The 60129-nt window shown below is 38.3% G+C and overlaps 6 protein-coding genes and 1 non-coding gene across 7 annotated transcripts; 4 read left to right on the forward strand and 3 right to left on the reverse strand.

Moving 5' to 3' along the window:
* Nucleotides 1–2044: 2044 nt before the first annotated feature.
* On the forward strand, nucleotides 2045–6694 carry abracl (ABRA C-terminal like). The gene is made up of 3 exons (XM_004550565.3): nucleotides 2045–2170; nucleotides 3760–3825; nucleotides 4314–6694. The coding sequence occupies exons 2-3, from the start codon at nucleotides 3765–3767 to the stop codon at nucleotides 4496–4498; spliced, it is 246 nt and encodes an 81-aa protein (XP_004550622.1). The 5' UTR covers nucleotides 2045–2170; nucleotides 3760–3764; the 3' UTR covers nucleotides 4499–6694.
* Nucleotides 6695–8414: 1720 nt separating this feature from the next.
* heca (hdc homolog, cell cycle regulator) lies at nucleotides 8415–20729 on the forward strand. The gene is made up of 5 exons (XM_004550566.4): nucleotides 8415–8819; nucleotides 12340–13402; nucleotides 15010–15176; nucleotides 17539–17693; nucleotides 20212–20729. Exons 1-5 carry the CDS (start codon nucleotides 8681–8683, stop codon nucleotides 20374–20376), a joined length of 1689 nt encoding a protein of 562 aa, XP_004550623.1. The 5' UTR covers nucleotides 8415–8680; the 3' UTR covers nucleotides 20377–20729.
* Nucleotides 20730–22409: 1680 nt separating this feature from the next.
* On the reverse strand, nucleotides 22410–25134 carry mtif3 (mitochondrial translational initiation factor 3). The gene is made up of 4 exons (XM_004550568.2): nucleotides 25034–25134; nucleotides 23939–24407; nucleotides 23303–23454; nucleotides 22410–22691 (listed from the first exon to the last, which is right to left on the reverse strand). Exons 2-4 carry the CDS (start codon nucleotides 24396–24398, stop codon nucleotides 22443–22445), a joined length of 861 nt encoding a protein of 286 aa, XP_004550625.1. The 5' UTR covers nucleotides 24399–24407; nucleotides 25034–25134; the 3' UTR covers nucleotides 22410–22442.
* Nucleotides 25135–26837: 1703 nt separating this feature from the next.
* On the reverse strand, nucleotides 26838–26910 carry trnav-uac (transfer RNA valine (anticodon UAC)). The gene has a single exon. It is a non-coding gene; the product is annotated as a tRNA-Val (tRNA).
* A 3767-nt stretch (nucleotides 26911–30677) lies between these two features.
* On the forward strand, nucleotides 30678–42393 carry LOC101467371 (adhesion G-protein coupled receptor G2). The gene is made up of 19 exons (XM_076874044.1): nucleotides 30678–30744; nucleotides 30834–30938; nucleotides 31154–31306; nucleotides 31994–32107; nucleotides 32656–32703; nucleotides 32808–32963; nucleotides 33115–33153; nucleotides 33312–33392; nucleotides 33621–33774; nucleotides 34290–34452; nucleotides 34842–34976; nucleotides 35051–35161; nucleotides 35258–35294; nucleotides 37015–37115; nucleotides 37488–37609; nucleotides 39975–40243; nucleotides 40351–40453; nucleotides 40543–40826; nucleotides 41041–42393. Exons 2-19 carry the CDS (start codon nucleotides 30881–30883, stop codon nucleotides 41181–41183), a joined length of 2271 nt encoding a protein of 756 aa, XP_076730159.1. The 5' UTR covers nucleotides 30678–30744; nucleotides 30834–30880; the 3' UTR covers nucleotides 41184–42393.
* knstrn (kinetochore localized astrin (SPAG5) binding protein) lies at nucleotides 41683–45686 on the reverse strand. The gene is made up of 9 exons (XM_004550570.5): nucleotides 45542–45686; nucleotides 43994–44058; nucleotides 43784–43919; nucleotides 43482–43511; nucleotides 43292–43391; nucleotides 42537–42651; nucleotides 42385–42446; nucleotides 42023–42097; nucleotides 41683–41936 (listed from the first exon to the last, which is right to left on the reverse strand). Exons 2-9 carry the CDS (start codon nucleotides 44013–44015, stop codon nucleotides 41808–41810), a joined length of 669 nt encoding a protein of 222 aa, XP_004550627.2. The 5' UTR covers nucleotides 44016–44058; nucleotides 45542–45686; the 3' UTR covers nucleotides 41683–41807.
* Nucleotides 45687–45794: 108 nt separating this feature from the next.
* Nucleotides 45795–58661, forward strand: knl1 (kinetochore scaffold 1). Its single transcript, XM_076874043.1, has 32 exons — nucleotides 45795–46004; nucleotides 46764–46798; nucleotides 46928–46964; nucleotides 47044–47103; nucleotides 47210–47292; nucleotides 47371–47426; nucleotides 47511–47535; nucleotides 47645–47685; nucleotides 47775–47827; nucleotides 47949–48615; nucleotides 48928–48980; nucleotides 49180–49567; nucleotides 49977–50014; nucleotides 50148–50739; nucleotides 50897–50949; nucleotides 51253–53601; nucleotides 53689–53803; nucleotides 53926–53984; nucleotides 54077–54175; nucleotides 54270–54385; nucleotides 54969–55059; nucleotides 55271–55387; nucleotides 55512–55599; nucleotides 55909–55971; nucleotides 56067–56106; nucleotides 56237–56341; nucleotides 56433–56533; nucleotides 56739–56798; nucleotides 56955–57064; nucleotides 57386–57507; nucleotides 57635–57760; nucleotides 57945–58661. Exons 2-32 carry the CDS (start codon nucleotides 46770–46772, stop codon nucleotides 58039–58041), a joined length of 6033 nt encoding a protein of 2010 aa, XP_076730158.1. The 5' UTR covers nucleotides 45795–46004; nucleotides 46764–46769; the 3' UTR covers nucleotides 58042–58661.
* Nucleotides 58662–60129: the final 1468 nt, after the last annotated feature.

A 60129-nucleotide genomic window follows, 5' to 3' on the forward strand; every position in this document is an offset into this window, starting at 1 on the left:
AGCCCGAGGCCTCATGTTTGTGGCATCTTTGTATTTATAAAGGAAAACGCCCAATTTAACTTTTACAATCGGTAACAATTAAATTGAGCAGTCTTTCCCTAAGTCTTATCATGTGGGAGCCTTTTAAAGAAAGACAAGAAAAAAATCTGATGTAATGACATCTGTTCAGATTTTCCATTAAATGTTTCAATTTAACTAGTGAATCATAAATGAGATAATTAATTGTCAAGTTCTGTCACTGGTGTCAAACACTCAAAGCATTTTCTAAAAATGGAATAGAAGTTTTCTTTTATAGCGAAGTCACACTCTATACACTTCCGGTCTCAGTTCAGGTTTCTCATGAGATAGCTTGACACTTCGCGACGTCCGAGTTAGCGCGAGCTTGCTTGGGCTCGGGGACCCGGATGAGTAATTTCCAAAATAAAAGCTGCACTCATATCATGGTTTATAATTGATAGAGACGCGACTTGATACTGCAGTGGCTATACAGATGTACATGTCCCCCCCCCCCCCCCGCAAATAAGTCGCCCATTGTTGTTGTTTTTTTGTGTCTGATATTCTGACATTTAACTCCAATGATTAGTTGTGTGGCCATTTGAAATGTTTTCACACATAAAGTCGTTTCTTGGAACTATGTAACAAAACAATAAATTGTTTTCTATTTATTTCACTCTGGTTCTTGTTGGAACCGTCTTGACGTCTTGGTGACACATTTGCAACAGTCAGCTACTTGGGGGAAAAAAACCCTTTTTAAGATCTGCTTCTCACTAGTTCTGTATAGTGCTCTTTAAACATAAAATAAAATAAAGAACATGTTAATTAAACTGCATTTTGATACATATTTTTAATAAACTTGTTGAATAACTGCAACTTTTTGGGGCCCTCTGAGTTTTTATGCCTTTGCTCGGTTAGTAATCCTTCACATATGTAATATTTTCCATTGTTCTAAACACTATGACGATGGAGTCACTGCTTTGTTATTTGCAGTGCATGCATAAGAGGTATAGGGATGGGGTGGAGAAGAATAGAGTTCAATGTGCAGAACAAAAAGTAACAGCATTTGGAGTCAGCACACTATTCTAACAAGCTCTTTCTGTGTTGCAATGGGACTTGTGTTCGCTGAGCACCTGTGTGTTTCTTGGAGACGCAAGAAATAGTTTGGAGAGGCCGAAACGTAGGACAACACGCGGTCTCCTGCCTCTTCAATACCTTATATGGGCCACAGCCCATCAAACTATCGGCAGCGTGTCACGATGAAGTCAGATGAGCGCTCGTGTTGCCTTCATATGTTGTAGGGAATTTGTCACATCTACTCAAATTAAGCCAGTAAATGAAAACAGTTGCACATTTTCACAGCATTCCACTACGAGTAGGTAATTATTAGTTAATCGCGGAAATGTCTGAAATTTGTGGCTTGTTGGACAAGAGCTTCTGTACTTCTGATTTATGGGGGGAACATTATACACATTGTAAACTGCAGTTTGTGGGGAATAGCATACATTTCGTGACTTTACAGCATACAAGGAGTGTCCTCAAGGGAACTAGCTTTTGAACTAGAGTTAATAATTACCTCATTTAGAATATAAACCATTACTGGATTTGTTTACGACCTAAGTACTAGTGTTGGCTCCCAAAACAAAATATTGGTTGGGCTCTATTGTGAAGGGACTTTTGTTGTTGTTGTTGTCTTGTGTTTTGTTGTAGAATACTTTGATCCTAAGGTAAAGACATCTCAGGACATCGGGTACAGATCTTTAAATTGCTCCCACAGGTCAATTACAGCTGTGTGTACTTAAAAAAACAGGCTTAAAACAGGTGTGACAACTTCTATCTTATGTGTTTGTAAAGTTTTTGTTCTGTTATTTTTATTGCCTGGAGACATTGTAGAGCTTCACACATGTGCTATATAAATAAACACTAACACTGCATTATCTTTACATGCATATTCTTACTAAGATAACTTAGTGATCTCATGCTTCTGTTTAATATTCTTATTTTTTGAATATTAAACACATTCACTCCGTTCGTTTTACACCACTTTGTTGTTCCATTTCTAAAGGGTGGAGTTCTCCGAGCGCACTCTGAACGCAGCATCATTTTCCACCGGTGCCGATTCATCAGAAAGTCGTCCCTCACCTCATTACAAGCAAAAACAAGCCCAAGTAATCAGGTAAAATTCATATCCTTGTGTCGGTGTTATATTCGCTTGTGTTACATCGTTTTCCATCATTTATTCCAACCGTTCATCGGTCTGAATAACTCCTCGCTCCCCTCTCAGCGGAGGATTTGTCGGATGTTAGAAGCTAATCATACCGGCGAGCTCACATCTGCCACTCAGAGGAGTCTTTTCTTTTGCACCTGAAGTCGCGTAAAACATCGCCGAGCTGCTAATATTATTCAGCACTTGAGAATGTCTGCACATCTCTGAAATAAATCAACTGCAAGAAGTATTTATTAGCAGGTTTGGCTAGCCGTGAACGCTAATCCCTTACTTCCGCATTGATGAGTCCGCCCTGCTCGTGTTGGAGCTTGTTGCATTGCTGCAGTCAGTCCTCCTTTTATATGTTGTACTCATACCGAGTGCCTTTATATGTGTCTGATATATATATAATTAAATTGCATTTATTTATGGGTTTACTGGACTTTGAGTTTGTTTTCTTTTAATGAAAGTCCCCCAGCTCCCAAAACACCCTTCACAAAAGGAACAAAATTGAAAAAACGCCTTTCTGATAATCCCAATTTCATGATTAGAATAAATGTTAAGACTTTTGTCTAAAATGTAAAAAAAAAAGAAAGGAAAATTTGGCGCATATTTATTGACGAAATACAGCTCTTTAACTTTAATTACTGCACTTGCTGTTAAATCTAGCCTTGTTTTTCCAAAGTCAGAAAATTCCTCTACTGGTGGATGATCACTCAATAAATCAGTCAGATTTTGTTCAGATGACACCAGGTATGTCTGTTTACAGTGCTACACGGATGTTTATTAGACAAAAAGTAAGTACCGGTAATGTGTAATGGTAAGACTTTCAACGTGTAAAAAGAAAAAAAAACAGATCTAAAATTACATAAAAAATGGCCTGTAAGTACAATAGAAGACATTAGACAAAATAAAATGCATCACAGTGCATAGACTTCATTGTGCTTTAATGCACAATAATCTATAAGCTCTACTCATTGATTTAAAAATGTAAGGTAGATCAAATGTAACAAATCTACAGATTAGATCAAATGAGGAAAGTGTAAATAGAAATAAATTGTCTGTTTACCATATTCAATCAAAAGCTGGGCTGAAGATGTTTAAAGATTTCAACACTTCAGCTGCTCTCTTTCTCTACAGCAGACTGCTTCGTGACTCAGAGTGTAAAAGTTAAAAAATCTGCCTCCTCAGCTGTGTTGTCGTGCACTTTGGAACTACTCACAGGATGTAGCATCCATACTGCACCCTACGCACTGAGGATGTGAGACATGAATACTGGAGCAAGAAGACCATCAGGGGCTTTTAAAAACAAGTAAATAGATTTTAAAATCGATGTAGGAGCTGACAGGCAGCCAAGTTTTATGTAGTCTGGCCAAACGCCCTGGCAGCAGAGTTATAAATCAACCATAATAATCTAAAGCACTGCAGTAGTAAATAGACAAGTTGGGTCAGAATTGTGCAATACAGGTTTAATTGTTTAGTTTCATGTCTAGTGCACTCAAAACCGTGACGTCAGATTTAAAGCTAATGCAACTATTTGCATTTTGTTTCGCCTGCAGCAACAATGAATGTCTCCCATGAAATTGATTTGCTGGTTCAAGAGATCCAGCGACTCGGCAGTAAAAGTAAGTCAAAACTGTCATTGTATATTGCTGAATGACATGGTTTGCCTTGAAGTACTTTGATATATTATCCCATGAGCTTTAATAAACAACAATCATGCAGTCATCCAGTGTTGATTTGTGGTTCTGACCACTTCTAAAGCAGGAAACAAATAAACTCAGAGTTATGCCATTTGCAGCAGGGGTGTGTCAAGGTTTTTTGGAAACAGGGTGGCACTGCCACGTTTGTGGAGGGTGGCCTCTATAAACACGGCAGTGGATCAAACCACTCTGAGTTAATGCAGGTGTGTCCATTAGTTATTTTACAAATACACATAATAGGCATGAATGTCTGTAATTGTGGGGATCAATTGAAATGATTTGGTACTTTAATTGGAGTAAAAGATTAGGTTGTTTCATTTTATTTTGAAATTGAATTGAGATTGAAATCGCTACAGTCATTTTAATTGACTGCCCGAAGCTGTAACGATCGTTTAAATCTCTTATTTCAGACGCTGACGGTAAATGTAGCGTAAAGTTCGGGGTCTTGTTTAATGACGACCGTTGTGCCAACATCTTCGAAGCGCTGGTGGGCACCCTGAAGGCCGCCAAGAAGAAGAAGGTGATCGATTTCCAGGGGGAGCTGCTTCTGCAGGGCGTCCACGACAACGTTGACGTCATCCTGCTCCAAGAATGAGAAGCCGGTGTTGGGATAGGACAGCCTTCTAGCAGCTGCGGATCTTTCCTTCACAAGGCTCAGTATTTGAACTGAACTGCAATAACCAATCGGATTTGACCTAACAGTACACCGGCAGACTCAGCTGGCATGTCTGCATAGGATTGTTTTGTTTTTTTTGCTTTCTATGTGACAAATTAAGTAGTGATTTTGACCACAGATCAGGAATATAATACTTTGTGCTAATGCATTCACTTGCCTCTCTACAGTTTATTATCATAACCTGAGATGACCCACAGGACAGCATGCTCACTAGATTTAGCTGCTTTAGCAAACTACTGTACACTTTTCATTTGCTCTCTCTAATTGTTTGTGACTGATACCAAGCTGCACTAGGCTAATCCTCCCTTTGGTAGTGGGAGTTACGACCTCATTACTTGGTGCGTGTAACTGCTTTAAAATCTTGTCCAGCTCTGAGACAAAGGGTAGTGTGTGCTCTCCAACTGTGCCACCAAACGGCCATTCCAGTAATTGTTTACACAAGACATGTCTACTACCTCTTATTTGCCCAGGGCTTTTGGAAATTCAAGAACATCTCCGTGATAGAAACTAACTAAATGACAGCTCAAGTGCATTAAAAAAAAACAACAAAAAAACCCACTTTTTTTTTTGTACTGCGATGTGCTAAAGTCGTTTTTATTCCATCTTTTTATACGTAGTCATTAGTGAAATTTCTCTGCTAAACAAACTCCAAAAATTGCCTTTTCATAGAAATAGCTGATGAGCAATGGCGAATGTATTTTTTGTGCAGTTTTTATTAATGTATAATTACAGGGTGATTGGTGCCAAATGCTAAAGGTGACTCAGGACCAAAACAAAGCAACCAAAATCTGTTTAACTATCGTGCTGCGGCTTAAATTAGAGATACAAAAGGTGCATTTGCAGTTTTGTTAGTTTCTTTAATTTTAGCACTGTTTTGTACTGTAGGTCAAACAAAACTTAGCAGACCAGGCATGACCACTCTTATATCAAAATTCAGCAGTTATAGGTGATTTATTCTGTTTTAGCCATTTTTGTTATCAGTTTTTCTGAAATATCATCAACAGCCATTCCTGGCCCACTATGGAGGCCCAAAGCAGTTCAAATTAATAGAAAAAGAAAATTGTGAGTTAAGTAATTTCCTGAATAACTATTGATATGGTTGATTTAAAACAAAAAACAAATGTTTGAAATCAGCATGGAGTATTAATCAAATGGTAATTCCTATTCATTTTGATTTGGAGCAAAGGCAAGACACATCCGGTTGTAAGCTAGCCCGCTTCTTTCTACTAATAAGAGAGTTTATTCTGACTGAAAATTTGGGAAAATATTATTCACAATGTTCTTGTTTTACAACTGCATCACTCTTTCCTGGTGGTGTCGATGGACAGACAAGACACAGCCATGAAAAATTACATTTGCAAATCTTTACAGATAAATTCCTTTGTAAACTAAAATTTAGTTTACAAAGTTTAAACACAATTTATCTTAGTTAAGTCATTTAATGTAAATTAATATCGTTTTGAGCACTTTGGACCTCCATACATTTGGAAAATCTTGAAGCTGTTTGAATGTGTAACATCTTGTAGCTGACACCTCTTTAATAAAGTCATATCCTTTTTTTTCTGTTTTAAAATTAGGCCTCCATCATGTTATCAGTCACATTTTTCTGCTTCTCGTGATGCGAAGCTGGTTATCAGCCTTGTGAAACGACACCTGGTCTGCTAGTTTTTTTGACCCATGTCACGTTCACTGCTGTTGTGTCAGACTTGCTAAATATTTTACATTCAGGTGTATTTGTTTAAGCTTGACTTGAAATGTGTATTTCTCTCTTTCTCAGTATCAATGGCACAAATGGATCCAGCTCGATTATGAATGAAACTAAACTGTAACCTGATCACAGAAACGTGCTGCTTGCCATCCTGCTGATGCTCAGGCGTGACTTTCGGGTGACTTTCGAAGCACAAATGCAAATTACAAGCGAACGTTTGGCAGGAGGGAGAACGTAATGATCACTGCCGAGCCAATACCTCGAGCCATTTCTGTGAACAAGTGGGACGCCTGTGTGATGTGTTCAAGTGTGTCATTACTGTGTTTTCTATTGGCAATAACACATTCCTACAAGAGGTTTGTGTTACTGTGGAATACATTCCAAGGAATAAAATCTTTACATGCGAAGCCTTGAAACTTCTTTGTTGTTTGTTTCCTTGTGTGTTTTATGACTCTAGATGTTAAACTGAGGAAGATACTCATCTAAGCACTGTAATAAAAGACTGTGTAATGGTTTATGGGCCACTATGGTGTGGTGTGAGAATACTGTGGTAATGGCAAACTTATTAGCATCATTATGAAAACATTTGTTGCTTGGGGTGTTGACTGTAAGCTGAATTATAGCATGATGGCTGCTGTTTCATAAATCATCTTTAGTCAGGTTTTACCAGCTTTGAGCAGTACCCTACAAGCAAGGTCTGTAAATTGTCTGATTTATGAATGGAGTCTGGTTCCTGCTGATAACATATTCTCACTTCATTTCAATCAATCTTTTCATTCATCCCTGTTGTAAATTATCTGATTTAATTACTTATATTGGCATACAGATTCAGCGAGTTACACATTTACTGCACCCTTGAATACTGTTTTGCTGTGAAGCTGCACATTCAGGTATCCTGAATGAGACAGTGATACTTCCCCACATGTATGTGGTGCTGATTACTTCCCATCCTCTTCTATCGTTCACTTTAGTGCCAACTGAGGCTGCCGCTTCATGTAAATAGTTAACCAGAGGCTGTGTAACATGTGTGTGTTTTAATGATCACCATTTATGCTTATCTATGGAGATAAGTATACATTTACAATGCTATTGATAGCACTGATAGTTACTATTGTTGTGAACACTTCAATAGCAACTTGGAGAATGAACTTTCCCATAACTGTAATCTCGAATTGGCATAATTATTTTTTTTAAATGAAGCATTAAGTGGGGAAATTTTGAGGATGGGTGATGACGCTGGAACACTGTCATAACAGCACTGTAGACAAATAAAAGTACTTTTATAATGAGGTATAACAAAGGTACTGACAAGTAACAAATTACCGTATTCTCCTAGCTTAGAAATAACATAATTAATTTACTAATGCTATCACAGTCAGTCAAGAATCTGATTAATTTTTAAACTACTCGGCCACATGTGTCAAACTAAAGCATAGTTCTTTGCAAATGTAAATCTGGCCCACCAATTCATTCAAATTCTGAGAAACAGCAGCTAATTTGTAGTTTTTAGGGTTATTTTCTGTGCATGTGGCTTCACACTGGAAAGGTGGGCTGTATGGTACATTTAAACTATTTATTTATTTTACTTATTTTGGTGAAATTCACCATAACCATGAAATGGTCAGATTCAGGCTTTTGCCTTTAAGAAAGATATGAAAAAAAGATTCTTTATTTAGTTTTTAAAAATAAATAATGGCTAAGTAAGCTATGATAGGACAATTAGGGAAAAAATTAAATTAACAATAACAAGTATATAACAAATGGCTTGAGAAAGTGGTAGAGTACATAAGGCAATAGTATATAATGTGACATAAAACTATAGCTTAATGAAATTAAAAAAAATTTTAATTAAAAATAAATACAGTACAGTAAAATAAGTATAGAGAAAGATATTATATAATAATATCATATGGTGTGAAGTTGAAGTAACTTTTAAGGCTTTGTTTTGCTAAGACCTTTCTGTGAACTTTCTATGTATGGGGAATAAATCTGATACCTGACTAAAAACCGAAACATGCCTTTAGATGCAGCAAATTCCGAGCTTTCCCACGGGACGCAAACGCAGCCTAAATCGCTGACGGTCAACACTAGGGGGCGGGGTCCCGTGACGTCAGGGGGTGGAAGAGAACAGCAGAGCAGGAATCAAAACAAGAGACGGACACGCCTTCGCTCCTAAAGGTTATACCAGCTTATTTCTTAGACCTGCTGCACTAAATTCAACCCGCCGTGCAAGAAGAGGCCCAAAAGCATCACCACAAAGAGAAAAGCCCGCATTAAAAACAAAGCACTGCAAGGGTCCACTGCTGAAATGGAGTCCACAGAAATGTCAGACAGCGCTGACAGGAGCCGTTGATAGAGGTCGAAAATAACACTTGACACTCGAATCCTGTAAAATGCCCAACCAGAAGAGCAGCAAGGGAAAGAAAAGCAAACGCACGAACAGTAGCGGAGATGAGCAGGAAAATGGAGCCTGTGCGGCCGCAACAGGAGGCGCGGCCGCGGCGGCTGCACCCAGGAGCGAGCGCTCAAGTGGTAAGAGAGGAAACGGACGCAGATGTAGTGAAGTTTGGTGATGCTGCCTTCCTGCCAGGGGGGAAGCCCTGTCTGTCTGTCTGCACGACTGTGACATACGTTCACTGCAACGGTGCAAATGTCTCGATCCCCCCCCATCCACTTGTTCCTTGCAGCTCAAGCCCAAACTTCGTTTAAAATGTGCGGCATTACGGTTCCGTGAATAGTGGCAAACATGGGCCACATTTGTCGAGCACGATTTCAGGCCTTGCATAATTGTAGCTGTTGGAGTAGCTATTGCTCAACTGCGCTTAAATCGTGGTTGGGAAACTGATTTTCTATTATTTTTAAAGGTCATTCGGGGTTTGTGTGGGCACAGGACGAATGCCGAGCAGGCGGCAAAGCAGTTGAAATATTGCTGAAGTAGTAGGTGTTACTTAATGTGTCGGATTTAAGGCGAACTTGACAGCGGCTGTTGGTGTTTCTTAAGTCGATTGTGGTCGTAGTTTGTTATTGGCTTCAGAGGTGGATGATGGGAGAGATACGAAATCGTGAAATTTATGAATGGAGTTCGGCTCCTCGGAACTCCTCTAGGAATATAAGGGATTATCGCCCGTGAATGTGACGCGCAGCGCCGTCAAAAGTGGCCATAAGAGGTGTTAACGACACAGCGCGACCCTTCTTTTATTTCTTTGTCTGCACGTGCACGTCAGTGATCGCGGGCTCTCTCGCAGGCCTCAGCTGTCTTTTCCTGACGGGCACCTTGTCCACAACAGTTTTTCGGTTGTGGCCTTCCTCCTCCAGGGTAATACTGACAGCTCACCGCTTGTGTGCGCACTCAAGTTCAAATGCAGTCCACACGGACGTGGAGCTGCTGGAGGTGCGTGCATTCATACAAACTGTACAGATTAAACAAAGCTTGAGACTGGAAACCACTTCACAGCAAACCTCATCTTAACTGTCAGGTATTGCTAGTGCAGCATTACACATCCAGTGACAACAGATTGTTCTTATGGTGTTATAAGACTAAGTAAAGCCCTGCTTTAACTTTTTTAAAAGGGAAAGCAAAGCACAAATCGGGATTTTTACCGTGTAACTCATCAGAGAAACTTAACGTATATACTGTACAGGTAGTTAGTAATTACACTTATTTATTTTTTTTAGTTCAGAGTGTAAAGTGCATGTTTGCAAAACCAGAAGGTAGGCGGTTCCAAGAGGGGGTTTGGGCCTTTTAACAAAAAATTACCTTTTTGCTGTCATCTATCTTTTGCAGCAGGTTTCCCCAGATGTGGATTAAGCCTGTTCCTGCACAAAAAAAGAAAATTCATTGAAGACCTTCACTGAAATAAGTTTATAGTCTAGGACTAGGTTTATGGTATGAAAGATGCCTTTAACTGGAAGTTACAAAATCTCTGCAAAGCTCTTGTTCTGCGGATGCTGAAGCCTGAACACACTTGTAGACACCAGAGTGATACACGGTGCTAAAAGTGGATTGTTTTCTGCTGTGTGGTGAGTTAGAAAGTGAAGAAGAAGAAGAAGAAGAAAGCCCTGCAATTGTACCGGAAAAGGAAGGAGGAAACTACCCCCCCCCACACACACACACGCACACACACACAGTGTATTATCATGAGCTACTCCTCTCATAGAGACCGTGTGGCCACATTTTGTTTGATTCACATCCAGATTTGAGAATTGGCATCCTGTGAATAGAGCTGCTCACAGGATGGCCTACTTGAATTTCATAAATAGATGCAGAAGAGGCAGCAAGGACACCGAAAGCACCCGTTTAACATTTTCACCCCATGTTGTGTCTGTTTGCGATGAAGCTTAGGATGGAGAATCGGAGGGAAAATGTCACCCAAAATGCATTTGTGCTGAAGACATGAATAAATTGTTGCCTTTAGTATTTCAGCTGCACATAATGGTTGATTAAAATAAAATAAAAAATAATAATAAAAATCCCAAAGTGGTGTATTCAGTTTGTGCGAAAGAAAACCCCACAACTCTCTTCAGTTTCTAAAAATTCGAGACACCGAAAAAGCTTTTAAGAAGCTGAAAGCGTCATAAGTGCAGTTTATGAAAGTAAAATTAGCTTCTAGGGTTTGCTGTTGTTTTGTTTACTTAATTTGAAGACTTCTTCTTAGGCTCTTGTGCAGTAAATGAATAGTAAAAGTTACCACTGGATTAAACAATGCTGTAGTTTAATGGTTAACTTGTAATTAGAATTTTCTCTGGAGGACAAAAGGTGCCAAACTAAAACAATTGAATTATTTGAAAAATTAAATGGAAAACCGAATAAGCTGGAGAGTCAAAGTGAAGGTAAATAAGGAGGAAATTAAAAGAGCAAAAATACTATGTCACATTCTATAATATAAATAATGCCTACACATATATTAATTCAGTAAATAGCAAATCAGAATGTTTATTAATACTTTTATTCATTTATCTTTAACTTTAGCTATTTCCAATCTTCATATTTTAGTTTTATTTTATGTATTTTACATTAACAGATTTATTGTTTGCAGTACTTGAGGTTTATTAGAAGAGTTAAAGAAATAAAATAGGCTGTAGACTGAAAAGAGCAAAGTCACCCTAATTTTGATTGGCTAGGTTACATTTGTTGTCAAATATCTGATAGGCGTAGATCAATGTCGTCATATATCAATCTTCAAAATAACATTTGAAGATTGGCTTGAGAGGCGAGCCTGAGATGGTTTGCAGAAGAGGGATAGTGAGCATACTGGACAAAGGATGTTGAATGTGGAGCTGCCAGGTAGGAGAAAAATAGGAGGATTAATTGATGTAGCGAAGGAGGACATGCAGAAGGTTGGTGTGATAGAAGAAGATGCTTGAGAAAAGGGGAGCTGGAGGAAGATGATCCGGTGCGGTGACCCTCAAAATGAGCAAAAAAAGATGTTCACATTTGGCTTCTTTCTTTGCAAAATAGAGGTTAAACCTGCATTTGTGGATGGCATGATGAACTGTATCCCTGAATAATGATTTCTGGGGTAGTTCCTGAGCCAATGCAGAAACATGGTTGTTTTTAGCAAAGATTACGGTCATCAAATATTGATTTTCAGCCTCGTCTCTTCCACACACAGATTTCTACAAATTCTCTGTATCTTTTGAAAATACTCAGTACTGTACATTATGAGATGTTCACACTTGTCACAGTTTTATGTTGAGGAACATTCTGAAATTGTTCCAGACACAGTAGACACACTTATTTGCAGAGTGGTGAACATCTGTCCATCTTTTACTTCTGAGAAACTCTCAAAGATGCTCTTTTTATACCCAGTCTTGTTACTGTCCTGTTGTGTTCCTCCAGGGGTTTCTCTTTGGTACTTTCCCCACCTTTTGTTGTCTCAATTTAAACCTTCAATATGTTTTGTATGCTTTGTTGTGAATAAGATATGGGTTTATGAGATTTACAAATCATTGCGGTCTGGTTTCATCTACATTGTACACAGCTTTTAAACTTTTTATGAATTTGAGTTATAAATAAATTCTTTTCCCTCCTCTCTTCTCTCTGTTCATTCAGAGGCCCAGTGTGCAACCCCTCTCGGCTGCAGCCTGAGCCGTGCCATTGATCTGGAGAAGGACGACTGCCAGAGGGTTGTTTGCAACAGCGAGCTCTGCCCTTATGGCAACTGGATGCATCTACAGTGTTTCTACGAGTGGGAGAGCTCCATCCTTGTCCAGTTCAACTGCATCGGCCGTGCGCGGTCCTGGAATGAGAAGCAATGCCGACAAAACATGTGGACCAAGAAAGGCTACGACCTAGCCTTCAGGTTCTGCTCCTGCCGCTGTGGCCAGGGTCACCTGAAGAAGGACACCGACTGGTACCAGGTGAAACGCATGCAGGATGAGCGTAAGAAGAAATCGTCGGAAAGGAGCTCAGGCAGGACTGGAGCCAGCGGAGGGGCTTCAGGGTCCGGGGATGGGTTTTTTGAAGAGCCCAAGAAAAGCAAACCACTTGGAGGGGCTGTAGGAGGAGCCAAACTAGCTAATAGGGCCTCTAGTCAGGAGATGCCTCGTAGACAATCAGTTGATCGACAGAACTCCACAGAGAGAGGTGGAGCAGCAGGAGGAGGGGGATATGCAATAGGAGGGCCTTTACCTTTTGGGCCTCCTCAGAAATCTCCATGTGACTCCCCGGGACAGTCTCCTCCTACTGGCTTCACCTTCTCCCCCACTGCTGCTCTCGGATCGGGAGGTGGGGGAACAGGTATGCGGGGTTCCCGTCAGCTGGGAGAGTTCTTCAAATCAGCCGTCCACATGGACGCACAGAGGAAACACCTGTTGGTTGGGGGATCTCTCGGTCGGAGCGGAGGCTGCTCCCTGGGAGCCTCTGGCGGTGCAGCTGGTGCTCCTCACTTAGATGCAGGGTCTGTCCTGCCGCTACAGCTATCCTTTACCCTCCCGCTTCATCACCGGCTCACCTCTGGCAGTGTGGGTGATGGTAGCCACCCTCACCCGGTGCAGTTCCTGAGGAGGCTGGACCTCTCGGAACTCCTCACCCACATCCCGCGCCACAAGCTCAACACCTACCACGTCCGCATGGAAGATGATGCCCAGGCAGGCCAGGGAGAGGAGCTGCGCAGGTAGGGCTTTTGGGAAATAATATAACAAATCTATTTCTTGCAACATTTCTTGAACACTAAACTTGCGACACAGTGAACACATGGTGAAAGTGATCAATCTGAAATGTTTATTTTGCATGCAAATCTTGAAACTTTAAACATATTTTTTAATCAAAATGCTAAATAAAACTCAGAACTTTTAAACCTACCAGATGTGCCCATGCAATGCACGTGATTCACTGTCAGACAGGCCAGGTCCTATATTCATGTGCTTAGTACAGGTAAAGAACGAGCAGGCTGCACACAGAGCAGGTCGTCACATTCACAGCTGCTTGTGGCACATGTGGTTTTAATATATTGTAACTGCAGCATTTTGCAGTTATAACATCATATAACCACACAGCGGTTAAAGTTGCAATATAATTACAGCATTTGCACAGCACTCATTCATGTATACATTTACATGCAGTACTGTGCAAAAGTCTTAAACCACCTCTTATCCTTAGATAAGACCTAATCTTTTTCAGAGAAAGGCTTTTGTTTGTTTGTTCATTAAGCTTAATACTGAACTATGACTTGTTCAAATTTAAAATAGGCATCTAGCCCAGTGACCCAGTTGTGTCTACACACAATAGACGATTTAAGAAACACAAAATTTTTAAATTATATCTTTGTTACTAGCAGACTGTCACAAAAATGCATGATTTGTTCCAATTTATTTATTTGAATCTATAAAAAAATTCTAAGATAGCGCAGCTTGATAGGCATAAAGTATTACTTTTGTACAACAAACAGCTATTAGCTGAAAACCTGGCATATCACAGCATGGTGTGAAGTGTGTGCCTAAAAATATTGAGGAAAATGGACAAGATGAGGTCAAAAAAAGAAGTGACAGGCCTAAAAACGTGGATATCTGAAATGATCTCAAAGGAATGGTGGCTGTCAAGAAGCCATTCTTAGGGAAGGAAAACACAGAGAAGGCTGAGGTACTTCACAAGAGTGATGAATACAAATTTGAATTTGTATGCACTGAAGACGTCAGGACGAAGGTGAAACACTGTGTCTACAGCCATCTGGAAAAACCAAGTGGTGGTGAGGATCTTGTTAAAAGCGATGGAAATATAAATGCTGAATAGTTGTATCAGATTTTGATCTACCATCTGGATCCATCATCCTGAAAGTGTCTGATTGGCGACAGCTTGATAGAATTGTACAAACTGTTGAAATACATATTTATGTTTGCACATCTTTCACTAAATCACTGTGTGTATTTCCAATCTTCCTAACAAAATATAAAGAAACGAGCGGTGGCCAGAGACTTTTGCACAGTTCATCGTTCATATTCAGAAAAAAAAGCTTCTTAAAATGGATCTATGATATGGTTTTCTTTCCTCATACATGCTTCCTCTATTATAATTCTGTACCTCCTGTAAACAGAGTGGCTTATCACTGTTTTTAGCAGAATTTTGACTGCATGCACTGATTAAAACAAAGAAATGATTGTTGATTTAGGTCACGAGATGCAGTGCCACAATCATTTCTGCTGATATCCTACATAGAAGAACTGCCTGAACTTTCAGTGCAAGTGATTTGATGATGGTTCTTCTTACTGTGTCGCCACCCTGTAGGTTCATCCTGTCAGCTCTCAGTGCGAGCCAGAGAAACGTGGTCAACTGTGCACTGTGCCACCGGGCGCTGCCTGTATTTGAGCAGTTTCCTTTGGTGGATGGGACGCTGTTCCTCAGCCCTTCACGCCATGATGAGATTGAGTACGATGTGCCGTGCCACCTTCAAGGTCAGACATGGTTTTAACTGCATGGAATGAGGCCTGTGCTTAATTTGTGGAGGTAAATATTCATGCATGTAAGAGTCTGAGATGTATTATTTGAGTTTTCTGAAATTTCGCTCAGCATTGAGCGGTCTGATTTTGAACAGCAATCTGTCAGAACTTCTGCTTTTTCAGTGGTCGTCACGGTTGCTAACCATCAATTAATCAAGTGTATTTACAATGCCTGGCTAGAAGATAGACAGAAGATTAAAATAGCGGAAGTAGAGGACCTCGCAAGATTTGTTTCATCAGCTTATTTTGCCTTTAATGTATAGCGCCAGGAGAGTTGAGAAAGGGGGGAATGACATCAGATTTGGTGAGGATATACAGCCTGTGTATTGTACATGGGGCAGGGAGAATAGGGAAAAATGTATAACAGAGGCTTCTAACCTCACCCATTTTCTATCAGATTTTTATTTAGTGGTGCAAATTGAATGAAACCTTTAAGTTTACACAGACCTTATTGTGATTAAGCTTCTGACTTGGGCAGTCAAACTCAAAAGTGAGCAAACAAATGTAATAAAGTCGTAATACATCATGCAATCAGACTATTTAGAGTAAAAAAAGATATTTAAACCTTTAAAGGAAATGAAACTGATCTGTGAATCATCTTGTTGTGTACTACGTTTTCAAACTCATGAGAATAAGTTCTTCATTTGTTTTTGTGTATTTGCATGTTTTCCTAATTGGCAGCGCACTGAGAGCTCAGGGTCACCGCCTTGTTAAGACTACCGCAGAGTACGACAACAGGACTGCCGCTAATCATGAAAAATGTATATTCTCAGTGGTTATAAATAAATTATTAGTGCATCATGATGCTCAATTATACATTCCTGCTCCTTTAAAGTGTTTTCAAACTGTGTTTTCCTTATATAAAGAGAAATTGATCCATCAGTAAGCCCAATATTCACTGTGTGAATACACATGAAAGGTTTTCTGCTGGCTTCTGCACAGTCCTACATGAATGTAAATCAGCGTGAAGCTTCTTTGATGTGCTGGCCTCCAAGCTTTGATATGTATGTCCTTGATATGCATCAGTATGAAAGGCTTATTTATTCCATTTTTGCTGCTTTTTGTCAGGCAGAATTTAAATGTTGGTGAAGGAGTAGCTTAATTTCTGTCCAACAGATGTGAAAAAAAAAGAGTTCAGTTAAATTATACTAGCCATGATACTTTTCTATATTTGAGCTAAAAACAGAAGAAGTAAGTAAGAACCCCCCAGAAAACATAATCATAACTCAGGCTTGAACTGTGTGGCAAAAACATGAAGAAGAAGCACTCAGAGAGTTCAAGCCTCCGCTAAGACAGCTCACTCTCTGGGCTGTATTTACCTTTAAGGGAATAGTGCAGTAAAAATGACATAAGGGCAGAGTGACAGGTGTTTACTTTGAGTACGCAAACATTATGTAGGAGTAGGTAATGGATATTGATTTGTAAATGTTAAGCGAATAACTTGAGCTCAATATATAATATTATATTTCTACATTATGTTTCTAACTTACTGACTTTAAGATGCAACAATTTTTGGGGTCATTTTAAGAGGAAGGAAGATGTCAAACATAAAAGTCAGGTCAGGGGTCAAATGTGACATGACATTTGGATGAAAACTATAATGTGATATTTAAAATCTATGCCAGTATGATTTTCTAAATGTTTGCCATTACAAGTATAGTCTTGTATAGATACAAGACATTTTATGAAGTCCAAAATAACACAATAATTAGAATCCCCATATATCATCCCCTACAGTATATGCCTTTATATCGTCAGTACAAACAATAAAAGTAAAAAATTGTTTTAAATAGCTTTGTGCAGCATTATTATTCCTTTGGCCTTCAGAACAATCCACTGACCTTGAAGAAGAGGTCAGAGGTCAAATGTAACATTATATTAGAACTCTTTTTATGGTACTTTTTTATATGTTGACAATACACTTCTGATTTTTTGACAAATTTTCACCAATAAATCATTAAGTTAACCCTGAAGACCTCAGTGGATGGAAGTAAAATTTGAATGTATTGTTAACATGACCCCACTCTACACCAGTCCAAAGGTTTTTTTTTTTAATTAATTGAAAACTTTTTGAGCTATCATCATATCACAAATGCTGCAAAAAAAAAAAAAAGCCTCCTTGGCGGCAATAATAAAATGACTCTGTATAATGCAGTGGAGTGGAAAAACACCAGAGCAAGAAAAAGAATAATATTCATGAAGCAACGTAAAGGTCTGTATATACTGCAGGGATGTGACAGTGGACTTTTGAGGAGGCTTATTGTTTTATTTTATTTTTTTATGTATGATTAATTATTCCTTTTGGTTCTTTCAACAGGCCGGCTGATGCACCTCTACGCCATCTGTGTGGACTGTCTAGAGGGCGTCCACAAGATTGTCTGCATCAAGTGCAAGTCACGCTGGGATGGGAGCTGGCACCAGCTGGGCACCATGTATACCTACGACATACTGGCTGCTTCACCGTGTTGCCAGGTAGAAACACTGAGGGGCATAGAAGAGCATGCTACTGAAATAAATAGAAAAGAAGAAGAAGAGTAATATGACAGACAAAAGCGATAAGAGCAAAAACCAAAGACCTTCCCCGTATTAGTAATTTCTGACAACAAATAGGTACAGTGACATGATGCTTTATCTCTGCTGGGTGTGTAAGCAGGTGTTTGCTAAAGTTATCAATTTATGAGGTGATAGCAATTCAGTGTTGTGTTTACAGCTTTCTCCTCTGCCACTTTGAGCCAAAAAGTTAATTAAAAAAGCTCTAAACCAAATCTAGAGATTAAACAGCTGCAGCTCCTACAAAGCTGTGACCATGTTACTTGCAGATGCCAACATTTGCTCATGGACACCAAAATAACTGTTAGCACCGATCTGACAAAAGTTAAATGATTCAATACCAATTTAAAAAGTCAGACAACGTATAACTCATTTTCTGAACTACTGACTCCACGTTGTTAATATAAAGTTTTGTTTGTCTGACTTGAAATTGGATTATTAAATCTTCCTTTCTGGGGTTAAATAATCTCAATAGAAGCTCCGCTTACCTGCTTTTTAGTGGAAATGGATTGTTTTTGGCTTTGCAAATTCAAATTTTATTGAACATACCTCCCAATGATAACCATGTTTTTGCAGAAATAAAACAAACCTTAAAAAACACTGTTCTAAACTATTATGCACAATAGAGTTTCAAAAAATTTTATTGGTTGTAAAGAACTGAAAATGGTCATTTGTTGAATTTGCAGTATTAGGAGGTCACATTTACTAAAAACCAAAAGCTATTTCTATCAAAAACAAAAGTCCTTTTTTGATATAACCTTCACAAGTCCTGCATCCATTGAACTTGTGAGTTTTTGGAGAGTTCCTGCTTGAATTTCTTTGCAAGATGTCAGAATAGCCTCCCACAGCTGCTGTTTTGATGTGAACTACCTCCCACCCTCATAGATCTTTTGCTTGAGGATGGTCCAGAGGTTCTCAATAGGGTTGAGGTCAGGGGAGGATGGGGGCCACAGCATGAATTTCTCTCCTTTTATGCCCAGAGCAGCCAGTGCCACAGAGGTATTCGTTGCAGGATGAGATGGTGCATTGTCATGCATGAAGATAGGAAGAAACTCTACATACCAGTATTTTGCAGAGGTCATTTTCACACCTTTGGGCATCCTAAAGGGGGCTACCAGCTCTCTCCCCATGATTCCTAACCTTAACCCAGGGTTGCACGACATCCATTAGTTTGGAAGACTGTTTGAAAATGAATCTTGATGTATTTCTGCTTGTGGGAGATGGCATTTTAACAGCTGCTCTCTTAATCTGATGAATTTCTCTGGCAGAAACCTTCCTCATTAACCCGTCTGTGCTGTGAATCAGCCACAAAGTTTTTCACAGTACAATAATCGCTTAAGTTTTTGTGTCGTATTGAATGTATTCATACCTTGTCCAAGGCATTCTACTATTTGACACTTTTCTGCAGCAGAGAAATCCTTTTTTCCCATGTTGCATGGAACCTGTGGTATGCTTAATAATTTGGAACATCTTTTTTAGCTAGTTTTCCTTTAATTGAGCTTGCCTGGCAACCTAATTATGAAAACTGTCTGAGATTCATATCAGTGATCCAAAGAGCCCTGAGACACAATACCATCCACAAGTTTAACTGAAAACGACAAACTGGATGTTTGCATAATTTGGAATATGGCGTATAATATTTTTATTGCATTACCTGCATCTACAAAGTATCTACCAAATAGCAAAAAAACCACAGCATTTGTTTGCTAATTGTAGCGCTTAATTTGTTACTTAATTTGTTACCAATTCATAGCAACAGCTATCCCAAGGCTCTAGAAATGTTAAGGCAATTTTAAACCCCAAAAGTTGGACGATCTCCTACAACCAAGAACTTGGCAACATAGGAAACGAAAAACTCCCTTTTTAACAGAAAGAACCCTGCCGCAGAACCAAGATCAGGGAGCTACAGCCATCCGCTGCAAACTATTGGAGCATGAGGCGAAATAAAAAGGTGAAAAACAGGAGCGTAGAGAGACCGTGAATGACAAAATACAAAACACAAACTACAGGAGAGAGTAGACTGACGTTAATGTCATGAAATAGTGGCATGTAAACACATGGGGAAGAGAAATGCTCATTGCATCATGGAAAGTCCCCTAGCAGCCGGTTTGAGCCTGTCCTAACTATAAGCTTTATCAAAAAGGTGTTTGTCTCCTGAATCCACTGGAAGCTGGTTCCATGGAAGAAGAGCCTAATAGCTAGATAACCTACGCTAGTCTAAAAATAGTGATTGTATTATAGTAGTAAAAGTGCATCCAGTCTGTTATCTAGTTTCACCGTCACTTTTTGCATCTAAAGACCCATTTAAAGCTGCTTGGACCCTTGAATTAACATGATTTTGTCACACTTAGATCCCAGGGAGTCACGAGTGAACCTCCATGCTGATATCTTGCCTCTTTCCAGCCTCTTGTTTGCTGACCTGTGTCCTGTATGTCCTCAGGCCCGTCTCAACTGTAAGCACTGCGGGAAACCGGTGGTGGACGTTCGAGTCGGGATGCAGTATTTCTCCGAGTACAGCAACGTCCAGCAGTGCCCCCACTGCGGCAACCTGGACTATCACTTTGTTAAACCTTTCTCCTCCTACAAAGTTCTTGAGGCTTATTGACAAATGTTGCTCTTGCATGCTAGTTGAGCTGCTTTTTGTTTGTTTGTTTTTTTCTAACACAATCTAGGAAAGATTTTATTTTTTGGGGCCTTAAGGAGGCTTTTAAGTTCTCTCTCTTTTGATTTCACGATTTCAGTTTTTTTTTAATGTATAGGAAATGTATGATTCTAGTTAGAGAAAAGTTCCATGGCAGTATCTCTGCGGTTAGAGATAAGTGTTGATGAAAGTGTTGCACTGACATTTCAGTCAAGCAAACACATTTATCCGTGACGAGTGAATGTATCTGTATGCCAAATTTACTTTTATTTTTTACCAAAAACAATCTTGAATAAAGCTGAGAGAGATAGACACTGGTGCTGGTTTGGTGTGCTCCTCTTTGTTAAAGCAGCTTTTGATAAGAATATGTTCTATCTTGATTAAAAACGTCATAAATAAAATGTACACCTTTTACTCTATGACAGATTCATCAGTTTATAAGTCTGGTATTACCATGTAGTATGTTCCTATCTGAGCTGTGAACATCTTAGAAAACTTGTACACTACATCCTGAGAGACCAACCTGATGTACACTGTGTCAACGATTTCCACATATTTTTTTCTCCCTTTTAAAAGGATTATGTTCTTCATGACTTTACTGAAGACTTGTAGGATGTCTGACAGGGAGCAGCCATGATGGAGGTCTTTGTTTTATATATATATATACATATGTGTGTGTGTATATATATATATATATATATATATATATACATACATACATATGTGTGTGTATATGTGTATATATATATATATATATATATATATATATATATATATATATATATATATATATTCCAGCGATAACTACAAATGTTAGGTGAAAATTGCAGGCAGTGGTTTCAGTGGACACTTTTCAGTAACATGGGCCTGTGTCATGTTAACACAGACCAGTTATATCCCATTTTTTAACACTATTCTCGTTTGACAACAAACACTGTCTGCACGCTGCCATCTCTCAAACATAAAATAACCATTTCTTGGTTAAACAAAAGCAACGTTGACTTACTGCACTACCGTGTGGTAGAAACAGGTACAACTGGACCTCAGTTTGATTTCAGCTGATCTCACTTCAATATAGATTTTGGACATGAAGTCATTTCTTCACGTCGTGTTGATGGTTTTAGTGAGTTTTTGCGAATTTAAAATGACTTTTAAACTCAGACATTTACAAAAAGTAATTTCAAGTTCCCGTCATAGCTTCACAATAAGAAAACATTGAAGACATGTTGATTTGCTCAAGAAGATCTTATAAATGAATCCAGATGCAGATTCATCCCGTATCTGGAACGCTGCAGTGTACACATAACTTTAAGTCAAAACCTGCACGTTTCAGCCTCTCAAAAATGCCCTTAATCCATTTATTCATAATTAGAAAACAGCCTTCCCCCTCACATGGAGGCCAACAAATAAGATGTATAATTGTTTTTTACTGTTGCATTTCTGCATTTCTCACTGCTTTTATCTGTCTATGTTTGTTTCGCCCTCTGTTCATATTGCTTAATCTTGCTTTTATTGCAAGTGTTTCTTGCTGTATTAGGTCTTTCATTTTTATTGTTTAATTCATACACATTTTCTCCTATTTTAAGTCTTGTGTTTACCTTGTTGTTACCTTGTGTTTAAAGCTATGTTTTATCTGTTTTGAATCGTTTTGTGTCTCTTTTTGATGTCTTTTTTGTCACTTTTGTGTTTATTTTACATGTGCTTCTAGTCATTTTGCCTTTTGGTGGCTGCCTACATGAAATATTTTGTGTATGTCTACATTTTGTGTGTTTGTATCTCATTATGTTTCACTGTTATTTTGTTGTTTGCAGTTTTCTGTACAGTCATTTTGTGGCTCTGTTAAGCAATTTTGCGTTTGTGTTTGTGTCTACTTGGCCAAAGGTTACATGACAGCCTGGTCTTGTATCCCGTGGGACCTCCATGCCCTGGGTTATAAACTTTTAAACTACAAAGTCTGATTGACGAAACAAGTTGTGGCACTAGGCACAGACTCCAACTTGCTTTTGTGAAAAAGTTTTATTTCTGTCACATCAGTGCTGTGTGGACCCTTGTGTTGTGTCCGTGCTGCCAACAGGAGACGTTTCACTCTGAGCAGCCTCTGAAGTGGAGTTGGCAGGCTGTGCTTCTGCAGCCTTGTTCTTTCCTTTTTGTGACAGTTCCTTTGCTGAAGGCGGTCGGAGGATGCACACGGCTGCTTGGCCATCACGTATCACTTTTGGCCTTGAGACAAATCCCACCATTACTTCCATTTGTTCCACGATTTGCTCCAGAGTGGCATCCTGTGGAAAGAAAACACAAAGATGTTTCTGCATAAAAAGCTTTTAAGGAAGAAAAAAAAAAAACCTAAATGCGAAAGTAATTTTTACTGAAATATGAGCAATACTGAGTTTTTACTGAGGATTTTACTTACTCATATTTTACTTTAATTTTTTTTGCTATAAACAGCCCTAAATTGCTGTGCAAAGTTTTGTTTAAGTAATTAAGCAAGACCTACATCTAAATATTTCTGAACCAATAACAGGGATTTAAAAAAAATACATTAGCTTATTGCTAAATAAGCTCCTTACTGTATTTGAAACGACACAGGGGACTTCTCTGAGAAGCCAGAAATTAATCAAGCAAAACAATTAATCTCTAAAACTAATTTTTTTGTTCATCAATACAATTGAATAATTGTAATTTGGCATCTTAATCAAAATAATAGCGTGCTTTGCCCATTTCTCTGCTTTTTTGTGAAATAATGAATTTGAAAATTGACATAGTGGTGGATTAACCACTGCAACCATATATGTATATACATTTGTTATGTTATATTAGTCACAACTCAGACCCTTACTGAATAAAAGAATAATCAAGGAATTCGCTCAGGTTTATAGGCGTTCTTCCTCACCAGGTTAACTGCAGATTCACGACGCACTGCCCGCAGAGTGATCTTCACATGGTGTTTCTTTTCCAGCCAGCTCTCCACCTGCTTCAGCTTTGTGGTGAGGTCATGAGACGCTATGCCACCTGAAAAGCTGAGCTCCTTCACCTGCACAGGAACTGGAGCAAAAAAACAACTATTTTTGGACTTACAGCTGCTTGTCAACCTGTCACCCCAAAAGTGCTTTTCTAAAGTCTATGACAATTTCAAGCAAAGAGCATGACTTTGGTGTAATGTAACTCTTTATTTCTTGAACCGTCCTTAAACTGACCTAGGTAATGCCTCTTTTCTCATTTCTCAGTTTGTACATCCCCAGTTCCTTTCCTCACATCCTCTCCTGGAGCCTTATTTCCCCAGCGAGGACAAAGAAGGAATGCAAGTAGAGAGAACTGGCTGTGTGCCATGCCTCGTTAATATGTTCAAGGTGAAAACACTTCTGCAAAGGATACACCTGAGCATCCTCAATTATAGCTCCTCTGCCTTACCTCCCCTGTCCTCTGTCCTTCATATACATTTTAGGAACTGAGATATCCTTCAACATAATGTCTGGGTTGAAGGCAGTAGGATAGAGAGGAATGAGAAAAGCATCTGGTAACCATCTACCTGCTTTCGCTTTCTTCTTCTCCCGCATTTTTAGTTGCTCCTCGTGGATCTGTTTGCCGCTCATCAACTGGTAGACTGGTGGGTCTTTGTGCTCACTGAGTAGCACTAACTTGAGACCCTCCTCATCCATCATTCTGATGACATCTGCACGGTGCATGACGCCCAGGTTCTCACCAGCTGCACTTATCACCTGTATCTGACGCTCAGGGATCTTACGGCCGATGCTGCTGATCGAGGCATTTGCTCGGGGATCTTGCTTTTTCTTCTTTGGCGTGGCTGGAGTTTGTTCTGTATTGTGTACTTCAGTGGAGAAAGCAGACTGTCTCCAAGAGGCAGCGATGATATTACATCTTTTGCTGCATATTGTAAATCTTAAGGCTGGTGGCGTATACAAGGGACTCCCACCACACACCGTTCTCACTGCATGGCTTAGCACCCATCTTACACAGCCTGCAGACATATCCTAAACCTTAAGAAAAAAATGATGAGATTATTCGACAGTGCATTCACAATTTAAGAACTAATATCACAAAGCTCAACATCAAACACAATTTAAACATCAATAATTGTCTTTCAAGCGAAAAAAACAGTTTAATTATCCAGTTTTCATAATCGAGCCAGCCTCCATTCGAAAATAGTCGAATTTAATTTTCTTTGCTTGTTTTACTTTTACTTGTTACTGAACAAACCACACAAGTTACGAGTAAAAACACTTTCGGGGTCCCATCTGTCATTCGGGACACATCAGCTTTGTTTCATCGCTTGACTTTGGGCATTTTACACTGGGACAATGGATAGTCTGGCAAACTGGAATGCGATGGTAGCTAGAAAACCTTGATTATTTGCGAAGTATATAAGAGTGAATGTCTTTTAATGAGTGTGAAATTAGCACACAAGTGTCTGGTGTGTTACAGTTCACAGAGAAAAGGAATGCACTTCGGGTTGGTTGTCATTAAGTGTCCTAGACAGAGCAGTTTGTCTGTGGAGCCAGCGGGTTACAAACATCAATGCATGCATTAATTAGAGAAGCGCAAGAATCCAGACAGAAACTAAACCTCCCCGTTTTATCTCCTGCAGTGCGTTTTTGCTACTCACTCGTGTCAGTGCCGTTTATTATTGCTCTCCGCATCAGGGTGACTACTGTAACTCCTTCCGCCATGCACTTCTTCGTTTACTTTGTTTCAAATAACCCCTATACTGCCCTCATGAGGAAAACCTAGGACACTACACTCAAATCCTTGCTAACACCGATGTTTCTATTTCTTTTGTTTTTGTAATGTCTAATAGCTTTGCTTATGTTGGTAAATGCACTGTAGTGAACTGGATTTATGAGGCTGTTGCACCTTCTCCCTTTTTGACAGATTACAGGGGGAAAAGTCACAACATTAACAACAGTTTAAATTCCTACAATCACCTTTTGGCAAATACTTTTTTGGCAGCTGATCATTTTCCATGATGTGACTCTCCCGTTCCACTGCATCCTAAAGGTGCTCTATTGGAATGAAATCTGGTGGTTATGGAGGCCATCTGAGTACAGTGAACCCTCAGTCATGTTCAAGAAACCATTGTGAGAATACTGAAACCTTGCAATATGCTGGATGCAGTCATTAGAAGATGGTTACAGTGTGGTCACAAAGAGACGGACATGGTTAGCAACAATACCCAAGGTCGGCTGTGGTGTTTAAAGAATGCTTGATTGGTACTAAGGGCCCTTTAGTGTGCCAAGAAAATGTTCCCCACACACTACACGACCGGCTGCTGTAGCCTGTCTGTTTTTGGTGTGATGTGTTGTATGTTCAAAGATGCTCTTCTGCTGCAACCAGTGGTTAATTCAGTTACTGCTGCCTTCCTATCAAATCAAAGTGATTTTTATTTTCTTCTGCAAATCAGTAAATCTAAATATAGTTTTAATTGTATATGAGAAAATATTTTTGTGACGTTATGTGCTAAGTTGAAGGCATTGTATACGTTTTTGTTGTTCAAATTTAGATTATGAGGAAATGATTAAGACGTAAATCTAAGAGGGTAGGGCTAAATAAGTATATACTTCTGCCTACAACTTTTCAACTACAACTGCATGGAATTATATTATGAAATGTTGGTGAACGTATATGTTTGAAATAAAAATGAACTGAACTGAGCTCTGTTAGAAATCCTAGCAGATCAACAGTTTCTGGAATAATCTGACCAGCCTGTCTGGGACCAACAGCCATGCCATGTTTGAAGTCACTTAAATCACCTTTGTTTCCCAATCTGATGCTCAGTTCGATTCAGTGTTAGACTTTCTGCCACCATCTACTAGAGGCTGACTAAAGTGTGCAACCAGTCTAAGGAGTGTGATTATAGTTTTTGTGAATTTATATGTGACTTGGCAGTAACAGATGTATGCCTGTGTGATGCACTCATGCAGTCTATGGATGCAGTTTGCTAATAAAGCTTGCCAGTTTTAGAACTCAAACATGGACCACATTAAAAAAAAATTGCCCTTGCTTTCAGGTAAAATCAATCCAAATTTACTTAAAACTGCTTTTTAAAAAAAAAAATTGCCAACAGGGGACGAGTCCTGTGGTTATAAAAGACTAAAGAGAAAATGGCCTTTGGCTCATTTGCTTTGTGATAAGAGTAAACACCTTTGCTGATAAGCTTATAGGCTCAAATACTAGTGTCAAGTTTTACTGATTAAAACATGGTATTCATTTTATTATTGGTCCTCATTATTGATAGAGAGGCGGTTACAAATACAAATTTTTATTTGTCACTTACACAGTACAACATATAGCGAAATGCTTCTGTCCTGAACTGCAGGCAGGTTGCGCCTCTCCAGGGCTGGTTTTTAGCATGGTGGGAATTGAACAGGCGTGTATCTTACCACTACACTGTCCAGCTGCTATAAAGTAAGTGGTTCCACTGGGGGTTGAACCCAGGACCTTCTGCGTGTAAAGCAGACATGATAACCGCTACACTATGGAACCAGACGAATACATCTTCCCTTCGTCGCTCATCCGCATTCTACTGTGCATGCATGGAATAATATGTCTTTTATTTAGTGTAATAACATTTTCATATCTGTCCATGTGAGTGTTTGCAAGAGTCTTCTAGCTTATATTTGCTCTTTTCAGTCATTTTGATGTTTATCTATTAATGCAAGAAAAAGCGTTGCTTTGTAGCTGCTGATAAACGCTCCTCTGTGTGTGGCATAGAGGGGGATTTGGCTAAACATTGACTACATGTGTGCTGTTTTGTGCTGGACAGGAAGTGTTCGGTGTGCTTCCAAGAGCTTATGTGCTCAACAGGTACATACTTTGCCTGTTATTTGTTTATGTGTCACTGTTGGTATACGAAGAGTTGCGTGCCACACTATTTCTTGACTGGAAAAAGTCACTCCGTGGACTGTTAATACCAGGTTACACTAACCTGACTGGAGACAGTGCACAGATAATGTGAGGTTTTCATCATCCAGACTAATACTGAGACCCTGAGGCTTTTAGTGAGCGTGGGAACTGAAACATAAACTCATAAATCTAAAAGTTAACATGTTTATTTCAGACAGCACAGGCAACTGGTAAGCAAAGAAAATGCAAACTAATTCCAGCTCAACCACTCCACTTAACCACAACAGCATGCAAATATTGTTACCAAGAAAAAACAAAATACAAAATGTAAATGATTTTGTGTATATAAGATAGTACTATAAATACATCAGCAGCAAGAGCTTATCAGCAAGCAGCCCCTATGGGCCCCTTTTTTTAGAAGAAAGCAGAAATGGAAATAACTGGCATGCATGTGGGAATTGCCAGACAGTCAAATTCCCAGTCACACTGACTACAATAACAGCAGTAACTTCAAATGTTGAGAAAGAGAGTTTCAAAATTAAATTCAATGGAATACCTTCAGGTTATTTGTGCAAATATGAAATGTTTGCCTTTTTTGGAAAGCCAACAAAATTCCAACAATGTTTTTCCAAGAAATTCTTTCATTCTCAGGATGCTTTAAATACTGTTTGGCAGATGTGTGCCTTACAAGAGTCATCTTCTAACTTCTAAGGCTGTATAACATGAGTGTTGGGCTCTTAGTCACATCACTGAGGGTCGTTATTGCTCCATCCACTGCCGGTTCAGATAGAGGGGGAGGAGGTGGAGGTGGTCAACAAGTACAAGTACCTCGGGCTGTGGGTGGACAATGAACTGGACTGGTCATGCAACACAGAGCACCTGTATAAAAAAGCCCAAAGCCGACTGTACTTCCTCAGGAGGCTGAGGTCTTTTAACATCTGCAGGAAGCTCCTGAGGATGTTTTACCAGTCAGTGGTTGCTGGAGTACTTTTCTATGCTGTGGTGTGCTGGGGGAGCAGCACAGCAAAGAAGGACTCATCCAGGCTGGAGAAACTGATCAGGAAGGCTAACTCTGTGGTCGGCATGAAGCTGGACACTCTGGTGACAGTGGCAGAGAAAAGGACACTAAAAAAGCTGCTGGACATTATGAACAATGCTGGGCATCCTCTGTACACGGCCATTAACAACCAGAAGAGTCTGTTCAGTGACAGGTTGCTTCTCCCCAAGACAAGAACTAACAGACTTAAAAACTCCTTTGTCCCACACGCCATCAAACTGTTTAACTCCTCTCTGGAGGGGAGAGGGAGGGGAGACAGGAGGACAAAGGAGGGGGGAACAACTAAGCTGTAGTGCCTCTTCACCTCACTGTGCAATACCTTTTGTGCAATACTTTTTGTTAATAGTCAATGGTGCAATAGACCTCAATACTTGAAATGTGCAATTCACTTGTATTTTTATTTTTATTCCTATTTATTCTATTTATCCCCTTCATATATTTTATTTATATATGTCTCTGTATTTATATATATATATATGTGTGTGTGTGTATATATACAGTATATATAATATTCTGTAACTCTGTAACTTTTGTTGGTGCTGTGCTTTTGGAAACCGAATTTCCGAGAGGAACCCACCCGAGGGATTAATAAAGTTTTATCTTATCTTATCTTATCTTATCTTATCTTATCTTATCTTATCTTATCTTATTAACAGCACAGATTTCTTCTATCTTCCACTGATGCTGTTGAAGTGGTTTTCTACCCTCCCCCGATCTATACCTCCATCACAGTTTCATCATGGAAGTCTACAGAGTGAAATCTTATATACACTGTGACTTTATAACTGATGGGTAGTTGATTAATGATGTCACATTAGGAAGCTGTTACATTTCAAGACAAGTTGCAGCCAACCCCAATTTGAGGTGCCACAGCAAACGATCTCCACACTTTGTTAAAGAATATAGTTGATCTTCTGATTTTTAAATGGCACGGCCAATAAAATGCTACAAATCTGAGCACATTTTCCCTTGGTCATTATGAGATAGCCGTCACAATTCATCCAGCTGTTTCTGTCAGCAGTCACATCATCATCATTATGCCCGTACCGTAACATTACGGCAAAATTTATATGCACCACAAATGAAGATGATGCAATACATACATACATGTATACATATACAGGTGCAGTATATTTTGGATCATGGACTATTACTTTCCTGCTGTATACTTTTCTTATCATCCTAGGGCGAGTTAATCTTCGTTTTCTTTTCAAAACTAGACAGATGCTTTCTAATCAGTGATTTGTACCTCACTGTAAAATCACAGTATGTACATTCATGAAGGTGTCTGCAGATTATAGTTAGCTATAGATTATAGATTATAGTTTATAGATTATAGATTATAGTTTATCGTCATAGTTAGAGTAATTATAATCCTGAAATTTTGACTTTCTCTCTGATAGGTTTGTTGTGGTTTTTCAGCCTAATGATGGTCTTTAAAAAAAAAGTTTAATAGTTAAAAATTAGCTCCAGATATTTTAACTGCTTCATTTGTAATGAAATGACAAGGAAACTGAGCTCGCGTGGCCATAAAACCACTTATTACTTTTGAGCCGCACTGAAAATAAGAGGAAATATATAAAAATGGCTGTAATTCATTAACAGTTAATGAAATACTTTTGTCAGACCTTTATAATTACGGGCAAAAATCAGGGCTTTGATCACATCCTAAATGTTCTCTGTGGTGGTGTCTAGAGGCCAAATATTTAGCCCAAAGAATTTGGACTACATATTGCAATATTCATATAGTTGTGTCAATAAATGTGGTTTACTGAGCAAAACAGGTCAACTCTTTCATTTTCCACCCACTGTGATACTGATTTTAATGTCACACCTTTGAAAACGTGGGAGGTTGTTTGTGACGCAGACTTGTTTCCAAAAATATAGATTGACACTGAAACTGATAACCTCCACTTTGTTGTTAAAGGCCATAGTCGGGTCTTTACTCCGAGTTTTAATTTAGCTCATTGTAGTTTTTTGTGAATAACATTATTTATGTTTCCATTAAACTTGGCAACACAGATAGCATCTGAGCTGTTAAATAATATGAACATATTTCATCTGCTTGAAATGATGAGAAATGATCACTTATGAGAGTTTTAGGAAACAAATCCTCCTGAAAGGTTACGCTTTTAACACGTCTTCAATGGAAAAATGATGCTGTATGCACAACATGATAACAGCCAGTGTGCAGCTCACAAAATTAGACCTGGGTCCTCATCAAAGGACATCACAGTTCCTATGCCTGCTTTGCATAGCACACTCAAGTCTGATGACATATTCAGAAACTGAATTTGCAAGACAAAATTTGTGCAGTGGGTATCTACCCAAAGTTTGACAACAAGTGCACATTGCCAGAGGTTCAGTTCCTCTCCAGGTGCTCTGCTGACTAATGATTTGACTTCAGCCAGAGAAAGGTAAAAAATGAAATGCTTGGGGCATCTTTGGCTGAAAGTTCCTTTTTAAAAATGGCTTTTGAACAATACTTGGTATATGTTAACTGCAGGACTGAATGAGTCACACATCCTGACTCACATCACATCCCATCCAAACATGACTCGGCTCAGTTGGACTGCTTTGGTTTTGTTAATGAGCATTTTGCAGGGTCCAGGTGAGTACATGAATTCTGCTGAATCTTTACAGGACATTTGTTATCTTAGCTAAACGTTCAGCAAGTGCTAGTGTATCACAATTCATTTTTCTTTAAATGAATTATACTTTTGAAACAAGATGACCAAAAATTTTGAATATCACAAGTTCAACTATGGTAGCTATAATGTCAGTGTTAACTAAATCGATAAAAATATTTGTCAATTTTTATTTCAGGGTCATCCAATTCTGGACATGACCGTTCAAGAAATGGAAATTCCAATAAAAATAATTTCATGGATATCAGAAACTGTTTCAAGCAGAAAAAAAGTTTTGTTGTTGTCGATAGTTTCTATGGCAATATCAATGCAACAAACTACTGGAGACAGAGTAAGTCAAATACACGTTTCAGTTACAACTGCTTCTCATTTTTCACAAGTTGCGATGAAATGAGATTCTCTGTTTTTGCAATCACCGTCCAACAAAGAGGAAGTTAAACAAAAGCCAAAGATTTGACCTGTTGAAATTTTTTTTTTTTTGTTTTTTTTGTTTTGTTTTTTAAATGACATCAGAAACAGCAGTATGCGACATTACGTGATGGCAGAGCTTCAGTTCATCCTTTGTCTTTTTTTTTTTTTTTTTTTTTTTAAATAAATAGGACAGGGGGAATGAATGAGAGAAAGAGGGGGAGAGAAAGAAAGAAAACCAAAGGGGAGAAGAGACGGTGAGAAGGGGGGGGAAGAGAGAGAGAAAAAAAAAGAACTCCTGGGTCACCTGTATGGAGAAAAAAACAAACAAACAAACAAAAAAAACAAACAGAGGAGACAGCAAACAACAAAGAGCAACATAATAATAGAGAAAACAAAGCACCATCACAATAAACTAGCTAGTCATAGATATCAATATTTACTAAATAATAAACGATATTGTGCAGCATGCAAGATAGACAGCGCACAGTGTGCTTTGAGGTAGCAGCCAAGAAAGCTTTAGTCCGCGTCTGTGAATACCCATGTGTGCATACCTGTGTGGATCAGCATGCTTGCATTCCAAAGGTTTCTCCATGTAATGATCTGCTAGGGAGTGTGGGGGGGCCACAGCCCCGTCCTCCAGGGTGTGAAGCGGGTATGGAGGAGATCAAAACTCCAGACATCCAGAGGCCCCCAGAACACATGAGTCCATGGAAGACCAAGAGTAAGTCAAATACACGTTTCAGTTACAACTGCTTCTCATTTTTCACAAGTTGCGATGAAATGAGATTCTCTGTTTTTGCAATCACCGTCCAACAAAGAGGAAGTTAAACAAAAGCCAAAGATTTGACCTGTTGAAATTAATTGGACTGGGATTGAGATTTCTGGGAACTTTGATTGGAAATGCAACATATAACGAACATTTCGGTTTGACATTTTAATATGAGACCTGGTTCGACAAGACTTTATGGAGATTAATTCATTTAAAGGAGCCTTTTGATGTGTTATAATCAGGTAACTTGAACAGGTTACTTAAGCATGTTGGGACAAACTCCAAGTTTAGATAAACATGAAGTGCAACACATTTACATGGATGTTTTGTCCTGTGTGAGATGCCTCATCCCTGTAAATGCACTTTATTTAGACCTTGTTAAAATGTCAATCCAATAAAATTCTGAAAATGTTTTTTTTTCTAGATATTGATTTATAGTTGTTAAGGCATGTAAAAGATTTAAATGTATTAAAAACACACACTGTTCTTTGCCTTTACAGCAAAAGTGAATTGCATAGTATTTGTAGAGACAAACGGAATTGAATTGGGTGAGTCCAGCTTAGTTTCATATTGTTTTAGTTGCCAATATTTGACTTTCTAATCAGCATTTTAGCAAATAAAAATGTATCTGTATGTTGTTTTTTAATACCAGAAAATTATACCAGAAAAATTCAGGACACTTGGCCAAAAATTAAAAACAATAGCAACATTTTGAAACTTCACATTTCAAAATGGCATATAGATCAACGTGTGCATATGTATGTTCTGTATGGGACATTCTGCAACGACACACAATTGAACTTTACAGGTAAAACAACTCTTCAGTATTTTATATTTTTGAACTTCTTGTTTTTTCAGCATTGTTAGCAAATTAAAATAAAAAAGATTAAAAAATGATAAAATATGATAAATGATAAAATAAAAAAATATCTAATTAACCAAACATTTTTGTCATCCAGATCAAGGTGAAAACTGTAGCTTCAATACCACAGACACAGGTAAATTCATATCAATGAAAAGATAAAATGCAGAGCTAATAGGAAACATTTAAAAGTTGAAACCTTGAAAATAAGGATTAGAATGCAATGTTAATTTTTTTTCTCCTGCCTTTCTTTCTCTGATTGTGGTGGTAAAATCTGACAAAATAATGCTGAAGAGTTATGTCACATCAGATGTATCAATACAGACACGGTGTGTAAAAACTCTGCCTATGGTAAAAAAGAATGCAGTACCATGGGTAAGTTTAGATAAGTGCAGGCAAGTATCACACTTTCATAATAGTCATTTTTCCTGATGAGTGCACAATGAATCGGACAAATCTTGCCTAACAGAGTCTTTGCATTACGCCATAATTTGATTAAATAAAATTCATATAAGTAAAATGCTGAGAGTAAAATAACACCTTTCTTTATATTTTGTTAAATGTTGAGTTCTTAAGTTTAAACCTAAATTCTCCACCTTCCAGCTCCAAATCTCCGGAATGAATACATAATCGACATAAACTCAACAACCACCAACTGTATAAACTGTAACAATCCAGTGAAAAAGCCTGAGGAGAAAAAAGTACTTAATACAACACTTTCTGAAAAAGGAGGAGAAATTATTCCTGCAAATGCCGCGTAAGACACACTCACTTACCAAATGATATACTGCATGTATTCGTCATTTATTTTCTATTGAGTTATTTAAGAAGATCTATATCTAGAAGATCTAAATCTGAGTTTTCCACTCGGTTTTTCTCATTTTCCACTCACTGTCTAGTTTTGCTTTCACTTGCTACTTAGATTTAGGCACTACTACCTACTGGGCTCAGGATCAGTAAACCTTACTATTGAACTGAAGAGTTGAAAGTGATCTCCATATCTCACTAATACAATTAAACTGTGCGTCACACATTGCTGCCAAAAAACAACTTACGTGTAAGACATTCTAGCAGCTTTGAAAAACTCCTACATTATTTTCCCCAGAAGGAAAATGCTGAAAAGTTTAATTTGGTTTTTGACATTTAACCCCCCCCCCCCCCCCCCCCCCCCCCCCCCCCCCACTGTAAAACATGTTTTTTTAAAAACTGGTTTTACGTACAGCATCTTACATTTATAGTATAATATAGAAATGTTCTCACATCTGTCTGCAGTAAACTAATGAATGACATGAGCAACTTGGCCGCCAACATAAATGGATCTTCAGCTGAAATATCTGTAGGAGAAGGAGTCAAAGGAGTTTTGGTGAAAGAAACACATAAAGACGAAGTAGAAGAAGTATTATTTGCTTATCAGTCTCCAAATGACAGCATAAATGTAGGTGGAATTAAATTTATTTTGACTTTTACACGTTCTATTGTTCTGTCCTAGCATTTCCTCCACTAAAATCCCAGCAGTAGCGGGTTCCCAAAATGTCATTGCTTCGATTTAAGATTTACCTAGAAATCATGACACCTACAAACTGGAAGGGGCCTTTGTCCATAATTGCATGTACAATCCTACGACTTCCTTTTTATTATAGATTTTTTTGTGCAATTGAAACAGTTACAGCAACTAAAAACAACAGTTAAGATTATTATGTAGTTATTACAGTATGTTCAAGTTACCGCTTACTTGGGCATCACATTGCAGATTTTTGTGGTATTTTGAGTAAGATCCAGGTAAATATGCACTGAGCCTGACTCTTTCTGTGTTCTTTCCTGCAGATTATAGACAACACAGAAACTTTGAAAACATTTTCAAGAGCCGTTATGCTGCCAAAAGAAGCTTTTGATAAAGCTATCGCTCAAAACGTCAGTATCCCATTTGCAGCTCTTTTCCGATTTATTAATATGGCTAAGGTAAGGGGCTACAGGCTAATTCAAATGTAAAATTTCATGTTCAGTGATGGATTGACCATAAGTTGATTTTTCAGGATGAGAAGAACAGTACTGTTTTAGGGAATGAAGTTTTAGCCATTGAAATGGGAGCTGCTATCGCCAACCTCACAGACAAAATAAACATTGTTTTTACGAATATGACATATGTAAGTGAAAAGTTTGGGTCTTTTGGGTCTTTTTCTCTATTTTGTTTTCCATTTTAAGAGCATAAATTCATTAATTTTCTGTTGATTTGTTTGCAGAGAGGGATACCGTCTTGTCATTCATGGAATGGTCAAGGTAGCTTCTCTGCTTCATTTGCACATTGACATAAGGCATTTACAGTTTTGTGTGTTACATATTATTTATGTATTGCTGAGAAAAGCTGAGCAAAAAGTTTCTTCTCTACATTATTTAAGAGAGAAGTGTTACAGTCTTAAGTGATCAGCTCAATGATGACGCCAGTGAATTCTGAGCCCACTCTCTGTAAAAGTCCAAAATATGTACAGAAAAACACTGTATTTGCTTGTATTGGTAGACACATATTTTCAGGACAATCAACACAATTTTGTAACTCTCGTATTTCAGTAGGAAGCATACACTCATCAGCCATGTCATTAGTTACGCTTTGTCTTGATAATACTGGCTTTGAGCAGTCTTATTTCTTCATGGCATAGATTCCACGAGTCGCTCGACACATTCTCCTGAGATTTTGGTTCGCACTGGCGTCACACAATTGCTACCGATTTTTTGGCTGTTCATCCATGATGTGAATCTCACATCTCATCTCACCACATCCCAAAGGTGCCCTATGGGACTGGGATTTGGTGACTATGGAGTCCATTTGAGTAAAGTGAATTTATTGTCAGAGCCGATCTTCTGCATATATACTCTGACCGGCCTACGTGACATCAACAACAATGCCACATTCAAAGTCACTTAAATGACCTTTTTTCCACATTCTCATGCTCGGTTTCAGGTCATCTCTCTATGCTTAAATGCACTAGATGCCTGCCATGGGACTAGATATTTGCATAAACAAGAATAAAAGGGCATGATTTTTTTTCTATCCCTAACCGAGTAGTTTTTATATCCTAAAGCTAATCAAGTTAGCATTTAATGCTAATTAACAATGTATTATTAATTAATCGTATGGAAAAATATGAAACAACTCCAACCTTTAGTTTTTAAATGTGGAAAATATTAATTGAATGACAATGAACAAAAATCAGTACCAGATGAGACCGAACTAATAAAAAACATGTTTAGGGACATCAAAATAAGGTTGGGAAAGAAGAAGAAGAACACTTTAAGTACAGAAACACAACTTAATAGACTGGAGGTTGTGTCTTCTTTTTTCCAAACTTCTCTGAGACTGGATTTGGTGTTAGATGGTTATAAAAACACAAAACTAACCACATTGCCATGACTTGTCATGACTAAATAAACTCAACATTTCTTTGGTTTTACTGGAATCAGTATCGGACCAGTTTAGCCTGCATTCACAATAATACATGCTGTGGTGAACTTTAAAAAAAAAAAAAGCTCATGCAAATGTTTTAACATGGAAAACACTGCGAGAGATAATGAAAACAGAAACCCAGTTTCTGGTGAGTGCCACATCATAGCATGAATAACTAACAAAGTAAAAATCAACAACAGGGTCATGGTTTCCACTGCAAAGGCCACGTATCTGATGGCCAATTTAAAGATTCAGCTGTATCATGGTATCAAGTAAAAATCAGAAAATGGACATAAACTGATCACATTACTTTTATGGTTTTGAAAGTGTGTTTCCTCACAGATGCATGCTAAAAGTTTTTGGTGTGAGTTTTATGGTGCTTTCAATGTGTAGAATTATTTATCAGGAAACAGAAGTTGAAGTTTTATTTTAAACCAGTCTTGAAACCATTTCTCATCAGCAGTACAAATGACACAAGCAGATAAATTCTGACACTTGAGCAAACTGAACTTATGGATGGTTAGGCCGTCATTGTGTTCCTTGTTTTATTTCTCTTAGGAAGTCAACCAAACTGGACGAGTGATGGCTGTGTGACAAATGTAACTAAACATGGCATTACGTGTCAGTGTTCACATTTGACATTCTTCGCTATCTTGATGGTATGTTTTTCTTCTTCTGTAATGATGTACAACCCCACTTCCAAAAAATGGGATGCTGTGTAAACCGTAAATAAAACCAGAATGACGTGATTTATAAATCATTAGTAAACCCACATTTTATTAACAATGTATCACAGAAAACATAAGAAATCTTTAAACTGTTTTGAAATACGAGCTCATTTTGAATTTGACTCTTTAGGCGATAATCAAATTGGTCACAATTTTATGTTGAGGAATATTATTCAGACATTTTCCACAGTTTGTGGACTTAATTTTTTGCCCATTTATCTAATTAGCTACTATTACTGGGGCTGTACTTTCTGTTCGAGGCACTGTTTTCATATGAGATGTGCTTTGCTGTGCCTTTTGCAGACTCCTCTTAATGAAACCATTTCAGATTCTGATTTTAAAAACCTCACAATCATCACCCAAGTTGGCTGTGGACTCTCCATGTTCTTCCTCGCCATAGTCCTCTTCATGCACTTCCTTTCAAGGTAGTAAGTTGGGCTTTTTTTTCCCAATATTGAAGCATTTTAACTATATAATAGTCAGAAAAGAAAAAGTGTGCATTAATACAGATGACAACAGAAGAACAGAATAAGCTTTACAGAGAAAATCTATTGAAAATTAGCTGATATAATAAGTACTGCGCTGTATAGGTCTCTAATACTTATCCCAGGAAGAAGATATAAAATCACTCTAAAAATCTCTGTAAAGAGAGAGACTCAGTAAAGAGAAACTGTAAAATTCATCATCAGAGGTCAAAATCCTTAATTGTGAATAGAAATATTGTTTAGGTTTTAAATAATTTGGACCTTAATATGTAATGTTTATTGCACAAAGGGGTATAAGAGCAAAGTCTTGCTGTTTAAGGGTAAGCAACTAAGTCTTTACCAGATTAATTCACAGCTCTCACTATAACTAGGTGATATATTCCTGAAAAAAACAAAACATGATTGGGATCTTTATGAATAAAATAGAGCAAAATTGTTATTGATGCAATAGCCTCAAACACTGTACAGAATTTTTTTTAAAATCTTGTTTAGAAAGACGTGCTTTTCTGGCAGCTGGTGTGATGAAGCTTCATGTAAATAAGGCTGCTTTCCAGGACAGTGGAACACTGTGATGAGGTGTTATAATGTTTACCACAGGGAAATGAGATTCATCAACAGGGGCCTGATGTTATGTAATGGAAATATCAGCAGTATGTATCAGTGTACATCTTATGCAAATATAATACTTTCCTTACCTGCCATGTTTCCTGGGGTATTTCTAAGTCCTCAGCACACAACCCTCTATGAATGAGCATTGTTTAAAGAAAAGCAGGTGCATGTTACCTGCATCTCTGTAGATGTATGACACACATCGGCTAGCCTACACGGGCACCACCTGCGTTTTTTGCCAGTTGCATAGCATCCCCTCCACCATGACTAATATGTGACATTTTGCGTCATTCTGATACAAGTTAATATTGGTTTCGTGTGGCCGAAGATTTTTTTTTCCCCAGTAAATTCCAGATATAACACTGTTTAGCTGACCATGGCGCAACACACATGCATACACAGAGTTCTCAGTTGCACTTTTAGGTGACGTTTATTTACACACTGTCCAGAGCTGACCGCTCAGTTCTGCTCTGGAGCTCTCTCCTGCTCAGCCCAGCTCTGCTCCGCAGTCCGTTCTCAGTCCATGCTGCTTCTCCCCAGGCCCCAGCAGCTACTGCAAGAGGTTAAACAGATGATAAAAATCAGCTGTGTTGGCCAATCTCCCCTGGCACTGTCCCCTGAACCCTGCTCGTGCAGCTAACCACATCCCACCACACCAGGTTCTTGGGGATCTTTCTGGAAAAGCTGACCAGGCCTTCTTGTTCTTGAATGTAACCAGTGGTTTGCATCTTGTTGTGCTGTGTAGATTCTTGTCTCCATTTCCATTCATGAAGATGTCTCTGGATTGTAGATCTTGACAGTGATCCACGCACCTTCTCAAGAGTGGTCTTTACTTGGTTAGATTTTGTGAAGTGTTCCTCTGCGGTCTTTTGATGTTCCTGAGCTGGGCAGAGTGTTGCATCTATTTAAGAAAGCACCAGATTTTAGATTTGCAAACTCCTAACTTTTTTTGCTATCTCCCACATAGGTCTATTGTGTTTTTTCAGCTAAAAAATGGCACGTCTCTCTTATGCTAACATCTCTTTGGCCCTCCTATACAAAATGTTAACATTTAAAAGCTATAAAGTCCAAGGGTTTGAATCAACTTCAGGTATTATGTGTGCTTTACTTGTCATGAAATAACAAGGGAACGGGTTTTATTGGGCAGTGAAACTGATTGTCAGTCAATTTTCAATCTAAAATTTGAGCTTCTGAAAACTTGGGACTTTGTATTAAAATGGCTTAAAAAGGGAAGTTCAACTGTAACTTGAAATGATCGTCTATACTTTTTGTTTGAGGCTATATCACTTTTATCATAATTTCCTTTAAAACAGTTATTTGTATGTAACATCTCTCCTACTTTTACTGTCTATAACCATGTTTATTTTACTGTATTTGCAATATGGAAATTTGACCTTTTGTGGTTGCTGATATTCAAAACCAAGTTTCTCTCAGAAGCAACTTGCCCTTCACATTTCTTTGACTGAATTTAACAGTTTGTAAAAGACTAAGCAGGCTTTAGTCTTTTACAAACTGTTAAATTCAGCGAATCTCCACATGTGAGAATATTGAATTTGTCAGTTTTTCCCAATTTATATTAATTAAAAATGAAATAATTACCAAAATCAACAAATACCTTGATTGCTAATTATTTAGACCCACAGGGCATTATTATTTCACGCTTTGTTTCCTCTCTGTTAATCATCTCCCCATACAGGCGGATCAAGGCCACTAATGCCACAAAGATCCTCATCAACCTTGTGTGTGCCTTGTTCCTGCTTAACCTCACTTTCCTGGTCAATAACTATGTGGCGAACCTGAACAACAGTGTGGGCTGTAAGATCATGGCGGCTCTAATGCACTATTTTATGCTGGCCACTTTCACCTGGTTTGCTGCGCAGGCCTTCCACCTGTGTCTGAGCCTGTATACAGGAGGGAAAATCGCAATCCATCGCTACATACTGAAAATCGCCATTACCAGCTGGAGTAAGTTTATGTTATAATTAAAAATTGAACATCTATAGACTTCTTGAAAGTTTCACTCTTTCCTTCTTGCTGTTTCACCTGATTTTTTTCCCCATTTATTTTTCCAGTACTGCCTTCAGTTATTGGGATTGTCCTGCTCTGCATTGGGAAATATGGTGAACAAGTCATCAGCTACCAAAACACTGGAAACGCTGCAGATAGAGTGATGATGTGAGCCTGCTACACTATCACGTACCATTACTATTCCATTACATTTCATATTAAATTTCAGAAAAGCTGACTTGTCTTTTCCTTCTAAGGTGTTGGATAACAGACAACAGTGTCCACTTAATCATCAACATAGGCTACTATGCTTTGGTCTTCCTCTTCACTTTTACCACCTTCATCATCATGATGTCCTGGCTCTGTTGTCTCAGGAATGTCAAAGGAGCCAAAGCAAAAGGGGAGCAAAGTAGCATAAACATCTTAAGCGTCATGGGCCTGTGTTTCATGCTGGGCATTACATGGGGCTTTGCTTTCTTTGCCTATGGTGTCTTCCAGGTCCCCGCGCTCTACCTTTTCACCATCCTCAATTCTTTCCAAGGTACTGACAACCAGCAAGCACCTTTCAATCATTCTAAGTCAACCGTGTTGCATAATAACACTCACAGGATAACACTTGATGTTTTTATTGATTAAATTCAGTTTTTAATATTAAAAACTGTGCATATTTATTTGAAAGAACAAAAATATTTCATATTCTTCATGCAAATTGCCTTTTCTCTATACACTACTGACCATGTCTCTCTGCTTGCCAGGTTTTTTCCTGTTCGTCTACTACTACAAAACCTCCCGCATGTTACCTCCAGCCTCTGATGAGAAGTCAAGCAGCGTCAGTAACATCACTGATAAAACCAGTCTAAGCAGCTTTACAAACCCCTACTCGAACTGGCTGAGCTGAAGAAACAGACACACTGAGACTGAAGACCCGTACCGTTAAGTGTAAACTGCTGTAAAACACTCTAATAGTTAATAACACACAGAGTCCCAGTTAGGTTTGTTGATATTGTAAATACATGTTAGAAAATGGCTTTACTGTTAAAGGTCTTAATTTGTCTTGGAAGCAATGAACTTTGATAGTTTGAGAAAAATCAATAGAATATAATAAACTTTTGTCCTTCTTTTAGCCATTTTAAACTGTTAATAGTTTTATAGCTCTAGTCAAGTACTAAAGACTATAATAGCCATGACTACTAACTGGCCATATCTCCTGGCAAAGGATGTACCTCAGGTTGCACTTGGTAGCAGGTGAGTGCCTTGAACTGCTGCTTCTGATGTGTGAACGGGTGAATAAGAGACACACTGCCTCTATACAAGTGCCAGTCCCTCTTAAAAAACAAAACAAAAACACAAATTGGGTGACATTAAATTTTGTACACTGACATAAGAAGGAATGTGGAACGTGTGGAAATGGTTCTTTATTCAGTTTCACTCACACTGCCATAGAAATACATATCTGCAAATATATATACACGTTTACTCTTTAAAATGGACACAATTTAAATTAAGAAATCAATGAAAATGTTCAGAGTAGAAGAGCTTCCGCTTCTTTGAGAGCTCTTTCCAGTTCAGCTGCTTCAGAGGAAAAGTTCTCCCTTTCTTGAACCATTTGTTCTCGTGCCTCCTTGAGGCCTCTCATCGTTTCCTGGATTTCCTAAAGGTTGTAAAAATAATTAAAAATAATAAATAAAACGTAACTTTTAGTGACCTGTTACTTTCACTGAGCAGAGTTTTACTCACCTCTAGTCGAGCACGTTGCTGTGACGCAATATCACCAAAGGCCTTTATTTCATTCAGCAGGTCTGCAGAGATGCTCTGAAATACAAGGAGTAAATATTTTAACCTGGTGTTTCTGTAAATGATTATATAAATCCTGTGGGTGTCTACAATACATGTATATTGGGTGCATTTATAATATTTGTTCTTTATTTGCACATTTATTTTTGCATGAAACAAACTAATAAGTGCATGCTTCTGGTGTTCCTTTATATTCCAGCTTGCGGTTATTTGCGTGAATATGATTTAAAGTTTGCTTAAATGTTTAACGAATAAAACCCAAGTGTAAACATATCATAATGTAAAGTGAAATCAAATAAACATACCATAACCTCTTTCCTCTGACTTTCATTCTGCCGTGCAGTGTCTCCAACTCTTTCGCCCAATACTAAGAATGAAAGATGTATTTCTGTTAAGTCTCTTACAGAAACCACTGAAGAAACTGAAACTGATAAATATATTTTTGTATTTTTTCTACCTGGGTCTATTTTGGCAGTAATCAGAAGAGCATGGCAGTCTTTCAGGTTTTTCTGAACCTCTGCATTCTCTTTTTGAAGGTCACAGCACTGCAGCTCCAGCTTAGCTACTCTTTGCTGTAATAGGAAAATGAATTCAGAATTAAATAGAATATGGTAAAAAGATAACACAGAAGGGCTGTTCAGCTGTGGCTGATACCAAACATGGCATTTATTCCGCTTGGGTTTTTGGTGTCTTTTGTGTCAGATCCATCCATGAAGTAGCCCTTTTGCATTTTCTCCTATAAACTTGTACCAGATAATGTTAAAGAGGACAGATGCATAAAGAAAAGAATAGGAATTAAGAGAGTAAGTAGCAGCCAGGTGCTGCTAATAAATGCACTTAACCGAGCACCAGTTTTAGTGCTCAGTTAAGTGCCAAAAACAAAACCTAATCAAAACAAGGGCTACACCTTAGATTCTGTAGGCCTGAAATAATCATATTTTAAACGATAAAGCTCATGACAGCACAATTTTGAAGAAAAGAAAAAAAAGAAGCATAAACTGGTTCATACAACAGGACAACAATCCAAAGCATAGCAGTATCTACAGCATCTACAACAGAATGGCTAAAAAAGAAAAGATTGTTCAAAGCAGTCAAAAGTTCAACTTCAACCTGATTTGAATGGTATGGTGGAACCTTAAGAGAGCTGTGCATAAACCAAAAGCCCACAAACATCAGTGGGCAGTCATGTGTGGTAGCGATTACTTTCTATACCTGTGTGTCTGTGAGGTTTTTCGCCAGCTCCTCATTGGCAGCAATCAAACATTGATTTTGCTCTTTGAGCTCTGCTTGTTGTCCATATCTAGTGAAGACTCTATGAAAATGTGCATCAAAGTTGTTAGGAAAAAAAGCAAAAACCAACAGGCTTAAACAATACCCATGTTAATGATTATGAAAGACTCACGCCTTCTGAACTTTAGGAGCAACATTTTTCCTAAAAGACAAAAAAGTGAAACAAAATTAGAATTCAGCAGATCTAAAGTCTGGCATGTACTAAGAGAATATACACATTTAGGCTTACTAGCAAACGTTTGATAGTCTTTACACTACATGATGCTGAATAGGTAAGCCAGGAAATTATCAGGCACAGTTTTGTTACCACAGTTGACTCCTAACATCACTAGGGAAACATTGAGATGCATGCACTTGGTAACCTTTATTGTTCTCATACAACTGTGACCATTCTACCTGGTCATAATTTGTTACCTTGGTGCATTTTCTTTATGTGGTTTAAGGACACCATCTGGTCTCTGGGCAGCAGTGCTTGTTGTGGGTGCAGTTGCTGTGTCTTTGGATTCTTGTTTATGACTGTTTTTCTTTGTTTCTGTAGATGGGTGTATACCTGGAAGAATGACAGTTGTTAACAAAATTAAAGTAATCCATTGAAATAACTAGAAAAGTTCAAATTCACCTCACCTCTTGGAATTTTTGAAGACATGACTGTTCCTAAAAAGTATAATGTCAGCAATAATAAAAGGCACCTGCATGGGAAAAACAACACAAGACAGTAAGACCGTATTTGTATCCTGGGTGTTTTCATTTCTTTTTTTCACTAAGATGTTGTATAACAGTAAAATAAAATTAACTGCTGTAAGAGGTTGTTGTTGGGTTTGTTTCGCATTCAGGCTACTCTAAAATCTTGCGACTGAGGTATGTAACAATAAACTTTCAATGAATGTAGACCAGGAGTGGGGAACTCCAGGTCTCAAGGACCAGTGTCCTGCAGGTTTTTGATATCACCCTGGGTCAACACACCTGAATCAGTTTCAGTTTTATTTGTCATATGCAAGTTAGCACAGGATCAACATTGCAATGAAATGTGTTTTATGAGCAGCAGTCACTCAGCAGCATGATACAGTGGGAGAAAATATAATAAAATAAAATAAAATAGAAAAATAGTAAGGAGCAAAATATTAGAGAGACATGGTAAAAGAGAAAAAAATTTCCCACGTGTGGGACTAATAAAGGTTATCTTATCTTATCTTATCTTAATATATATGCATCTATAAATATATGTACACTAGTGATTAAATAAGAAAATCTTGAAAAGAAATATGACGGGAGGAATGAGCAGCAGAAAATTACAGTGTTGCACTTTTAAATATAAATATCAATAACAATAAAGTGGAGTGACCAGTGCAGATTAACAGAGTACTTGTGAAGCTGCAGGGTAGCTTCTGAGTGCTGTGTTGTGTGTGTTTAAGTGTTGTGGTTGAGGTGTCGTATGGCTTGGTGGTAAAAAACTGTTTTTAAGTCTTGTAGTCCGAGCAGACAGGCTCCTGTAACGTCTGCCAGATGGTTACAAGGAGAACAGCTGATGTGCTGGGTGGCTGTGGTCCTTGATGATGCTGTGTGCTTTACGGAGGCATCGCTGGAGATAAATGTCCTGAATGGCAGGAAGCCTCATGCCAGTGATCTGCTCTGCTGCCTTCACCACCCTCTGTAGTGATTTACGGCTGCTGGCAGAGCAGCTTCCGTACCAAACTGAATCAAATGATTACTTCATTACCAGGCCTCTGGAAAACTTCAAGTCATATTGAGGAGGTAATTTAGCTATTTGAATCAGATGTATTGGATCAAGGACACATCCAAAACCTGCAGGACACCGGTCCTTGAGGCCTGGAGTTCCCCAATCCCTGATGGAGACAGCAAAGACTACATAAAACTCTAAACTATCTGGATATCAGTCATGTTAAACTACTTAAATCAGAAGTCTGACAAACTGACCAGATAATTCAAAAATCGATGCGTTTTATTTAAGTTTATTTATTTCTTCACCGCAGCCTCACTGAGATCCCTCTAGGGGAGCTTGACACATAAAACTCTGTTAAAACGACCGACCTCTATGGAAAAATAGATATCGGTCGTAGTTTCTTCAATACTCAACAAATCAAAAAAGCAGTACTTAAATAATAGTCGCTTACTGAATGTGATCTAGGTAATTAGCACAATATCAATGCTTACCTTTAAGGACACTAAGTATGCAAGCTGAATTCTCAACAGACAAATACCAGTTGACAATTTTTAAAAACGTCCCGCCCTCTGCGACCATTTCCGGTTTTAACGTTATTTCCTGTGTAAATAAAATAAATTTTCAGTAATTGTGTTCCTCAAAAGATTTTTTTTAATTAAACTGAGTTATCAGTTTTAACATTTTAATTGACAGGCTGTTGTTAACTACACTCCAGTTATCTAAATAAAAATTAAGCTACAGACGGACCTCAGTGCGCACGCGTGAAGGCGGCTAAATTCAAAACTCAAGACGTTAGCATCGAGACTTGTTCACATTAGCTTCAAAATTGTTACGTATCGTATGCAATGTGGTTGAAGATAAACGACTTGAAAATGGTTTCAAGTTAGTTAAGAAGTAATAATAAAAAACGTATTTGTCTTAGAACGCCGCAACATCACAATCAACAATAGCAAGGTAAGCGCCGTAATGCTTCTTTGGTGTTCGGTTGTTTTCTTGTTTGATTACGTGAATGGGAAGCTAATAGTAACGTCAGAGTTAGTGGTTATCGGTTTGTCTATTTAAAATATGATTTTTACAAGGGGAAATGCAGAACGCTGCCTAGCTTTGTTTATTATTTCAAATAAGTTACGTTAGCAGTATTTATCGAGCTGCATTTGTTCATAAGGTCTTGGTAAATTGAATGACAGTGTAGTGGTGGTTTCCCATTTCATGGCTGCTGGAGAACAGTGGCGTTACTTTTGCACACCTGACAGGTGTGGCGTAGTAACTTTAAGTTTTCAAATTTTTTTAAAATCAAGGTTGTAACTTACGGTCATGTGAAAAAGAAAGTTTGCACAGGACTCTGTGCAACTACACACCGAGATTCAGGAGCTTCCAGAACCACCTTAGCAGCAATAACTGTTTGTTGGCATTTGTTCATGTACAGCTCATAAGGTCTTACCCCAGCATTTCATTCTGCTTAATAAAGTCTTTTAAACTTTGTTAAACAGTGGTGAATTTATTGTAATTATTGTCAAATAAAACCATTGCCACTACTTTAGAAACAATTGTTTTTGTGTCCAAAGATAATGCTTCATTTTTACACTTATCATGTCTGCTAATCCCAAATACCCAGGACAAATTAAAAATGCTTCTTAAGCAACATTTTGGGTTTCAGGAAGACACTGCAGAAACAATGATTTCTATATAAAGCATTATTTTATATTCGTACAGTTGACGATGGAGCCTCTGGATCCTCCAAAAAATAAGTGAGTGCGAAATTACTGTATTAAATAAAAAGGACATTGATATCGAGGCATTCCTACTTTACACCTTATGTTAACAAATGTATTGTGATATTTATGTAATAGTTTTATTGTTCATGCTTTGTGTTACAGTGAAGGCAGTGGATTTTCAAGGCGCCGCCTTTCCTCGGTAAGTATCTTAATCAGAGGTGTGATTTTATTTATTTCTGTACAAATGAACTAAACTGTTTGCACCTTGTAATTTCCAGATTTTAAAAGCACCACGGAAATCAGCCAGGTTCCCTGACCAAGATCAGCAAGAAAATGTGGTAAACAGAGAGTCTGATATAAGATTTCCAACTGCCTGTGGCAGTAGACACCCTTAAGGTTTAAAAATTAAAAAGTGGTGATATAATTTAGCCTTTTTCCTCTTAGGTGGAACGTGTCAAACCAGTGGAAAAGAGGAATTCAAGACGAGTCAGTTTTGCCCCTGCTAATGACGTCCTTCTGTTTTCTAAGTGAGACACGAAGAAATGCTCCTTTTACAAAAAGTACCTAACCACAAGTTGACCTAATCAGCGCTTCTCTCTTTATAGGGATGTCAAAAATGCCTCCCCTGTCCGAAGCCCTTTGCAAGAAATAATAACAGCAAGTATGTAATGTAGTATTATGTATAAGAATGTAATTTTTAAAACTTTTTGTAATTTTTATAATTATATTGTATGTTATTCTACAGCAGGAGCAACAACCACACAAAATAGGTAAGGTGAAATGAGATATTAAGGTCCAGCCTGTCATGTGAATTTCAAGTCTTATCACAAAGAGTCAAATAAATCTCTCACATAAATGCTTTGGATTTTTTTGTACAAGGGTACAAGAGGGAGTCACTGAAGATGGGAGTGAAATAATTGGTAGGATCATTGTTTTCAATGTACTGTCCACATTATCTGTTAGATAGTTATAGAGATTGCTGTTACTAAATTCAGGTCTCCAAATGTAGGTATGGAAACTCTTTTGAATGCTCCTCTACATGTTTCCCAACAAAAGGATAAGGTAAATTTGAAGTCGATATTTGCATTTATTACATTATTATAATGCTTAATAATAGCAGAAGTATTTTAACTTAACATTTGTTGTTCCCATTAACTGACCAAAGGTTGTTTACCTTTATTAGGCCACTGGAGATGACTTTGGGGAAAAAACAATGATGTTTTCCACAGAAGATGCAGCCATGGACATGACCCAAAGCCACACTATAAATATTGCTGCAGACATACCTGAAGATATACCCCTTCACAAGTATGACATTTTCCCAGTTCTTGGAGAAAATTGCTTGATAAATGATAAAGCCACAGTCCCACCACTATCCACAGGCAGAAATGTCGATGTAAGCACATCATTGTCATGTTTGGATCCTGGATTTGAAAACTTCCTTGCAAGTCTGTCTAAACCAAGTGGCCAGAGCACTAATGCTGTAAACATAACGATGACTCTTCCTGCTGAAGCATCCTCTGAAGAAACAAAAGGCTCCCTGGTCCAGATTAAAACACAAAGGCCTAATTTGGATAAAGAAAATCAAGTTCCAGTGTCCGTTTCTGCTGTGATGGAGAAGACACCACATAACACCAGGAAAACTGGAGAATCCTCCTACAGGAGTGCACTCTGTCCAGAAGATGATGTGAGCATGGATATGACTGAAGCCCAGACAGGTCGCATCCTGGGAGTCTGTGATGATGACGATAATCCTTTCCAGTGTCTTTTTCCTACTCAAGACATGTACACCCACTCACAGATGAAACGGCAGCAGAGCAGTAAAGCATCAGGATTAACCAACCCAAAAGGTATCACATTTATGTCTGTCACTCAAATTAAAGGACAACTCTTCAGCATTTATACATCAGCTTATAAGTGATAAGAAGAAAATATGGGATGCCAAGCAGAGACGACAAATTTGTGTTCTGCCACGGTTCCTTTAATGTAGACCATTTTTCATAAATATCTTGTCGTCTAGGCTCACAACTTTATGAAAGTCTAATACTAGAGCAAGGAAATTATCCCTGTATGCATTGTATGAATTTTATGCTTCATCAGTTTTAATGCTAATTGAATGGAATTTCAAATGGCCTTAATTTCATTTCACTTTTAATTATCAGATAAAGTGTCCTTGATAAATCCTCTCGTACCTGCTCCTCATCAAAGACATAAGGTAAGTTTGGCATTTCTTTTTTTTAAACTTTGCTTTTAGATGAAATAGAACGTATAAGCAAGTCATGCATGGGAGGTTTTGTCTTTAGTTGCTCGTAACATAGTATAGATTTAAAATGTTGTCTTTGAATGCTAATAATTGTTATTTCAAAGTAAAGTTTTGGTTGGCATGTAGTAATTGTTTGTGTTCTGTTCTTCAGGTGAGCTCTGATGCGAAAAACGAATGCAGAGAGAAGACAGTAGTGTTTGCTGCAGATGACGAGTTTATGGACATGACTGGGTGTCACACAGTAAACATCGCCTGTGGTCCCTTGGTTCCAGAGGAAAAATCAGCAGATATTGATAAAGAAAACTTGCCACTAAATACCACTCAAAATGTTAGAGAGCCTTTTAAAGCCGTTATCATCTGTCCTGAACTAAGCATGGATATGACAGAAGCTCAAACTGGCCACGTTTTGGAAGGTGTGCAGGACGATCCTTTTCAGTTTCTTTTTCCACCACAAGACATGTACACCCACTGTCTCAAGAAAGCAGATGGTACTTCAGGACAGCGGATAAGTGAAGCACTCAAATCATCTAACCATAAAGGTAAGGTGCTGTTCGAACCCTGTTGTTTCTGAGAGGGGGGAAAAGGGTAATCTAAAGTGAGGAGGAGCTTAAACACAATTTCAGACAGTAGATGAATTTAATTGCTGAACCAAGACCTATTGTAAGAGAGGGGGGAAAAGCAAAACTGAACTGTAATCCATACAAAGTTACTCTACCAGAGCTTAAGAATAAAAAAAGGAAATGACAGAAACTTTAAATCTTCGTTTCAGGTCATGTGAATGCTTTTGTATTTAATTTCCTGAAATTTATTTTCCAAAACAGATTCTCCTTTATTTATTTATTTATTTATTTATTTATTTTCAACCAGTTAATTAATGATTTCACTAGTTTTGCAGTGTTCTGGTTTCTTTAGCTAATCTATTTATTTATTACCCATTTCCACATTTAGGCATTGAAGCTTCATCTTCAAAGGCACTAAAAAATCAGGTGAGATTAAATATTTTCCTCTTTTATTTTTCAACGCAATACTTGTTCTAGCTGGTCTGGAAGATAGAACATATTGCCAAATCAAGGTTGATATTTTGCTGTATACTCAAAGTATTTCCTTTCCCATCCACAGAACAAACCTGACATTGAGAACAACTACAGCGAGAAAACAGTGAGATTTTCTGCAGATGATGCCTGTATGGATGTGACACGAAGTCACACTGTAAATATCCACCAGTTGCAAGTACAGTCTGACCAAAATTTTGACTTTTTACCTGCTAAAGAGAAAACTTTAAGATTCACTCCAGATGACGGTATTATGGATAAGAATTATGGCCTCACTACCAACACTGCCAGTAATTCAGCATCCAATTCAGTAAATTCTGAGAAGAAACAAGACCGTCAAATATGTGATCTGCCTAGGAACACATCTTTGTCAGCACATAGTTTGGATCCAGGGTCAAAAAACCTTACAGCTTCCTCCAGCATTAATCCTATGATTACTAAAATGAATTCTAATGGAAATGCAGTATGTCCCAAAGCAGACATAAGCATGGACATGACTGAAGCTCAAACTGGCTACATTTTGGAAGGGGATGCAGGCACAGCTACAGATGCCCGTCTTCAGGATCATTTTCCCACGCAAAGCATACACGCCCAAAGTGGTAATGTCAGAAAAGCTGACTGGCAGAACAGTAAAGCAACTGGATTATCAAGCTGTAAAGGTATGAAAACGGCAAAGTTATTGGGCTTTTTTGTTTGTTTTGTTTTTTTTACATAGAAAATGTACAGAGTGCCTCAGTTAAGTTTTAATAATTATTATATATTGAAGTTATGGTCAGGTAGCTGTTTCTCACTCAGTTTTACCATGTCCACCTTAAGGTAAAGAAAACTTCCTGAAGACTTCTGGAAACACAAAGGTGCAAAGACAGCAGGTGAGCATAAACATGTCTTGATCTTTTTGTGGTTAGTTTTATTCAGGTATCTGCACCAAATAATGCCTTTGTTTTAACAAAGGATCAAATAAATTTAAAGAGACAAGGTCATTTTGGTCAATATTTGCTTTACATTAAAGGCATTTGTTTTATTTTTATCAAGTTTATATGGTTTCAGTAAGACATTTTAATTTTACTACAAACCTGAGATGTCATAAAAAGTCAATCAAATAGTGAGGCCTCTGGTCTGTGTGGAAACATATCTTCATGAACACATGTGCTCTGCTATACTGTCTTTCTCAGGTTAAGCTTGATGTGGACAATGACTGCAAAGAGAAGACAGTGGTTCCTGTTAATGATGCCCTTATGGAAGTTACACAAAGTCTCACAATGAACATTGTCAGTGATTTAGAACTGCAGTCTCACCAAGACACAGGCCTCTTACCTGCTAATGGAGAAAAAACTGTGAGGTTCAGTATACATGATGCTGCCATGGAGGTGACACGAAGTCACACGGTGAACATTGCCACCAACCTAAACCTGCAGTCAGATCACAATTCAGACCTTTTACCTCCTCTTGGAGAAAAAACTGTGAGGTTTGGTACAGATGATGCTGCCATGGAGGTGACACGAAGTCACACGGTGAACATTGCCACCAACCTAAACCTGCAGTCAGATCACAATTCAGACCTTTTACCTCCTCTTGGAGAAAAAACTGTGAGGTTCGGTACAGATGATGCTGCCATGGATGTGACACGAAGTCACACGGTGAACATTGCCACCAACCTAAACCTGCAGTCAGATCACAATTCAGACCTTTTACCTCCTCTTGGAGAAAAAACTGTGAGGTTCGGTACAGATGATGCTGCCATGGATGTGACACGAAGTCACACGGTGAACATTGCCACCAACCTTAACCTGCAGTCAGATCACAATTCAGACCTTTTACCTCCTCTTGGAGAAAAAACTGTGAGGTTCGGTACAGATGATGCTGCCATGGATGTGACACAAAGTCACACGGTGAACATTGCCACCGATGTAAAGTTGCTGTCAGATCACAGTTTACCTCTCAATGTAGAAAAAACTGTGAGGTTCAGTACAGATGATGCAGCGATGGATATGACACGAAGTCACACTGTAAAGATTGCCACTGATTTTGACAAGAAGTTACATCAAAATGTGGATTTTCCACCTACCTCCGAAGAAAAAACGGGGAGGTTCAATGCAAATGATGGAGCAATGGATATGACAGAGTGCCTCACTGAAAGTATTCCAAGTGTTTCTGCACCATACCTGGTTCTACCATTGCAAAAGGTTCTGCCCATCCAGGAAATCCAGGGTTTTTCTTTTAAAGTAGAGAAATCAAATAGTGAAGCCTGTGGTCTGCGTGGAAACATATCTTCATCAGCACATAATTTATATCAAGAATTTAAAAACTTGTCAAACACAAGTGACCCATGGACTGATATTAAATCACAGGACAATGATATACCATCCCCTCAAAAAGCTACATACCCAAGGGACATACTGATACAGCTTAAAACACAGAAACCTGCTATGAATACTGAAAGTGAAGCTCCAGGTTTGGTTTCATCTTTCATAAAGAAGCCAGTAAGTACAACCATGATGGACTGTACAGAAATCAATTTGAGCATGGATATGACTGAAGCTCAAACAGGATGCATTTTGGGTCAGACGTGCACAGATGACCCCCTTCAGCGCCTGTCCTCCACACAAGATCCCAATTCAGACCATTTGCGGCAAACTGGGATTGCATCACAGAGGAGTGGTGATTTGGGGTTATCCAATCCTGATGACCAGGAAATTATGAATGTGCCAGATTCTCTTAACTCAAATGAAAGGGAGAACACAGAAGAACCTGAACCAAGAACTACAGCTTGTCTGATATCACAGGATATGGAAAGTTCACCCAAGGTTCCTGGAAAGGATGTGGATGCATTGTGCTCACGAAAGTCTAGACGAATCAGTTTAGCTGATATTCAGTCAAAAGTAAGGCGTTTGAGTCACATGATAAGTGCAGCTCCCAGTGCAGTCGTAACTGATAACTGCACTGCACCTTTGCATCATTTGGAACAAGACCTGGGGAAAAACTCAAAAGATAAAACGTTACCTGTCACTATGGCAGAACCAGAAGCTGAAATGGAATTGGTAAACACTGAAGACAATGCACGAGCTCAGTGTTTTATAGAAGCAGAGCATCCCAGTGATGCTATTACTACAACTCCTTTCAGCTCAAAGACCAAACAGCTTATGTCAAGAATCTCACTGGGAGGCTTTAAGCCGAAACTGCCCCAAAAATGCAAACCTGATGAGTCAAAGAGAGTGAAATCTTCAGGAGACCATACAAAGGCGATCACCGTCAACGTTGCCAAGGAGCTGAACAACTTTGATGATGATGTTAGTGATATTTATGATGAAGAGCTGGGTAGTTATGAAGATATGTCAGAAGCACTGGACACTAGGAGTCCTCAGAAAAGTCAAGAGTTCAACATGGTCGAGCCTTTAGAGAACACTGTGTTTGAAGAAGATGTCATTAGCCCTGTTCATGGACAAAAGAGACTTCTGCCAGAAGATAAAACTAATGTGGAGGATCAAAAGAGAATGAAAACATCCTGTGTGACTGTTGAAGTGGTAGGTCAGCTTTCTCTGTTTTACGTAATTTACCTTTAATATGGTTTCTTTTATCCCATGTGTTTTGTTTCTTCTTGTGCATTGCAGTCAGAGGTCATAGAGTGTGACAGTAATATTACTACAGCTCGTACGACTACACAGACAATAGATTCCTCCAGCAATCACACAGCCAGCATCAAATGTGAAACTGCATCTGAGTCAAGTAAGTTCTTATCTTTGACGTTGATGGGCATCATTAAGATCTTGTATTCCTGATTGAAATAATGTTTCCTTTTACACTATTATTATTAAATATCTTTGTTTTCTTTTGGTTTTGTTTTTTAGCTTTTAAACACAGCTTGTTTGAATCTCAGCTTGAAGACAGTGCTGTTGATGTGCAGATGGTAAGAAGTTTTATTTTTAAAAATTGATTTATTTGAAATCTGAAAATGTGCACTTGCCTCATATTTGACTGCATTCGATGCCTTGATTACAGAAACTCAAAGATGGCACCATAACGGTCTTGGAGTTCTTTAAACTCTTCGGCATTGACTTTGTCATCCATAATCCTCGGGAGAGTGTCCTTCCTGGCAGAGTAGGTCAATCTTCTGTGTTAAAAATTACTTCCCCATTATATATACACAAAAAAAATATTATGTTATAGTGACTTCTTTTTGTTGTTTTTTCAGTTTTTGTCAGACACAGAGGCCTCACCAATGGATTTACTGAAAGACCAACATATCAGTCGTCCTAAACAGATGGTTTATGAGACGGATGTCTTTAACCTCAACGAAAAGGTTGAAGGGTATGTGCACTTCAAGTTTTATAACATATACTGTACACATGATTAAACCTACAGAAATATGCTGAAAACATTAAGTAGTTAAATACATTTATTCATCTAAACTTGTGGTTTAGATCAGCGGTCCCCAACCTTTTTTGCACCATGTTTGACAATATTTTCACGGACCGGCCTTTAAGGTGTCCTGGATAAATACAACAAAATAAAACCAGTACCGGTACCAAAAAAAGAAAATTTATTCATAACACACGGGGTAAGACCCAGAGAAACTGAGTGTAACCATAAAAACAATTTAAAAATTAACGTTAAAAACCCTGAAAACCATAAAATTCACACCTGAGTCTCAACACTCACAGCCCGGTACTAAACGACTCACGGACTGGTACCGGTCCGTGGCCCGGGGGTTGGGGACCACTGGTTTAGATGAATTGCGCTGTATCGCTGTAAACTGACAAAATCACAAGGAAAAACTGGGTGTAGCTTACAAACACAATTATAACTCATTAGAAATTGTACAATTCTTTTTATGTTTAATCTCATACGTTACAATTGAAGTTTAAAAACATGTCTGTTTTGTTCTTTCTAGGCTGAAGGTGCGAATGCAGGATCTAAACAAACCTCTTAATACTGTCAATAGATCGTTGTGGGAGGACATGAGATATGCTTCAGATAAAGAGGTATTAGTCAAAGTTTTTTTTTTTATGTGATATGTTTACATTTATTTGGGCAGGATGAACATTAAGTAATTTACAGTGTATATTTTTTTAATTGCAATGCATTTTATTTAACTTTATTTAGCTATTGGCCTTTGCTGTGCGCTTGTGTGTGACATGAATTTGGCATCTGTTCCCACAATTCACCCAATGCGGCGTTTGTTTGAATCAACAGCTGAAATCTTTCGGTGCTAAACTAAAGGAGAGAAATAACTTCTTCAGAAAAACAAGCAAAGTTCAGTCACATGAACTGAAGGAGGTTCTGTACTCAAATCTTTTGCAGGCGAATCTGGTAAGAACTTCCACACATTTAGAAAAAAACACTAAAATGCAAAATTGGGGACTTCTTTGAATGCAAAATGAAATTGACATTGTTTTGTTTTGGGGTTTGTTTTTTGTTTTGGTTTTGTTTCCAGGAGGAGCAGCAGAAGTTAAGAGGAAGAATTCAGGAAGCAGATGAGATGATAAAAACTCTGGATGACTGTATTTGTGAATTAGAAACAGGTATAGCTACTTTGAAAACATGACTTTCCTGTTTGTGATATACCACAGAGTTTGCTCGTTTTGTAGATATTAACTAATGTTTCAGTCACTAACATATGTATTTCTCTATCGTTTGGCTGTTGCTAGATGAAATCGATCGCAAAGATGGTGCTGCACCGCAAATCTCTATGTGATTGCTTTTGTTGCTGGCACATTTCCAAAGTTGTCAGTAGTTTTGATGGAAGATGATGACCTGTTAGCAAACCCTTCTCTGGGGGCACAAGTAGGTTGGATGTGTTGCTCTAGCCTAACATATTCTCCTTCATTTAGAATTTGCTGCAGTTGAAGAAAAAGGGTTTGAAGACAAACCAAGTCTGAAGTCGCTGCAGGAAGGTAACTTAATACAGTTTCATCTATTTGTTTTTTATTTTACGTCAGTTTAATTGAATAAGTCCTAAGTGCTTTTACTGGTTCATTTTGTTTAACAGAAATGAAGAGAGTCACTGAGACGACGGCTGATAATGAGAGGTCGGTTAAAATTAACTATCCTTTTTTTTTTTTTTTTTTTTCTTCGTTGAATTATGCAGTGAATGTTGAGAATTACCAGTTTTGAGCGGTCTCGTTTATTTCTTCTTTGTTTTCTTTGTTCCTGCTAAAGACAAATATCTGAACTAGAGATGCAGAAGAAGCAGAATTCAAGTAAAGTCAAAAGGCTTCGAGCTGAAACGAGGAACCTGGAGATTCATATGGGCCTTCTGAATATGTCAGTACCAGAAACATTTTTTACAGCTTTAGACCAGTCCTGTAAACAAATATGATAACGCAAAACTGGTTTTGTACATTGTTTACATCAGGATGAATGAATGGAAGCTCAGAGAAATGAGGGACAACTGCAGAGTCTTCACTTTCCTCCATGAGACCATGCATCTGCAGCTGGTGTTTGAAAAGGCCAATGGTATTTCTTTTTTTCATGTTTTCTCATACAGTTTAAAGCAGTTTCTAACAGTTGTGAATATCTTGTACTCATGGTTGCACCTCAGTCAGTAGTGTTTGCGCAAACCTTGAACAATATTAAAATTTAGATTTTGCTTAATTCTGTTGGTTTGGGTTTTTTTTTTTTTAAGGCACACTCTAATAACTTTGTTTTTCTGCTTTTGAAGGTAATGATGCCGACACTGAGCAGAAAATAACACACATCACTTTTAAACTGGAACTCGATGGTAAGAAAATAAGTACAAGAAGCATTCTGTGATGGATGGTTATTAGATGGTTATTCTTTTCATCCTACCTGCCATGCTAAATTAATGGCCTTTGGCTACCTTTAATTGCACTTACTATGAAGAATATGTACTGAAAGCAATTATGTTTCCTACCAGATGAGAAGTCGCAGTGCCATGCACGCCTTGTTCACAAATTGGTCTCCGAGTACATTGAAGGTGAAAGTTGCTGGGTAAAGAAATACCCAACAAGAAGACAAGTACCAAAGGTAAGTGTAAATAAACACCAGATGCATACAAAGGACAGAAACAGGCTCATGTAAAATAGGTCAGATACTTAACCCCGAGTTGCTCCCAATGTGAATGCGTGTGATAAAGCACTAGAGAAAAGTGCCTGTGTTTAATTAGATCAGGCCTGTGGGCTGTTTCTCGCATACTTTTGTTGCATCTGCAGTGATCGCCCCTGGTGGCCATTAAAACAAATGCCAGTTTAAATTACTCTGTTTTAGCTTAAGTGATGAGACCCAGAAGATGTATGTTTATTGTTTATACAGTCTGTGGTAACGTATTTTGCCTGCTGTTGTTCCCAGCTGCTCCATGATGTCAGCCTGGTGGTGAGTCGCTGTCGTCTTCTGGGAGAGGAACTGCGTCTCCTGAAACTGTGGGGAGGGCTACGGCTGGATATACTCGACATCAGCTGCATGGACACAAAGTAAGAACTACAGTGCTTCACAGAAATAACAAATATTCCACTTTTTGATCCAAAAAAATCATTCACATCTGCATGCAGTTTTGCATTTTGCAATACTGAGGTGTATAACATTCAATTATTCTTCCAGAGTGCGCATTGTCTTCAGCACTCTGAAGAAATTTTCCAAATTTGAGGTAGTCTTTGGCATCTCTCTCATCAACCACTTCTGTGTCCTGCAAGTAGAGAGCTTTAAAAACTTAATTGGAAGCACAACGTAAGTAAAATTTTAATATAAATCAAGAAATTTAGATTTAAAAAACCTATTGTTTATTTAATGAATACTGACAGAAATTACGTTGTTTTACGGAGCATATTACTATTGAAGGTAACCGTGTCAAAGGAATAATATATTATCTTCAAGTATAACATTAAATTTTTACATTTTTGTGTATTGCTAGGATTCAACAGATTGAAGACATTGTGGCTTCGTTCACTCCCGCCAAGAACCTGCTGACAAAGACTGTCAGAGAGATTCATGAAGTGTTATTATGTTGAGACCAGGAATGAGTCCAGGATCACATTTTGATTCTAGTTGTTTGTAATTAAACTCTGTTGTACAGTATAGAGGGGAAAAACTAAAAACTTAAATTCTTTTACAAATCAAAGAATAAGTATAATGTACAGAGTCTTAGTCTGTTTCTTCTGGTGTTTGAAAGATGTGCTGTTTTGCTTTTTGCTGTACACACAAACAGTTCTCACTGTACAAATCTGTTCTGTTTCTGCAGACTTTAATGTCCCAATATGGGCAAAAAAATAAAAAGATGAATTGGCTCAAATGAAAGCTATGTTGGGAGGCAAAAGGATTTGCAAACATTGAAATCCCAACTCTTTAAAAAAAACAAAACAACAACAACCCAGCATTACTGACTGCACGATTATGGTCACTGTAGTTTAAAGCATAAAACCCTATTATTGGTGTGGTGCAGTTCCCAGAGTTGCCTCTAGATGGTGGACATTACCCATCACCTGTTGGAAGTTTTTGCTGAACCTCCCACATGTAAATATCAGTATCGCTTCATTTTGTTTATACTGAAATGATTATAAGCACATACTCTCTTTCCAGGCCTTTTTATTAGACAGCAGTAACTGTAAAATAAACATGCTTTGCATTATAATGGCTGTGCGAGTATTTTGTGCCACATTTTCACCCAATTTTCTTTGTTTGAAAATGGATCACAGTAAAGAATAAAACAGGGTGTCTGTTAAATTGGCTGAAACATGTGACACGTGCTATGATCAATAATACAAATTAAAATGTGAAATTAGATTGCAGGTGAGTAGACACCACTGAGAATAATCCATCTTCATTAAGCTTAATTTAAAATTTCCATGACCTCAAATGATTCAATAAGTCTTTGAAATGGTCAGTATTTCTAATTCTTAAACATATTTCTCAAGCATTGCAAAGGACATAGGGTAAAAACTGACTTTTGCAAAACAGCTGAACTGCAAGCTTAAATGTGCTAAAGAAAGCTCTACAAATAAGGCATCAAAATGCATCTTCCTCTGCAACTGCTGTACTTTGGTTAGACTTCGGAGGTCACTATGGGTCTGAAATATATGGTGCTCTGGTAGCTGTTGCCTTTGTTCAGTAAAAAAAAATCAAGATATTTAGAAAGTTTTGTCCCACATTTCAAATGATAGTGTTTGTCCTGAAATAAAAGAAACCTTTAAGATGTTATATGTAGTTTGTAGGTAGATAGAGTATGCAGGTTATGGACCTATATTATATACTGTGTCCCTATACTTTAAGGCAGCGGTCCCCAACCCCCGGGCCTCGGACCGGTACCGGTCCGTGAGTCGTTTGGTACCGGGCCGCGAGAGTTGAGGCTCAGGTGTGAAATGTATGGTTTTCAGGGTTTTTATTGGTTTTCAGCGTTATTTTTGTTATCGTTTTTATCGTTAACTCTGTTTTCCTGGGTCTTTTCAGGTGTGTTATGAATAAATCTTCTTTTTTTCGGTACCGATACTAGTTTTATTTTGTTGTATTTATCCGTGACACCTTAAGGCCGGTCCGTGAAAATAATGTCGGGCATAAACCGGTCCGTGGCGCAAAAAAGGTTGGGGACTGCTGCTTTAAGGCATGTTTGAAGGAGAAAAAAAAAATCATACTATACTCTATCTTACCAAAATTTGACTACATTTTTTTTTTTAATGAAGCATCCAGTTTAGGCTAAAGGCTGCTAAAAAGTGGAACAGAGCCAGGATCTTGCCTGATCCTGGCTCTGTTCTCAGCCAAGACATGACTGACATGGACAGTGTCCGGAGTTCATCTGAAAGGTCAAACAGCCAGAGACGAGCCTCTAAGAAGACGGATGGGGGTGGGCAATGACAGTCTACTCCCCGAGCCCCGACATCAAGGGTCAAAGTGGATGTTTCCAAACCGTCACCCTCGAGTGAGCCACAAGGGGAGATGAAGTCCTCCCTTCCTCCCCCAGGAACAACGGCTGCTGTCAAACCAAATAGAGGACAGCAACATTTGGGTCTCCTGACCTCCTGAGGGTCAGCTCAATTTGATTTTAATCGATCAACCGAAGGATTTTTCATTATGTGTGTGAGCGATTCATTCGGTCATTAGATTAT

The sequence above is a fragment of the Maylandia zebra genome, linkage group LG15 (genome assembly GCF_041146795.1).
Source record: "Maylandia zebra isolate NMK-2024a linkage group LG15, Mzebra_GT3a, whole genome shotgun sequence".
Lineage (NCBI taxonomy): Eukaryota > Metazoa > Chordata > Actinopteri > Cichliformes > Cichlidae > Maylandia > Maylandia zebra.

Bases quoted from the DNA above. Each gene is read 5' to 3' on its own strand.
- abracl (XM_004550565.3), top strand. From the start codon at position 3,765: ATGAATGTCTCCCATGAAATTGATTTGCTGGTTCAAGAGATCCAGCGA. The intron at 3,826-4,313 runs GTAAGTCAAAAC...CTCTTATTTCAG, and splicing joins CCAGCGACTCGGCAGTAAAA to ACGCTGACGGTAAATGTAGC.
- heca (XM_004550566.4), top strand. From the start codon at position 8,681: ATGCCCAACCAGAAGAGCAGCAAGGGAAAGAAAAGCAAACGCACGAAC. The intron at 15,177-17,538 runs GTCAGACATGGT...TTCTTTCAACAG, and splicing joins TGTGCCGTGCCACCTTCAAG to GCCGGCTGATGCACCTCTAC. The intron at 17,694-20,211 runs GTAGAAACACTG...GTATGTCCTCAG, and splicing joins CTGCTTCACCGTGTTGCCAG to GCCCGTCTCAACTGTAAGCA.
- mtif3 (XM_004550568.2), bottom strand. From the start codon at position 24,398: ATGTCTGCAGGCTGTGTAAGATGGGTGCTAAGCCATGCAGTGAGAACG. The intron at 23,455-23,938 runs GTAGATGGTTAC...TTTTTGCTCCAG, and splicing joins GAAGAAGAAAGCGAAAGCAG to TTCCTGTGCAGGTGAAGGAG. The intron at 22,692-23,302 runs GTGAGGAAGAAC...TTCTTTCCACAG, and splicing joins GTGAATCTGCAGTTAACCTG to GATGCCACTCTGGAGCAAAT.
- LOC101467371 (XM_076874044.1), top strand. From the start codon at position 30,881: ATGACTCGGCTCAGTTGGACTGCTTTGGTTTTGTTAATGAGCATTTTG. The intron at 32,108-32,655 runs GTAAGTCAAATA...TTGCCTTTACAG, and splicing joins GAGTCCATGGAAGACCAAGA to CAAAAGTGAATTGCATAGTA. The intron at 40,454-40,542 runs GTGAGCCTGCTA...TTTCCTTCTAAG, and splicing joins GCTGCAGATAGAGTGATGAT to GTGTTGGATAACAGACAACA.
- knstrn (XM_004550570.5), bottom strand. From the start codon at position 44,015: ATGTCTTCAAAAATTCCAAGAG. The intron at 43,920-43,993 runs GTGAGGTGAATT...TCATTCTTCCAG, and splicing joins GTCTTCAAAAATTCCAAGAG to GTATACACCCATCTACAGAA. The intron at 42,098-42,384 runs GTATGTTTATTT...CTTGTATTTCAG, and splicing joins GTCAGAGGAAAGAGGTTATG to AGCATCTCTGCAGACCTGCT.
- knl1 (XM_076874043.1), top strand. From the start codon at position 46,770: ATGGAGCCTCTGGATCCTCCAAAAAATAA. The intron at 46,965-47,043 runs GTAAGTATCTTA...TGTAATTTCCAG, and splicing joins CAAGGCGCCGCCTTTCCTCG to ATTTTAAAAGCACCACGGAA. The intron at 57,065-57,385 runs GTAAGTGTAAAT...TGTTGTTCCCAG, and splicing joins CAAGAAGACAAGTACCAAAG to CTGCTCCATGATGTCAGCCT.